This window comes from Emys orbicularis, chromosome 1 (assembly GCF_028017835.1).
Source record: "Emys orbicularis isolate rEmyOrb1 chromosome 1, rEmyOrb1.hap1, whole genome shotgun sequence".
Lineage (NCBI taxonomy): Eukaryota > Metazoa > Chordata > Testudines > Emydidae > Emys > Emys orbicularis.
The window spans coordinates 100,480,581-100,535,055 of record NC_088683.1 but is presented as its reverse complement, the minus strand read 5'-3'; the positions used below and the strand labels follow the sequence as shown (position 1 = coordinate 100,535,055).

The following is a 54,475-nucleotide window of genomic DNA, read 5'->3' as shown; positions in this document are numbered from 1 at the left end:
CAACACACCAGACAGATTTACCAGTTTGTGTATGAGGTTTTCAAACACAAACTGGTAAACTGGGGAGGGATAGCTCAGTGGTTTGAGCATTGGCCTGCTAAACCCAAGGTTGTGAGTTCAATCCTTGAGGGGGCCACTTAGGGATCTGGGGCAAAATCAGTACTTGGTCCTGCTAGTGAAGGCAGGGGGCTGGACTCAATGACCTTTCAAGGTCTGTTCTAGGAGATAGGATATATCTCCATTAATTTGGCCTCAGCTGGAGTATTGTGTCCAGTTTTGGGCACCGCATTTCAAGAAAGATGTGGAGAAATTGGAAAGGGTCCAGAGAAGAGCAACAAGAATGATTAAAGGTCTTGAGAACATGACCTATGAAGGAAGACTGAAAGAATTGGGTTTGTTTAGTTTGGAAAAGAGAAGACTGAGAGGGGACATGATAGCAGTTTTCAGGTATCTAAAAGGGTGTCATAAGGAGGAGGGAGAAAACTTGTTCACCTTGGCCTCTAAGGATAGAACAAGAAGCAATGGGCTTAAACTGCAGCAAGGGAGGTCTAGGTTGGATGGACATTAGGAAAAAGTTCCTAACTGTCAGGGTGGTTAAACACTGGAATAAATTGCCTAGGGAGGTTGTGGAATCTCCATCTCTGGAGATATTTAAGAGTAGGTTAGATAAATGTCTATCAGGGATGGTCTAGACAGTATTTGGTCCTGCCATGCGGGCAGGGGACTGGACTCGATGACCTCTCGAGGTCCCTTCCAGTCCTAGAATCTATGAAATGCTGCTGTTCGTGCTTAGGCCCCAGTCCTGCAAACACTTACGCACATCTTTCACTTTAGACGTGTGAGTAGCCTTGTTGATTCAAAGGGACAACACAGTTAAGTGCTAAGGGTTTGCGCTGTGGGATTGGGTCATTATCTTGGTTTTTTGTGGGTTGACTATGTGAGTTTCTGTTCTCTCTCTTCTGCTCCCTCCCCCGGTCCCCCCGGCCAGGTGTATTTGTGAAGGTATAGCGGACTGGAGGGCATGTACAGCCAAAAGCTACTAATGCACAACCCAGGTAATTGATCAGTGCAGTGAGCATGCTGCACAGTTTATCAGTAATGTGCACTCCCACTCCAGTATGCGCTCCAAAGAGCCTGTCAGTGCTGTACATGCCCTAAGGACTTTAACCATACTATGTGCTCCCATCAAACTCTCTCCAGAATCTGTTGATACTTTGTACTCCCATTGTGTGCTCTACCAATATCCTAGCGCTCATTGCTCTCTATTATAGGAGGCATAAGAGCATATGTCCTGGGGAGTTTTTCTGTTATCCACTCTCGTCACAACCCCTGGCCCATGTACATGTCACGTGTGTGCACAGCCCATCTGCCAGTACTCTGAGCTCTTGGAACATTAGGAACAATTAACTGTACTGTGCACTTCTGTCAGGCTTGGAGCATTAGTCCTGGGAATTCACCTAGACCTTGTTGTTCTGTCACCTTTGGAATGTTTGTTTTAGAAGTTCATCTGTGCTATGTTCTCCATAAGTCTTGAAGCAAGTTGTCCTAGGAATTCATCTATAGTATGTGCTGTCATCTTGTTTGGAGCAGTTGTCCATGGAGTTTATCTGTATTGTGTGAATCCATTACTCTTGAAGTATATAAACCAAGAATTCATCCATACTGTGTGCGCACCCATCACCCTAGAGGTATGTTTCTGTAGGAATTCAGCAGTATTGCGTGTGCACCCATCACCTTAGCAGTGTGCATCATAGGAATTCAGCCATACCATGTGCACATGCCCGTCACCGCACAGCCCTCATGCTAGGAGGGCGTGTCCCAGGAATTTTCAGTACTATGCACTCTGACTTCTGAACTGCGATTTCAGACTTTACATTTGATCTAGGCTTATCAGACTGTTAAATGACTGCCTACCCCTGTACCATACCTGTATTGACTGTAGGTTTGGCCATCCTGCCCCTGGTAAACATCAATGAATCCACAGTGAATAAAATATCTCACCCTGGTAATTGCCAGCTAAGGTGTGGGATTGCTGTAACCCTGGTCTCCAGATGAGTCACGTTTCTGGTTTGCTGGGGAAGCTTTTAGGCTCCATTAAGCTACTGTCCCCTCCATTAAATCTTTTTAACTGAATATTAACTGCTTCCTTTCTGTTACACTACAGGCTACCACCAGGTTGCATTCTGCTGTGTCACGGTCTGGCAAACACTAACTCCTTGTTTACATGTCAGCAGTAACTTTTCCTGGGGAATGTGTTCTCTTCCGAGCCCAGCCTCTGGCATTATTCACTGCTGCCGCAGCAGGGACAGCACATCTCACAGAGAAGTGAAACTTTTTTAGGATGTGTGATTTCACGTGCTGTAGCTGGCAATATAACTTGTACTTGCAGAATTTGCTGTCAATTCTATACAAGGCCAAATGCTCCTTAATTTGTCCTTCCCCATCCCATTTACTGGTCAGTAATTCTTTATCAACTGCTAAACCATCTGACTTCTTGGTGGAATTTGCTAATCCACTAGGATTCATAGATTGTTTTTGAGCTTATAAAAAAAAAAAAAAATCATTGTGAGCATCTAGTCTGACTTTCTACCCGGCCATAGAATTTTACCAACTGATCCCTGTATCAACCACAATAACTCGCAATTGAACAAAAGCATATCTCTTAGAAAGAGACTCCATCCTGATGTAAAGATTTCAAATGACGGAGAATCCACTACATCTCTTGCTACATAGCTCTGATGGATAATTAATCCTTAGTATTAAAAAAACATGTGCACCTGATTTCCTGTTTGTGTTTTTAAAGCTTCAGTGTCCGGGCATTGGAATTGCTTCCTCCTGTGCTTCTGCCCTTTTTGGATGTTTAACTCAGAATAGGAAGAGAGGAGCCATTCTCAAATCTGTGCCAACACACTGGCACACTCAACCCCCCCGTCCCTTCCACAACATGTCACCTTGGCAGCATGGCAGAAGTGACAGAATCTCTCTCTCAACAGCAGTGGAGGAGATCAGCGATGCCCAAGTCCGGCCACTGAAAAGACTGGGGCTACTTAATTTTCAGATTGTTCCATCCCTGTTGTACATCATCTCTTTAGATATCCACAGGCATGCAACAAGGCTGGGGGTGGGGTGCGTGTGGAAGGAAGGGGCTCTTTCATCACAAACAAACCTCCCCCTCCGCCAGAGTTAGAGGTCTGATTTCTTGCATCCTCCATCTCTTATCAGGTCTCTTTGAAGAGACCTGAAAGTTCCACTCATGTGGACAACTTGAGAGAGAAATGGTCATTTTAAGGACACCACCTTTCCACCCTCCATGAGGTGGATCTCTGAAGAAGGATCCCGTATGTGCTGACCCGCATATTAACGGTCACCCTTCAGGACCCCTATGTAACAAGCATATTTTAGGCCTCATGATGTCAAGTCATGACATGAGGATGCAACATGATTTCACAACTCAAATGTGAGACTGTTATTTTATCCTGCCGGATAAATGCAGAAGAATAGCAGTACCCCAAGTACAATGACACGTGACGTGTGGAGGAGGAAGGGAACTAGAGACGATGCAGAAATGTTCTCAAGTGTTCCCATTGCTTTAAGAGAAAAAGGGAAGGCAGGAACCCCAGTTGAGTCAGCTGCAGAAGTGCTGTGTAATCTTTCCTGAACGCTCAGCCTCCTAACTCCAAATGTCTGACTGAGGCGAAAACAACAAATCCTGCCAGCCAGCTTCTATATCACAGGACTGGCGCGGTCCCCAGTCAGTGTTATAAGGCCTGGCCAGAGGTCTAGGGTGAGCGGCTCACCCCACAGTGCCCTCACCAGGACCTTGGTCCCATTTTTAACTGTACCCTGCCCTGTTTTCTGGTTGAAGGAGAATGTTCTGTTTGCCAAAATTAAAGCCAATCAATGCATTTTCCACATCCAGCTCCACCCTAGCAGACTGAGCTTCTAACCCATCTAAAGCCTGAAGAGAACTCCATTTTGGCCCTGTGAGTTCCTAATTATTCACCAGTTACGACAGCAGAGGGGCAGGTGCCGGCCAACTACTGTCAGGAAACCAGTCTCTAGACAATCCAGTTGCTCTTTTGCCCCTAGACCCAGGTTAGATGAACTGTTTGCACTTCAAGGTCTCTGCAGACCTCCACCAGAGTTTCCCCTAGCCCAGGTATAGTTCACCATCCTTCAGGTCCAGGAATGTGCACAATAACTGGCGGGGCACAGAGCTCCTCCGGCCCCGGGGCCATGCTGGGGAGAGCAAGCGAGCTGCGCCGGCACTGGGGCCACATCACGGCAACAGAACATGCCCCTTCAAAAGCAGTCACATTTTTATTCCTGCGCATGCCTTTGTTTGGGTCCTTAGCATGTACCTTCTCTGTGCCATGTACCAAGCAGTTACTGTGTGGGAACATAGTACCCTTGAAGCTGCCAACCATCATTTCTATTCCCTTCTCCTTGAAGTCTGAGCTCCATGTTATCTGAAAGAGAGTACATGTACAGATAGACTCTGAGGGCTTGTCTACATGGGGAGTTATTCTGAATAGCTAGTCGTGATTTATTCCAGAATATGAACATCCACACAGGGAATTAGAGTGCCTTATTCTGAATTAGTTAATCCACTTCCAAAAATGGATTAAACTAATTTGGGAAAAGTCACCCTTATTCTGGAATCAGTCTCAACACAAGGAGTTAATCAGGACTAGACATTGCACTTTAAATTCACACCCTGCTTTAATCCGAATTAATTTCCCAGTGTAACCCCCTTAAGCATTAGTGAATCCTCCCAAGCGTCCACACTGGAGCGTCTTAGTTCTCAGTGCTACCAGCTGGGCAGAAAAAGGGTTAACGAGCCTGGGCAAGATGCCCAGCCTCCTCTAAGGAGAAATCTTTCAACATCCTGTTGTTGAGCTTCATTGTTAAGACTGGTCAGGAGACTCCTCCCTCCCAGGGGGGAGGGGAGGGAGGGCAGTGAGGAAAGTGTGTATGTTGCAACATTTACACCAGGGTCAGCTGTTTGGCTGCTCACGTGATCTGAGCCTAGTATAAAGCAGGATGCAGAAGAAGGGCTGCTTAACTCCGAAGCTTCCCAGAGCCCTGAGAGAAAAGAGGACAAAGCGGGGAAGGCGAGAGGAAGACCACAGAAAAGCAAAAAAGAGAAGGAAGGAAAGAAAAGAGAAATGGAAGGTTCCAAGACACACAGCTCTGAAAGGTGAGAGCGGGGCTACAATTCAAGGGAAATTACCATAGAAAGGCATGGCATTTCTTCCCCCCCCCCTCACTCTTTGGGTTGGGATTCGGGTTGCTGCTCTCCACCTCTACTTTACTGGGAATGGGAGGATCCTTTTCCCTTCCTCCTCCTTTCTATTGACAATCTCTTCCCCCTCTCCTGGCAGAATTTGGGATGCTGATGCTCCTTCTCTTTCCCACTCCCGCCCTCACCACCCTGGGATGCTTTTTCTCCCCACCCCACTCGTTGGGAAAGAGCTAGCTTTCATTTTGGAGGGGGTGGTGAGATGCTTCTGACACTGATGTTTTTTCCCTCTGCTTTCCCAGCATGCCTGGAGACCTATCAGAAGCCCTGAAGGAAGCCACCAAAGAGGTGCATGAGCAGGCAGAGAGCACAGAGTTTATGAAGAATTTCCAGAGGGGGCAGGTGTCACTCCAGGAGTTTAAGGTATCCCTGCAGTGCTGCTGGGGTGGAAGGGGAAAACTGGGCTCTAGGGAACATCTCGTGTCTAATTCAGAACAGCCAAGTCAGGGCTCCTGAATGGGAAAATCTTTGGGTCATGACAACATAGCATCATTGTGTCACCCATCATGCCAGCATCTAGCTCCAAGTAACTTCAGGGTTCTCTCAATGTCTTGCAAACTCCTGTTGCAGAATGTGGTGCAGAGCTGTGCATTTCTGGGTGGGGAGTGAAGCTACACTTAGCGGGGGTGTGCCTAGCTTTGCTGAGGCTGCATGAAAGGGCTGAAGAAATTGCTTTAATCTTTCCTCACAAATCAATTAAACGCCCATGTGTTTGCTTATAGTCAAATGATGATTGATGGAAATATACTGTGTACAAGCATATGAAGGGTTTAAAATCACCAAGGAGGGGGAAGAATTATTTAGAATGATCTAAGTGGGTATACATGGAAGTAACAGCGGGAAAGTGAGGTCTGACAGGCGGTGGAATAGTCTCTGGTCCTGAAGGTTCCTAGTTGTTTCCTCTGTAATATTAGAATTATAATTTGGTTTAGCACTGGACCAAGGAGGATACGACTATACAGTTCATGGATTTGAGCAAACAGTGTCTCTCACAAATATGCAGGAGCTAATCATTGTTCCAGTTGAATGAATGAATAAATGCTAATTACCTTGTGGAGCCCTTTTTGCTCAGCTCGAGCAGGACCAGTTACATGTAACTCTGGTTTCTAAATTAAAATAAATAAATGGAGATATCCTATCTCCTAGAACTGGAAGGGACCTTTTGAAAGGTCATTGAGTCCAGCCCCCTGCCTTCACTAGCAGGACCAAGTACTTATTTTGCCCCAGATCCCTAAGTGGCCCCCTCAAGGATTAAACTTATAACCCTGGGTTTAGCAGGCCAATGCTCAAACCACTGAGCTATCCCTCCCCCTAATGATCATACAATAATACAATATCTAGGTGTAACCCTGGAGAGATAATGGGGTTCCCGACAGCTGAATCACATAATAAACAAAGCCACAAGGAAAAACAGGAGAGCCAAGTGAGCTAGAAATTCCTGAGGGCCTTGAGGATGTGACACATGGATTGTCATGCCACAGCTGTTAATTTGATCTAGAATGAGTCAATCATCCACCAGTTTCTGAAACTAACTGCAGTGCGGAACTCCTGCAAATGAGGATGTGGCATTAGCTAGGCAATGAACTTCAAAGTGGGGTAGCAGTAACACCCCCCTTCCCCCACAAGTCATTTCTCTGAGACCAAGGGATTCAGGACAGTTTATGAGAGGATAGTGATCTGTTGTCAGGGAGAGTCAGAAGTGACTATGGGCTCCAAAAGGTAATGCCGACGGGCTGAGATTTTCAAAATCAACTGGAGGATTTAGCCACACAACTTCCACTAAAGCCTCTAGTTAGCTTTGAAAATATCAACTATTCTAGTTAAGTTTTCTTAACTTGTCGTGCAATTTTCCTCTATTTTGTAACCAAGCTTCCTTAGGCTGTTACCAGACCTTTCCAGGAATTTGGCTAATGGGGTCAATGTTTAAAATCCTTTTTATTTCTGTTGCTAACTTCCCCGTAATATACAGATGACTATGTAGAAATAGCTGCTGATTGTAGTGGCAAATGTAGGAATGATTACTATTTATTGCAGTCAGCCCTGTAGAAACAACACAGATCAGGGAGCGTGAATTGGTTTCTTTTTTGATTTTTGTATCTGCAGCAGAATTTTTAACCAAGCCTGAGCCATCTGTATCACATTGCCTTCAGATTCTGCCCGTAGTTACCCCTGAGCACCCTGATTGTAAAGACAATGGGATTGTACATGTGTTAGCGAAGGCAGCATTTGAGCAGCAGAATCTTCTGGTGATGATGCACAAGAAGGAAAGAGCCCAGTTTAACTGTCAAACCCCAGTTTGAAGGACTGGCAGTTAGAAAAAGCATCTTGTAAGAGGAGAAAATGTGATATGGCAATAGAGACACAACAAACACACAACCTCCCAATGATCTTTTCACGAAGTCCCTTTTCAGGGCTTGTCTACACTTACATTTTATAGCACTCTAATTTGCTGGCTATGGGGTGTGAAAAATCACCCCCCGAGCGTAGCAAGTTTGAGCGCTTTAAAGTGCTAGTGTGGCCAGGCTCCGAGCGCTCGGAGCTATTCCCCTCGTGGAGGTGGATTACCAGGAGCACTGGGAGAGCTCTCTCCCAGTGCTCACGCGTGACCACACTCACACTTCAAAATGCTGCCGCGGGAGCGCTCCTGCAGCAGCACTTTGAAGTTTCTAGTGTAGATGTAGCCTGACTGTATTTCCTGTCCTCTTTTATGCCAGCAGCGACCTTGGCTGCCACAGTGGGTGGGTGTTTTGTGAGGATTACTAGCTGAATGTCTCTGAAAAGATATTCCTATCTAGTCTCCTTGAGGCAGCCAAAGTGAAAGGAAAGTGGCCACCCTACTTACTGATCTTGAAGGGACAGGGGCTGCAGTTCCAACATCTGTGGTGTCTGAGCAGAGGTCTGCCCATTGGATGAACAGATCATAAAGTAAAAAGGTTCTGTCAAGGCCTAGGAAAGGGATAGGATCCCCAATCTCTTGAGACAGTCAGAACTGAACAGTGCACTTGAGAATGTACCTTTTGGGAATCATTCCTGTATGGGAGCGGTGTATGTGTGTGGAAATAGACTAGATGTGACCTAATAGGATTCTTCACACTCTAATTTCTATGATCCCAAGGTGAAGGACGCTGTCTTGGTGAAGGTGAAGTTGGGGATATGGTACAACACATACACAGTGTATATATGCAGATATGTTGTATTAACGTGAAGCTGGAAGGCGAGAGACCCTGTTGCTGACTTATTCCTTCCCTTTTACTGCAGATGGTTCTGACTTCTCTGTACTACATCTACTCTGCTCTGGAGGAGGAGATTGAGCGTAACAAGGATCACCCAGCCTATATCCCCGTTTACTTCCCAGCTGAACTGCACCGTAAGACTGCCCTGCAAGAAGACTTGGAGTATTTCTATGGCCCACTGTGGAGGGAAGAGATCTCATGTCCCGAGTCCACTCAGAAATATGTGAATAGGCTCCACTATGTGGGCCAGCATGAACCAGAGCTCCTGGTGGCCCATGCCTACACTCGGTACCTGGGAGACCTATCTGGTGGGCAGGTGTTAAAGAAGATTGCCCAGAAAGCTCTCCACCTACCCAGTACTGGAGAAGGACTGGAGTTCTTCACCTTTGAAGGGGTGTCCAATGCCACAAAGTTCAAGCAGCTGTACCGCTCCCGGATGAACTCCATCGAGATGGACCCAGCCACCAAGAAGAGAGTCTTGGAGGAAGCCAAGCGGGCATTCTTGCTGAATATACAGGTGAGTAACTAGCCTGCATTCCCCACTGCCTCTCCCACCTAAGGTACAGCTGCTATCTCAACATAGGCATGGTGGCGTTTGAACTGATGAGCTGAAGGAAAGCTGTGGGCTGTCAGGAGTAGTGACAGCTGTACTGAACTTTTCCTATGTGAAAGTTGCTTTTATGAGCCTCCCAAGAGACTGGATACTAGAAAACTTTTTTGGCCATTGGGCAATGGATCCTCTCCAGGATTTGAATGCAGGCTCTTCCTTTGCTGCTCTTGTTTGAACATGAGCGTTTATTTTGGGGGCAGGAATCAGAGTCCACATATCCCTTTATCCTAGTATTTCCACACATCCCCTCCCTCCCCTACAACTCTCTTCTATACACACACACACCCTGCTTTCTCTCTGATCTGGAGGATGAGCATTGGGGCACAGCTTACTATTGAATTGCCCCGGGAAAGCATTTCACACACTTCATACTATTAAACAAGCAAGGAGTATAGAGGAGTTCAAGAGAGACCCTTAGGTAGACTCCTTTCTGGAGAAGGAAAGACACACAGGATTAGTGGCTGAGCCAGATATCTTTCTCTAGTTCCCCAAATCTCTTATGGAGTAAGAAGGGGCTCAGGGAGGAGAGAAGACAGCATTCCAGGTAATGCGGTAATTGTGTGTGTGTGTTTCTTGTTCTCAAGGTGTTTGACGAACTACAGAAATTGGTGTCCCAGTGCCATGAGAACGGTCACCCTGCACAACAGAAGCCAGAGCTTCGCACAAGAGGCACCAGCGGAGCACATGAGCATGGTAAGAACCTTCCTAAAGCCAATTTTTAGAGTTTCCTTTTTTTTTTTAATTCCCTTTACCTTTCCTTGCTGAGTGGTGAGAAAGAGGAGTTGGCTCCAGCTGTCCTTGAGTGTCTCTATTTCCACTCCACTAGTGTTGGCTAGTGTAGCAGAAGTGTGTGTGAGAAACTCCTGCTGAGAGCTTCAAAGGAGACCGGAAACATGTGGGATCTTGTGAGCTCTGCAGAAATAAAAATACGCAGCTTTTATACGGTGCTTTTCACCAGTAGGTCTCAAAGTGCTATCATCATCCCCCTTTCACACATGGGGAAACTGACTGTTAGGAAGGTTTACAATTAATGGGCCTGATTCTCCTGTTCCTCTCACTGGTTTTACACCAGTATAACTCCATTGGCTTCACTGGAGATCTACTGGTGTAAGCAATGGGAGAATTAGGCCCAACTGAGACTACTTGCATGAGTAACGGCTGCAGGATTGGGCACAGTGTAGCACGGTAATGATTGATGCTACAGTCCTGACTGAGGAGGCACTTGCATTATAAGCCCCCTTGACATGAAGACCTACCCAAACTCCTGTCTTTTGGACTGAAACTTTTCGTGCTTGTTGTCAGTGAATATTTCTGGAAAGAAAGAGAAAATTCTTTTTCTCCTGAGTGTTGGGATAGTGCTGCTGTGTGGTCCCCGCTGCATTTCCTTACTATGAAATATAGCAAAGTCAGAACTACTTGTATCACCCCGGGCCCGGCTTGAGATCTTGCAGCTGCAGTATCCGAGGGCGGCTACTTTCCCAATCAGAATTCTAGTCTAACTTTAGAGCTGAAATGGCTCCATCTACTGACAGGATGCTGCCATTGCAGGAATGACATGGTGAGGTTCAAAGATCTCTCCAGCCATTGCAAACCATGCCCTTATTGCGGGGATAGAGTAACTATTCCGTAGCAAAGGTTGCTTCCAGACTTCTACTGGAGAAAGTGACTTATCTGAGAGTTCTCCTTGTAACCTAAGAATTTTGAAACTAGCAAGCAAGCAACGCTTTCATATGGTATTGAGTTGGGCCACCTTCATTTCAACATAAGGAACATTACTCTCAATTTCACCCTTGTATGTAGGTCTTGCTACACATTCAACCATGGGGTAATTTTCACAGAAATGGCATGAAACATTTTTAATGCATCTTTTGTCATTATGGAATTTTATGGCACTCTCAAAAGCACTCAGTGTTGACCTTTTGAAAATCCCACCCTAAGTGGTTTTTTTATGTTTTGAAGTGCTTACCTGCATTCTGCAACTGCCAGGAGTTGGAGGGCCCTATGTGGGAGTATTGAACCAGGGTGGGGGGGCAGCCATTACTCTCATGCAGGCTCTTTTGACAGCTGGCAGAGCTGCTAAGATCTGACAGAGAAGAGCCCTGCTTCAGCAAACCTTATATAGTCCTATGCATAGTCTGCCCTCATGCAGACCCCAGAGGGAAGAGAGTGGACTGGGGCAGGGTACGGAGGGAGCAAGGGCTGGTTTGTGAGTCAGAGCCAAGATTGGGCCATGAAGTAGGGCCAGGGAATGAAGACTGGCTGGGGAAAACAAGGCTGGAGACTGTCTGAAAGGTTCGGGCCCTGGGCTTTCCAGGAAGCAAGGCCAGGGAGGAGATGAAATAATCTTAGGTGCTCCAGGAAAGTCTTTTCACCAAGAAAGCTTTAACCAACACTCAGGCTTTCTCTACACAGCGCACTGAGCTGCTCCTAGGAAGCAGCAGGAGCCTGGCATTGTGGTAAACTTGAGATTTACAAAAAGCAAAAGGAACCAAAACACATTAAGTTACAGCAGTGGGAGGCCACCCTGCACATCTGGCCTGGAGGAAACAGATTGAGTGCACTTGCAGGGCAGTGAGGGTTATTAGACTGTACCACACACCTGGGAGGGATGTGAGGATTTACACCACAAACCCTACCCCTCTGAACTGGTTGAAGGCACTTGACTACTGACCTTGTGTCTCACTAGCCCACCCACTTGTGGTTACATCTGGTGTATCCCTCCACCATTATCCTGTGCCATTGCTCACTTTGGCCACAGTTTAGTGTGCCAGGGATAACATCAGTGCATCTTTGGAGATTGATATAAAACTAACATAGAAGCAAACCCTTCCTAGCCTGATTCCTGCTCTTACAAATTTGATTTCTGTTGATTTTAGGACCAGCTCCTGTGAAAGAAGGTGAAAAGACATTGATGAAGCACACAGGCATGCTGCCTAGCACTCCACTGGTACGGTGGATTCTTGTCGTCAGCTTCCTAGTGACAACGGTTGCTGTGGGCTTGTTTGCCATGTGAACAGAAGGGACTCTAGGCCTTGCCCTCCTGCCGCTCCCTCCTCAAACTAACACACCTAATGCCATCCATCCTGCCCTCTACCCGGACACTCTGATCTTGGCTGTGCCACTCACCCTTTTCCAATGGATTCAGATTCTGAAGGCTTCGTGTGAATTCTCTGATCTGTGTTGAGAGCATTTCTTAACCCACAGACTGAACTTGGCCAAAAAGCTGAGGCAGAATCAGAAAGGTCGTGAAAGGCATTGCTGGGACCTGGCACCGCTTCAGACAGTTCCTGCAAAGAGCCCCAGATGTAAAGCACAGGTCTGGTAGCTTCCCTGATGCCTGGGAAAAAAGCCTTACTGGTGCTTTGTTCACTCAGTGTTTCATACAGCTGGCTGATGCAGCAACGATTGCTTCTGTGGCATTATGAGGTTCCCCTCTGATTATAGACTGTTTTATATGACGCTATTAGCCCGTTATAGCATATTTTCCCAATCATGACTCAGATCAATTTTGTTTTGAGACAGCAGAATGCAGTTGTTGAAAATACAGTGTTGTCCTTGTGTCCTGTCTGTATAATTTATACATTAACAATAAAACTCAATATAAGATGACTCTGCTGTGTGTTTCCTGGGGTTAGTGCCTCCTCTGGTCTGGGGGAGAAAGGAGGTGCCTTTTGCTGGTTCTGCTAATGCTTTGGGAAGGGCTGGCTGCATGCTCAGAAAACTGACACGATGAGGCACAGAATTGGGAGTTAGCAGATCGGGGCTCTGTTCCCAACTCTGACACCAATTCATTGTGTGACCTTAGGAAAGTCTCTTAACCTGTCTATGCCATGGAGATAACTACACTTACCCATCTGCATAAAGCACTTTGAGATTGATGGATGAAAAGCTCTATGTAAGAGCGAGGTACTGTTAATTATAAAATGTCTCTGACATTAAAGGAAATAGTTGGTGACCCAAAGCCCCTCCACATTTCCTGGGCCTGAGACTCAGCTGGTGTCAATTGGTGCAGTTCAGTGGACCTGTGCTGACTTACACCATTCATGAGGACCTGGCCCATCATGAATCCATTCACAGTGCCTGGCTGAGAACTTCACCGTGGATTAGAAAAACAGGTATATTTTAAAACCAAGAAGTTTAAATTCCTGACAATAACACCAGACTGGCTTTTAATTATGCAGAGCAGAGCAAAAAGAGACAGCAAGCATATAACCGCACAACCTAGCATAGCTAACAACCAAGGCAAGACCAATTATTAGTCACCAGATCTGACCTATTCAGTGAGGTGATAAAGACAGCACCATAACCAGTATCGCTACAGCAACAATTATGCAAAGGATTCTCTTTCCCCTTCCACTGACTGAAATCTGGCTAGCAGCTATTATAGTTGCAGGCTATATCACTTCACATTGTGATCTTATTATAAACAAGCACTTGCAGAAGATGCTGTCTTTCAGATGTGACATAAAACAGAGGTGATGACAACCTTTGGTCATCCCTTTTCCACTGCAGGTCCCCTCCCTCTTCCTACCTGACAGTCCCTACTGTCCACCTGTTGCCCTGCTGCTGCCTGCTCTGGTTCCCTTTCTGATCACGTGGCAGTGTACTCCTAGGTGACCTGTCTGCTAATTCCCAGATCCTGGTCAAATAACAGCAGTTAGAAGGCAGGTCTTGTGGGGAATAAAAATTGGGGAGGGGCCTCCTGAGAAAGAGGGACCAGCTTCAAACTAAAGTTTCAATCTACAAAACCCTCCTAAATACATTTACCAAGCCTGGGAAAACACCAGTTATTTGAAATTGGCTACCTTTTTAAGGTTTGAAAAGTTGGAACATTACTCATCTGACCAAACTCCAATATTTATTCATTCACACTTGTTTCATGTTTCACTGATCAGGTTCCTGTAAGTATAAAATAATTGCACCATTCATTCAAAAACGTTAAACACAACATACACACAAACATGCACAAGCCTCAAACAACATATTCCACCCCAACATCTCTCCCATTTCCAACTCATCCCTCCATCCAAGGACAAGCCTGGGGAAACAGGTACGTCTTTGATTTTGCCCATAAAGTCACCAAATCTGAGTTCAGATAGACATGAAGAAAGCCATGCCATAAGCCCCTCCTATTAGGGTCAGGAGAAGGCTTGAGTCTCAAATGATCATAGTCACTGTGGTATTGCACCAAGAGAGGTAAAACTTCAGGTAGCTTGAACCCAAATAATTTAAGGTGTTGATTTTTGACCTTTTAGAGGCCTAAACTTTATCCATAAAGATCAGATGAGCAATTTACATTCTGCCCCCCCAAATCCCTCTGCAGTTCCATTGGCTATTCCACCCATTCTGTCCTGTGCTGTTTAAAAAATTGCCTCCTTCCACCCAAGCAACATCTCCACTTCAGTGATGGGCAAATTCATTTGGAAACCAGTTTGCAGTGAACGTCTAAAGAAAAATGTCTATCTCAATGTCAATCATAATTTAGTTGTGTATATTACTCATTGTCACTTACACAAGTGATGGGATAAAAGACTTTTAAAAGATTGTCCTAAGCCAGAGCTGAATGCAAAGTGTACAGTAGTCAAATAGTTTTAATTATGGAACTTAACACCTTACATTGAATAAGTGCTGTACAAACTGTAATTAATTAATGCTCACAATAGCCTTGCTAAGTAGGTCTGTATTATCCCCTTTTTATAGACATAAGGCAGCAGGGTTGCCAACCCTCCAGGGTTGCCCTGGAGTCTCCAGGCATTAAAGATTAATCTTTAATTAAAGATTATGTCATGTGATGAAACCTCCAGGAATATGCCCTGCCAACACTGGCAACCCTAATAAGGCCTGATCCAAAATCCAGTGAAGTAAATGGAAAGACTGCCACTGATTTAATGGGGTTTGGATTAGATCCATAGAGGGGATAAGTGACTTGATTAAGGTTCCACAATAAGTCAATATCAGAACCACTTTTAGGGTTCCCAACTTTCAAATCGCACAAAACCGAACACTCTTGCCCTGCTCCCTGCCCCAACCCCGCTCAATCCATTACCCCTCCCTCCATTGCTCGCTCTGCCCCATCCTCAGTCGCTAATTTTCACTGGACTGGAGCAGGAGGTTGGGGTGCGGTTTCCAGCTGGGGGTGCGGGCTCCGGGGTGGGGCCAGAAATGAGGAGTTCAGTGTGTGGGAGGGGGCTCTGGGCTGGGGCAGGGGTGAGGGAGGGGGTGAGGGCTCTGGCTGGGGGGGTGCGTACTCTAGAGTGGGGCCAGAGATGAGGGGCTTGGGGTGCAGAAGGGGGCTCAGGGCTGGGACCAAGGAGTTTGGAGTGCAGGAGGGGGCTCAGGGCTGGGGCAGGGGGTTGGGGTGCAGGAGAGGGTTCAGGGTGCACGCTACAGGCAGCGCTTACCACAGGCAGCTCCTGGGAAGCGGCTGGCATGTCCTTCCAGCTCCTAGTCAGAGGCACGGCCTGGTGGCTCTGAGTGCTGCCCCTGCCCACAGGCACCGCTCCCACAGCTTCCATTGGCTGCAGTTCCCAGCCAATGGGATCTGTGGAGCTGGTGCTCGGGGCAGGAGCAGCTTGTGGAGCGCACATGGCCGCTGCTAGGCCTAGGAGCCAGAGGGACATACCAGCCATTTCCCGGGAGCTGCATGGAGCCGGGTAGGGACCAGGAGACAGTTATCCTGGACAGTCTGTAAAAACAACAAGGAGTCTGGTGGCACCTTAAAGACTAACAGATTTATTTGGGCATAAGCTTTCGTGAGTAAAAACCTCACTTCTTCGGATGCATAGAGTGAAAGTTACAGATGCAGGCATTATATACTGACACATGGAGAGCAGGGAGTTACTTCGCAAGTGGAAAACCAGTGTTGACAGGGCCAATTCAATCAGGGTGGATGTAGTCCACTCCCAATAATAGATGAGGAGGTGTCAATTCCAGGAGAGGAAAAGCTGCTTCTGTAATGAGCCAGCCACTCCCAGTCCCTATTCAAACCCAGATTAATGGTGTTAAATTTGCAAATGAATTTTAGTTTTGCTGTTTCTCTTTGAAGTCTGTTTCTGAAGTTTTTTTGTTCAATGATAGTGACTTTTAAATCTGTAATAGAATGACCAGGGAGATTGAAGTGTTCACTTACTGGCTTATGTATGTTACCATTCCTGATGTCAGGACAGTCTGTGTTACTAAGGCCCTGGGGCCCAGCAGGACAGGCCATCTCGGCACAGTATGACCCAAGGGACTGTGATGGAGGGCCCAGGTTACTGCAGCTGTTTGCAGGCCTGATCCGCGCTGGCTGCGCCCTGCGGCTGCCCTTTGACTCCCTCGGGCCCAGGCCCCCCTGGAGCGATGGGCGGGTGCCCTGCGCCCCGATCCCAGAGGGCTGATCGCTCCGCCCCCCCACCACTGGTCGCAAAGACAGAGCCACGTGCAAGGATAGGAGCTCCCACCTCGCTCCCCCGCGCCCGACCCAGCCGCCATCTTACCCCCTCCCCTTCACTTGTCACTTCCCTCCAGTCGAGTTTTCGCGCCAAACTGCGCCTGACCACACGGGAGGGCGGGGAAGGGGCAGGGCTTCAGCACCTCCTCCAATCCTCTTCCGTCTCCATGGCGACTCCCCGCTCGCTTCCGGATCAGACTGGACGTCGCTGGGCCAATCACCGGCGTCAAGCTCCAGACTGGCCAATAGGGGCGCGCGTCTCCTACCTCGGTAGAACGTTTCTTAACCCCCCATCCCTAGTTTTGCCGCGAAAACCGGCTGGTTCGCGCGTGTCCGCTACTGGGGCGATACGAGGTGACTGAGCCAGGGGGCAGCGAGTTATCAGGAGATCTTGGCGGGGGGCAGAGGAGGTGGGGGCGAATGGGGGATGCCCTCGGGGGTTGGATGGGGAGTGGGGGGGTTGGATGGGGGATGTCCTCGGGGGTTGGATGGGGAGTGGGGGGGTTGGATGGGGGATCCCCGAGGGTCGGATGGGGAGTGGGGGGTAGATGGGGGTTATTGCAGGGGTGTGTCAGACGGGAGCGCTCTCTGCGGAGGGAGCCGGGCTAATCGTATCCCCTTCTCTGCGGCTTACCCAGGGCGGTGGAGCAATCTTCGCCATGTCCGGCTTTGACGATCCCGGCATTTACTACAGCGATAGCTTTGGGGGCGACCCGGTGTCAGATGAGGGTCAGGTCCGGAAATCCCAGCTGCAGAGGCGGTTCAAGGAGTTCCTGAGGCAGTACCGGGTGGGCACGGACCGGTCTGGCTTCACCTTCAAATACAGGTGCTGCTGAGACAGAGAAGGAATCCCTCCAGCCAACTCTGCCTGTAGCTATCTGCCTTCTCTTCTCCCTTTGAAGGGGCAGCTGTTAACTTTCCTTCTAGTGTGGGTCCAATCTAAATAATTGTTAGCGCTTACATAGTGCTTTCACTTGTAGCTCCCAAACAGCTTTTCACTGGATGGTCAGTGTCATCATCGCTGTTTGTGCAGGTGGGGAAACTGAGGCACTGAGCGGTGTAGTGATTTCCCTGGGATCACACAACATGCCAGTGACAGAGCAGGGAATGAAACCTGGTTCTCTAGACTCCCTGTCCAGTGCCCCATTCACTGGATTATGCTGCCCTCAATGGCCTGCACTGCAAAGTTTGGCTCTTGATCTGAATTTCAAGTCCCCAGTTTCATGTTTCAGGGTGTTTAAATCTGGGGTTTAGTTTGGGTTTCTCTTTAGTGTAAGTCAGTATTGGGTTTTCATCCCATGTGTTTTGAGGTCTGTGAGGATCCCTCTGTGGATTAAATGTATTTCTACTTCATGTATTTTTAAACTGCAAGGTCTGTGATTCCTTTGATTATAGACTAAGTGCTGAATTATTTGCAGGATGCAGGGAAATAAACAATGGGCACAGATCACCCAAGAGACTGAGAAATAACCAACCATCCATCTTTTATTTCCTTGCATCCTGATTTTTAAGGTGAACATCAACAATTCTTATTACATCATGCATTTTAAAATCCATAATTTGGGTGTGATGGACCTTATCATTTGTGCTTGAAGTATGTGAACAGTCTATGTAACTCCGATAGCACATTGGCACTAAACGTTACATGTACCATCGGGGCCAGAACTGAGCCAGGTCTAGTTCCATTTGAACACAATTTTAGAAAGTGGATTTGAATGCCCTCTGAAAAATCTGCCCAGTAGTCTCTGTCTCCATTTCCTCTGTATCCCTTATGGAGCTCTCGTCACTTTCCTAGATCACCTTCCTTGCCAAGGAACCTACAAAATCTGTCCATTCTGCTTCCCATTTAACCAGAAGGTCACTTTGAACAATTTATAGGGTGGTGACTGGGTCCCTTCTGTGGTGGTTCCTTGCTCCTAGGCTTGCTGACTATATGCATTTGCTAAGATTTGCATGATGCTTTCTGCCCTTCAAGTCGTACTCTTGTCACCTTGCAGGGATGAGCTCAAACGGCATTACAACCTGGGCCAGTACTGGATCGAGGTGGAGATGGAGGACCTGGCCAGCTTCGATGAGGACCTGGCAGATTACCTGTACAAGCAGCCTGCAGAGCACCTGCAACTGGTAAGGATGGGGGATACCATGGAAAGGAGGACATGGAGGACTACTGTAAGAGTAGTCTTAGAACTGGCATACTGACAGCTAATCATGGGCAGTCAGGTAACCACAATAGCCCCAAGGATTCTTCTTGGTGTGAATGGCAACTTGAGCTATGTTGTTTCCTCCCCAGCTGGAGGAAGCGGCAAAGGAAGTAGCAGATGAGGTCACCCGTCCTCGCCCAGCAGGGGAGGAGACACTTCAAGACATCCAGGTCATGCTGAGGTCGGATGCCAATGCAGCCAATATCCGCAGTCTGAAGGTGAGCTGAATCCACTCATGGTATGGAGCAGTGGGGACAGGAATTGTCCACTGGTGGATTTGACTGTGGCGAGAGCTGCTAGAACCTGATGACTTGCTCAAGGCTTAGTTGGGAGGAAGGGGGGTTGGGTTGGATAAATGGTTTGGGTTTTGACCCAGCTCTTCTCTGTTTATCAGGATAACACTGTACCAGACGACATGTATTGACTTACTACACTTGATGGGACTCGTTAGTCTTAGGGCTGCTTTACACACAGTTGTTGTAACACTTGAACATTGGTTTGAGCCAGTATAGTTAAAGCAGTACATTCCCAGAGGCCTGGTCTACACTAACCCCCAAATTCGAACTAAGGTACGCAACTTCAGCTACGTGAATAACGTAGCTGAAGTCGACATACCTTAGTTCGAACTTACCGCGGTTCAGACGCGGTCCACACGCGGCAGGCAGGCTCCCCGTCGACTCCGCGGTACTCCTCTCGCCGAGCTGGAGTACCGCAGTCGACGGCGAGCGCTTCCGGGATCGATTTATCGCGTCCAGACCAGACGCGATAAATCGAACCCGGAAGTTCGATTGCCAGCTGTCGAACTACCGCGGTAGTGTAGACCTGGCCTTAGTGTGGCTACATTAACGCCTGTATAAAGGTGCTTATGCTGCTAAAGCTTATTCCCATACATTTAGGAAAATAAGCTATACTGATACAAGGCACCTTTATGCAGGTATATCCATGTCCATGCTAGAGGGTGTAGCAGTGTAACTACTTAAGTAAAATATCCCCCTCCCCCCAATTGAAGTAGTTAAATTGATACCAAAACTGTGTGTATGCCAGGTCTTGTTACTGTTTTGGTGGCAAAGTGTCAGTGGATTGGTATTCTGATCTGTCTGTTCATTAGGTGGTGAGAATTATTTCTGCATCTCTGAGTCTTTCTGGGGAACACTGCTTTCTTCACCACAAACTTCTCTCTGATCAATTCACTGCAAAATGCAGCAGGAAGAGACACGGCTATCAAATAATGAAACTTCTTGTTAAAAAAGCACAGCCCCTTCCCTCTGGTCTGTGGCTGTGTAGTGCCACCTGCTTTGTCTGTGTGGGGGGGAATGGCTCCTTCCCTGAGATGCACACCACAGCTTTGAGCCCTAATGCGTTACAGGAGAAGGGCTTGGAAAGGGAGCAGGCCCTTGGCGGGGAGGGAGGAGGGGTTCAGCAGAGCACCGTTATTAAGATGATGCTCATAGCACATACTAAAGTCCAGCTATTTCATTTTTCATTTGCAAATGGAACCAAGGAGAATAACCGACCTGGTAGTCCATTATATGGATCCAAACTACTGACCTAAAATATTCTGTGGGGAGGTGTGTGTTTGGGCGGGGGATGGCCGTGTTAATTCCAAACACTCCTCCTTGATTCCCTGTATGAGCTGCTTTCCCCATGTTTCCCACAAAGCATCATACTCCTGATCCTGGCTGCTTTGTGTGTGAAGGCTGCTGTGTTTCCCCGCCCCCCGTCAGGCTCTCTGACATGTTGGGGTTTCCCTTCTCCCTGTGTGAGATGTTTTCTTACCACCCCCACCTCTCCTTCCTCAGTCTGACCAGATGTCCCATCTGGTGAAGATCCCTGGGATCATAATTGCTGCAACTGCTGTGAGAGCCAAAGCCACCAAGATCGCCATCCAGTGCCGCAGCTGCCGTAACACCATCAGCAACATCACCGTGCGCCCCGGTCTGGAGGGTTATCCCCTGCCCAGGAAGTGTAATACGTAAGCAACGGGAGTCCTTTCAGGAATCCTGGGTAGGGTGGGGAGACCAAATTCCTACTCAGTCTTCCTGGGAGTCCCCCTGGCAGTGGATGCTGCATGAGTAGGTCTCACCTGGTGCTGGGATCTAGGGGACTGTCATCCAGCCCTTTCCTGGATGGAGAGTCCTCTCTACTCATCAATAAGTTGGTGGTGACTAAGTTAGTTGAGCTGTGAGTTGAAGGCCTTGCCAGGTCTGCATGTGTTGGGGGTTAGGGTGGTTAAGGCCAAATGTTAGCTACCAGAGTAGCGCAACCATACTGAAGTGTGGTCTCTGCCCCCCTCCCGAGCTTAAAGGGGGCAGTCACACACACGCTTCCCTCCTTCAGCACCTCACCTTCCCCAAAAGTCCTCTCACTGCCTTCACAGAATCACACAAAAGTCCTTAAGTACCTGCTGAGTACCAATGGGCTGCTCACCTGGCCTGAGCTTTAAAAATAGATGGTCCTTGTCTCCCAAAGCTTCCAGTGAGTGCATTGTTCTTTACAATGAGCCAGATTGTGAGACACTTTCTCACACTGAGGCTATGGCTACATTACAGTTTATGTCGGCAGAACGTATGTCGCTCGGGGTGTGACTAAATCACCCCCTGAGCGACGTAAGTTACACCGACATAAGCGCCAGTGTGGACAGCACTATATTGGCAGGAGAGCTGCTCCCGCTGACAGCTTCTGCCGCTAGCTAAGGTGGTTTTATTATGCCGACGGGAGAGCTCTCTCCTGTTGGCATAGAGCGCCTTCACCAGATACACTGCAGTGCTGTACGTGTAGACATGCCCTGAGTAATACCTTACTCCACAGTATCCCCATTGAATTCAGTAGGGCTATTTATGGTGTAATGTAGCATTCAGCATGAATAAGGATATCATGAAATGGCTGTGTGCACTTAGGACGGGCTTCCCAAAGCTGCTCTTCCAAGGGATTTGGATGCCCAATTTCCATTAGAAATGAACAGGAGCCGTGTGTGCCAATCTCTAGGTAGACATGCCAAACCCGCGAAAAAAACGCAGAAATTGGGCTTGTTTTTGGCTTAATTGGCTTGTGAGTTGCTTGTGGGTTAGTTTTTGGCTTGTAGCTTGTTTGGCTTGTAGCTTGTTGGATTTTTTTTTTTATTGGCTCCCGGCAAGTGGGGGCAAGGGAGGGAGAGAGTCAGGGGTGCACAGCGGGCCCACCACAGTCCCAGACTGCACGCCGGGGGGATCTAGTCACATAGAGTGTTGGGGTTCTTCGGGATTGGCTTGTTTTGAAATGGGCTGAGTTTGATTTCTGGTTTATTGTGAAAGTCGGGGTGCTTATTTACTGCGTGAAAATTGGCAACTGTGTCTCTAGGTGCCTTTGGAAATCTCAGCTTTTGTTGAAAATGACTTCCACGTCCCTTGGGGAACCATAGACCTCGCCAATAAATCTCAGTGTCAGGATGTTTCCCTGCTATTCAGCCTACACTTTCCCTTTTATCGTTTATCCCACTAACCCTAACTAAACCTCCTGGTACAACTGTAAATAGCTCTTCTCTTCCTTTGTGTTATAGCCTAGTAGGCTTTTGTCCCCACTTACTGAGCGTTCCATTTTGCCTCCCTTTGTCTGTCTAGCTCTCTGGGGCAGGGGCTGGCTCTTACTGTGTCTCTAAATAGCACCTAGCCCAGTGGAGCCCTGATCTCAGTTGGGGCCTGTAGCGTTTCTCTTGTGCAAATAGCCTCCTCCAGTTTGTCACTGTCTTGTCAGAATTCAGCATCACTGTCTAAGATGAGGTGGCTTTTCACTTACCAAATCTGCCCACTTTGGGAGCTTCCATGGGGAGACTCTTCTAGGCTTAAAGGCAGGGGATCCCTGCATGCCTTGCTGCCTGCTTCACTTATGGATCGCTAGGCAATGCTAAAACTCAGCCGGTGTGTTTACAGGGCACTATTCTCCATCGCATCACTGGATGCAAATAGAGCTTCCTGATGGTCTCTCCTGAGTCCTAATGCCACTGACTAGCTTTGTAATGATCTGTTTCTTTAACATTCCCCCTTTGCTCAGGGAACAGGCCGGCCGCCCAAAGTGCCCCCTGGATCCATACTTCATCATGCCGGACAAGTGCAAGTGCGTGGACTTCCAGACCCTGAAGCTCCAGGAGTCTCCAGATGCTGTGCCACATGGGGAGATGCCCCGGCACATGCAGCTGTACTGCGACAGGTAATGCCGGTTTCCCTTGCTGCCTGTCCTGAGGGTTGTTTCAAGGAGAGTCAATGACAGATCCAGCCATTTGCTGGATGAGGTGATTATCTGGGTTTGGATGTATGTTGGGGGCGCTCTCATCTCCCCAGCTTTTTGCTGGGGGGAAGGATTGGTAGGGAATGGATATAATCTTAGTTGATCCATATTTACATACCTACCTCGCAACAATTCCATGAGGCTTAATGGTTTGCAAAGTGCTTTGAGACCCTTGGATTGTGTGTGCAAAGTTGCTCAGTTACCATCATGAAAGGAGAGGCAAACTGGAGCAGAAGAGGTTTTTCTTTTTTTGTTCGGCTTGAGGTGAAGATGGTGACTTTTAGTGTGAGGTTCCTTTGTCTTGAGCAGCAGCTTCCCTGGTTCTCCAGTGCCAGGAATCTAAACACCTTGTCTAAGTTCGGATGGGAAGGAGAGGAAGAGATGAAGGGGTTTTTCCCATCTTCAGTAGCCTCCCATCCCATCCCTTTCTTATACAGAACTAACACTCCTCTCCCCTTCCTCCTCTCAGGTATCTGTGTGACAAAGTCGTCCCTGGAAACAGAGTTACTATCATGGGTATCTATTCCATCAAGAAATCTGGCCAGACCAAGAGCAAAGGCCGGGATAACGTGGGAGTGGGAATCCGAAGCTCTTATATCCGTGTGGTGGGCATCCAGGTGGACACTGATGGCTCAGGTAAGACCTTACTTTGGTTTCCTCTCTGGCTCAGGATATAACATGGAGTTAGACAATCCTCCATTCTGAACAGCCTTTACCTGTGACCTCCCGCTAGTGATGCCACGGACGAGAACTGCTTTTCCATACAAAACTGCAGCACACGTCCGTCAATTCCACTCATGTAGCAAAGGTCACAAACTGGTCCAGATGGGATGTAGCATTAGTCCCAGGTTCCCTGTGTATATGCACTTCTGCTTTCTTACACAGCTCTGTGCTGCTTGTGCTTGGTAAAATTAAACAGGAAACCTCATCAGCTTTAAAAATCCAGCTCGTATTTCAAAAGCACGCTCAGTTTTTGTTCTGCTCCCGATTCTCCACCCACCCCCAAAGCATCAGGCATAGCTTCCTCCTCCAGATCCTCATTTTCCTCCCCCTAGCATCAATCAGGCCTCTTGAGCCTGCTCCCCACATCAGGCAGTGATCCATGTCACTCTCCTCTTTGTCGGTTGCATCTTTCCAAGGTTGGTTGCCATCAGCTGAACCAACTTTAAGTCTTGCCTCTTTATTGCAGAACAAAACTAATGCTTTAAGGTCCTCTACTCAGGGCTGCACTCTCAGGTTTCAATAGCAAACTCCAGTCCCTGCTGTGTATAGTGAACTCAGCCATACTTTCCTGGTGTTACTAAAGTAGTGCCCAGACCCGCAGCTGTGCCAGGCAGGTGGATTCTGGAGAAAACTCTGGTGGCCAGCCAGGCTTGATCTAGGTTCATCTCTGCTGATGACAGGTTCATTCACAGTTTACTTCCCTCCACCCTTTCTAGGCCGCAGCTTTGCTGGCTCTGTGACTCCACAGGAAGAGGAGGAATTTCGCCGTCTCACTTCCATGCCCAACGTCTACGAGACTATCGCCAAGAGCATCGCGCCCTCTATCTACGGCAGCACTGACATCAAGAAAGCCATCGCCTGCTTGCTCTTCGGAGGCTCCCGCAAGAGGTCAGGGAAATGAATCCGACTGGGCACAGTGGGATGGGAGGAGGGGCAGAGATGTAACACAAGGCATAAAACCCTTCTGGGATCCTTTTCTGTTTCCTAGAAGCGGAAAGTTTCATGTCAGTGATGTTTTTGCTTGTGCATTGTCGAACCAGAACACCCCTCACCTCCCCCTCCTGCCTTTCTCTGCAGACTTCCGGATGGGTTAACCCGCAGAGGGGACATTAACCTGCTGATGCTGGGAGACCCTGGCACAGCCAAGTCGCAGCTCCTGAAGTTTGTAGAGAAGTGTTCACCCATTGGAGTAAGTGTCCTACGTAACCCAGGTTACTTCTTTACCATAAGGCGGAGACTTTGTATCCAAGCGAGTCAGTTTCTTTTTGCTTCACGCGTCATTGAGAATCGGAGCCAGTAGATGATTCTATTGATGGTTCGTGAGGCAGAACAGAAGCCAGAGTGTGTTCTGCAGGGCTTGTGAGCTCGTGGGCCTGTTGATCACAGTAACCAGCAGAGAAATGGGCATAAGGAGTGAGCAAATATGGGTCGGAACCAGAGAGCACTTCTCACAGGGTCACTTTCTGAACGCAGCCATGGTTTATTGGAATATTGAACTAGGCATATTTTCCCCAGCCTGTTGTCCAAGCTGGCTGAGCTGCATATAACAAACTGAACTAACGGGGGTTGGAAGATCAGGTGAAATAATTTTGATTGACTGCATCTGTCAGACACCGAGGTCCAAACTGAGACTGAGTGTGGAATTTTATTTCCATCCATGTTTTTCTGCTGTCTTCATCGACACTTGTATCCGGGCCCCTTTCTTCCTCTTCAGTGGGCTGCAGAGTTATGTTTGTTTCACTCAAGTGACCAAATAAGCTACTTTCTGTATTTAATAGCTGCATCATCTGCCTAGGAGCCCTCTAATTCTTTGTAACTATTAGCCCAAACCCTGGCTAAATAAAGGCCCCTTACTCTGTACCTTGAAGGCTGCCAAGGCTGAATCTCAGCGTGTGCGTGCTGAGGAGGTACTCTCCAGGGCTCGAAATCTCATCTTGCAGCTTCTGTGCCGGCCTGTAGCTATTATGAGGCTGAGGTCACAACCCTGCTCTGGGTTTATTTCATTCTCTGGCCGAGTGAGGCAGATTCGGGGTTGCCATGGTGCCTGATCTATTGTCCTCTTCCTGGCCTTCCCTCAGGTGTACACCTCGGGGAAAGGCAGCAGTGCAGCTGGCTTGACAGCCTCGGTGATCCGAGACCCCTCTACGCGGAGCTTCTTCATGGAGGGAGGAGCCATGGTCCTGGCGGATGGGGGAGTGGTCTGCATTGATGAATTTGACAAGGTACAAACATAGCACGTAGAGGGAAAGGCTGTGCCGTGTTTTCTGAGGGTGGTGTGAAGGGAGGGGCCTTGGAGGGAACTGCCATCTTCCCTCGGCTGGAGAGAAATAAACATTCTGCTACAGGAAGGGAAGGGAGTTCCCCTGGAGGGCGATGTTTTGTGCTGTAGTGTGGAAGGGCGGGGGTTGTTTACGGTGGATGGAGACCTGTGCCCTATGGGGAAGGGCAGGAAAAGGAGCTGTCATCAGGAGGCAATTGCAAGAGAAGTCTCAATTTGTGTGCATTAAAAATACGTGAAACTTGAGTGTGCTGGAGGAGGAAACAGTGCTGGCTGCATGAGGCTGTCCTGTGAGCCCAGGCCTCAAAGGGATATTCAGCTGAAATCAAACGGGTATGACCTATTTTATTTTTCCCTCTCCACCCATTAACAAGATGCGGGAGGACGACCGAGTGGCCATCCACGAGGCTATGGAACAGCAGACCATCTCCATCGCCAAGGTGAGCTGCCAGCAAACAGCACTGGCCTCCAACCTGCGTCTAGCCCTCTGTGAAACTGCAGAGCTGCTGCTGAGACTGGGGGAATGTGGGGAGAGAAGGGAGGGTGGGGATGGGAGCTGTAGGAATAGGCCCCTGAATCCAGCTCAGGGCTTCTTGCAGAGCAGAGTGACCAGCTCTCATGGACCCAGGGGCCTTTGCCAGAAGGTGGCTGAGCCTCAAGCGTTGCCCTGGGTTTCCTGCTAATCACTGGTTTGACTGGTTCTTTAGGGTTTGGAGCTACCGCCTGCTCTGGTCTGGGAGCAGCAGGCCCTGCTCTGGGGCGATGTCTCTGTCCGAGAGAGCCTAAAGGAAATCCTTCTCCAGTTCAGCATGAGTGGAACCAAACTCCCTGTCTTCCCTCCCAGCCACCCTTCCTACTGGCAACTCTGCCATGCCCCTTGCCACTCAGGCTCATGCCTCAGTGTAACTTTTGATTCCTCTCTTTCTTCTGCTGCCCTAAACTTGTGGATTCTGCTATCACCAAATCAAACTACTTCCCAGTATTGCATCTCCACGAGGCACCTGTTCCTCCCCATTTCCATCATTAAACTTGTGATGGGAGGACTCCCTCGAGCACATCCGGGGTGCACCCCACGGCCTCTTCACCTGTCTGTAGAGCACCTCTCATGCTGTTGGCGTTATGTATTAAACGTGGCTTCCACCGATGGGTGACTTTAGTTTAGGGAGGTCTTCCTCAAATGAGATTCACGTGGCTGTGCAGTCCCAACCCCCTGTGCTTATCCTGCCAGCCTCCACCAGTAGGGACCTTTCCTTGGCCAACTGGATGCCACTTATGGAGCCTTATTTAAATGCTGGTATGTGTGAGGTTTCCTCAGGGCTCTGAGAACCAGAGGTAGAGGAAATAGTTAAATAGATTTCCCCACCCCCACCCCCTGCCATCCCGGGATGCTTCTGTGTGATCCTGACATTGTACGCTGCATTAGGAGCTGTATTAAGAGCCAACAACATGGTTATTGTGTTGCTGTGGGGCTTGACCTCCACTCCCCCTTCTATTTCCCGTGCAGGCTGGTATCACAACCACTCTGAACTCCCGCTGCTCAGTCCTGGCTGCTGCCAACTCTGTCTTCGGGCGCTGGGATGAAACCAAAGGCGAGGAGAACATAGACTTCATGCCCACAATCCTGTCCCGATTTGACATGATCTTCATTGTCAAGGATGAGCACAATGAGGAGCGAGATGTGGTGAGGGCAGGCGGCGGGCTGGGTGTTGCGACTTGCCTGGGTGGGTAGGACACATGCAGGAGGATTAGCTGGGAGCAATGTTGGGGCAGAGGATTTGTGGAAGGGGGCAGTGGAGGAAAGTGTCTGCCCAGCTCACCTCCCAAGTGTGTCCGGTGCCAAGTGGGTTATTTGTTTTGAAGTACCTTGCAATGGACCTGCTACCTGTTGCCCTTCTTTAGCAGGGCTGAATACAGCACAGCCACTTTGGGTCTAGGGAAGGGAACAGAAATTTGGCAGGGACTGGAAGACTGAATTAAAGGTGTCTCCTGTGGTCACAAACTCTGTGCACTTAGGTGCTGTCAGGTCAGAGCTTTAGAACAAAGTGCAAGGCCCGTCTGTTCTCCTGGCTTGCCCCAGATGAGAAGGGTGGAGTTGGCTTGTTCTCTTTTGCCCTGGCACCTTCTGTCTGTAGCATTTGAAGGGCGGAAGGAATTCTGTTATCCACCTCTTCTCTGCACTGTTTCTAGACGCTGGCCAAACACGTGATGTCGTTGCACGTGAGCGCCCTGACGCAGACCCAGGCAGTGGAGGGCGAGATTGAGCTGAACAAGCTGAAGAAGCTGATCTCCTACTGTCGAACGTACGTCTGCAGCGACTCTCGGGTGATGTGACAACTGGGCCAGGCAGCAGAACCATGTGCAGGCTGCAAAGCTTGCTGGGAACGTGCTGCATGGTGCCATGCTGATGTGTTCTCTGCCGCTCTCAAACTCCTGCTGGGACTTATGGTTACGCTCAGCAATTCTGGACCTGCTGCTGGGCCGGTCACCTCCTTGAAGTGACTTCACTTAGGCGGGCCCAGTGTCAGACCTGTAATTCCTTAGTGGGGGCCGTCAGCACTCCTCCTCTACAGTCAGCCCCCAGCGTCTTGGGTTATTTCCACACCTAGTTCTAAGGAGGGCAGGGTCACCTCTGTTTGAGATACTAGCTGGGCAAATTCTCACCAGGGCCTGGATTTTCACAAAATCTGGCCTGGATTGCGGTGGCAGGGGAAGAGGCTTCACCATTGCACTGCCTAGGTAGGGGGTGGCACTGTCTTTTCCCCAAGTACTGTCTGGTTCATGGCGCTTCCCGTTCCCTTCTGACAGGAAGTGCGGCCCGCGCCTTTCGGCAGAGGCTGCAGAGAAGCTGAAGAACCGCTATGTCCTGATGCGCAGCGGGGCCCGCCAGCATGAGCGGGAGAGTGACCGCCGGTCCAGTATCCCCATCACCGTCCGGTGAGAGCACGCGTCTGCCCAGGTGCAGGGAGGGACACAACAGGGATGGGAACCCTAGATGCTTGGGGTAATACTACAAAGGGAATATGGCCAGTGCTGCCCAAGTCCCCTGAGAATGGAATAGGCTCTGGGTGACCCCAGGCCTGCATTGAGTTGGACCCTGTTAAAGCCACCAAAGCTAAGTACATGCTCTAAGGCTCTTCTGTAAGTGCTTCACTCCTAAAGATGGCTGCTCCTCTCTTCTCCTTCTCCCCCTCTGCCCACCCAGCTGTCCTTACCGTTACTGCCTTCTGCTGGCGTAGGGATCATGAGGCTCCAGTGCAGGCTCTCACATAGACCTGTGACTTCCATTGTTGAGAGCTTCACTGGAGGTAGAACCACCTAAGGGAAGGTGGCTAGGGCAGAGTAATAACCTACAGATACCAGTGGGTGTCTCCAGGCTGCACGTGGGTCTCGCTTATGGTGGGAGTGGAAAAGGAGAAGACTGCTCCTTCTGGCCAGAGTTTTCCCCCCCATTTTCCTTCTCCCCCATTTTTAATGGACAACAGTGGCCTGAGCTAGCAGAGTGTCTGCTTAGTGGTAACTGTGCACAGCTATCCAGTGCTTGGGGAGGGCCCTGCCTTGGGTTAGGTGTTTCCCTTGGGTGGGAATGGGAGTCATTGGGGAAAGACGTGGGACTCATAGACAAGGCCAGAAGGGACCATTGTGATGATCTAGTCTCCCCTCCTGTATAACACAGGCCAGAGAACTTCCCCCAAAATAATTCCTAGCGCAGAGCTTTTAGACAAACAGCCAGTCTTGATTTTAAAATTGCCAGTATGGAGAATCCACCACAGTCCCTTGGTAAATTGTCCCATGGGCCAATTGCTCTCACTTAAAAATATACGCCCTATTTCCAGTCTGTGTCCAAGCGCCCCACTCCCATTAGATAGGATGGGAGTGTTCTGCTTTGCACAGCTGGGAGTGTCTGGGATGTGATGACCCTTCCCCAGCTGGTAAAGGACTGTTTTACTCAGTGCTTCGGGATGTATGCAGCAGGCGGTTTGTGGAATGGAGGAATTTCCTGACCGAAGCGGGGAAGGGTTCTGGGGGAGTAGAGGCCCATGGTGACGTTGTTAGAAAGAGCTTCCCTGTGGTTCCCAGGCAGCTGGAGGCCATTGTGCGGATTGCAGAGTCCCTCAGCAAGATGAAGCTTCAGCCTTTTGCCACCGAGGGAGATGTGGAGGAGGCCTTGCGGCTTTTCCAGGTGTCCACACTCGACGCAGCCATGTCAGGCAGCTTGTCAGGTGAGGCCCCGAGCGATGTGTGTTACCCCCTCCCCCCGGAAACCTCTTGCAGTGTAAATCATCTCCTTTGAGCCCACTCCCCTCTGATCCGAGTGTTCAGAATAAACCCCATCCCTCTAGGGGGGGTGCCACACGGCAACCTAACCTGGTGCTGCTGGGTGGCTGTGGTGGTGACTCCCCCGGGCAGGGCAATGCGCAGGGCTGGAGGTGCCCCTCATTCATTCTGTGGCAGGTGTTGTCATGTCACTGTAGTCCAGGCAGAGGGTTAGTGTAGTGCCTAATGCTCCAGTCTGAAGTCGGGGGGGGGGGGGGGGGAGCATGGACTCTCCCAAACCCCAGAGGAGGTGCTGAGTCTGGGTGTTTCCTGGTTCAGAACAGCAAGCCCAGGAACTGCAGGGGTGTGAGGGTTGGATCTCCAGCTATGCCATATTTCCATGGGGAGCAATGGGAAGTAGCCCCTTGACTCTACTGTTCCTTTCGGAGGCAGAGGCTTACCCAGGGGATTTGCAGAGCGGTGTGTTTTTCAGAAGTTGAGATGAGGATTCAGCCTGGATGTTTGCTATTCGGTCACCTTTTGGCTTGCCAAGGGTTGTCCACAGTCTCTTGATTTTGTGGGGAGGGGACAGACTGGAGCTCGTGCGGTATGAGCGAGGTCTTTGGAGGAGCAGGGATCTCTAATCCAGTGCCTCCTCTCTAGGAGTGGAGGGCTTCACGACACAGGAGGACCAGGAGATGCTGTCTCGCATTGAAAAACAGCTCAAGCGCCGCTTTGCCATTGGTTCCCAAGTGTCAGAGCACAGCATCATCCAGGACTTCACGAAACAGGTGAGCCTAGTGGGTGTAGATCTGCCCCCACCAGGGAAGTCTGAAGAGCTGGGAAACCAAGAACCTACAAGATAGCTATGGCTGTGAGGACTCTTTCCTGAAATGTGGCTGGGCTCCTGCTGCTGCTTGTGTACCTTCCCAGTCAGCTGGGTGCCAGGGAGTGGTGTGAAACCAGGGAGGTGGGTGACTGTCTAGGGAATGCTGTAGGGGTTCTCCATTCTGTGCAGCTGTGTTGGCCTTGGGACCCCACAATGCCTGCAGTTCCAGCTCCTTCCACTATTTCCACTGATATTGGAACAGTCAGAATTCCAATTGACGACGCAGAGAAGAGTTCATCCTGTATTACAAGGCCCTTCCCTATGTAAACGTCTGTTAGTCTGGAATGACTTCAGTGTTGTTTCTCACTGGGCCACGGTGAACTTTCCTGGGTGGGCTGCAGCACCCACAGCTCATGTTTGTACTGTGAAAGGCTCATAAGGGATTGTCATTCTCCTGCACCTCTTTTTTCCAGAAATATCCCGAGCACGCCATCTACAAGGTGCTGCAGCTCATGATGCGGCGCGGCGAGATCCAACACCGCATGCAGCGGAAAGTCCTCTACCGCATCAAGTAATCTCACTTCCTCACCCTCTTGCCGGTGGCCAAAACCATCCCAGGGGACCAGGGGCCAGCTGCTGCGGATGAGGATGCTCCTGAGTTCCAGCAAGGTCTTAATGAAGAGGGAGAAGGCCCTGTAGTGCCGGCCTCTCCTGGTCATGGAAGACGCCTCCATCTAGACAGCTAAATGGGAGGGCACCTCAGGTTTTAACCAGATTGATGGCAGGAAGGGCTGCTTGTCTTGTATCGCAGCTGCTCCGGGGAACATCATGATATTTTAATAAAACATTATAAAGCTTTTAGTTGCATTAAAACTTCAAATAAAAGATAGCGTTGGTACCAGTGGCTCTTGTGATGTTCTGAAGAGAGCAGAGGGCCCAGTTTTGTGATTATGCAGGATTCTCCATTGCCTTGTGATCTGTTCTGCTTTGCTTGTGGCTATGCTGGGACTTTCATTTGCATCCCCTGGTAGCTGAGCCATTGGACACATTTCCTCCATCAAAATGGGCCTTCAGCCCTGTTGATTGAGGTCACACATACACATGTAAGTGCAAGGAGTTGCTTTCCACAAGAGTTGATCTTTCCCATGAAACATAAACCTCATTAGTGCAAAGACACATTATGCAACCTGCAACGTTGGGCCGAGTCGTGCTGGCAGCACATGAGTAACGGACTGGCCCTAGGATGCTTTTGTTTCTTTGTACGAAGCAAAGAAGGAAATCTTTTGCTTCATACAAAGAGCAAGAGGTTGCTTGCTAAGCCTTTCTTTCAATGTCTAAATGTATGTAGCTGTCCTGTGAGGATTAGCTCAGGTATAGAGGCAACTGGCTTGGATTTCTGCTGCAGCCCCTGCCTACATATCGAGGATCGCCTCCTATCATTACACATGTTGGGCAGTCCTGATTCCATACACACATCACAATGGGTTTATCCTGCAGATAGGATCTTTCAGGATAGTTCTGTCCCAAGGCAGTGTGGTGATACTGCCTCCAACACAAATGGAGTGATAGGTCTCCTAGCACTCACTGGCTCCTAGGGGCAGCATAAATACGGGTGAGAATCTTGAGTGCAGGACTTAAAGTCCTTGAGGAAGAGTTATACTCCTAGCATTTTCAGAATAGAGACACCTTAGTAGGTGCAAGCAAGAAGGTTGTGCCACATCCTAGAAAGCAACTTTCAGACATACACACACGAAATCCCAAGGGGTGGGATATGGAAGGATTTCCATGGTAATACATACCCATGGCCAGTAGAGGCCACTAAAGACCCAAGAACACCATACTGTAATGCTATAACCCTACGACAGCTCTGGGCCATAACTGAAACAGAGGTGGGGCACTGTGTTTATGAAAAGAAGTAAATCCTCTTCAGTTGGAGGGTTGCTAGTCCTAAACTCTTGGCATGTGATTGGTCACATGGCACCTTTTGGCTAGGGAAAGGTTCCCTAGTTATTCCTTTTTTTGGTAGTGAAATTCCAGCATAGTTGTATTTATTACACTTCCTGGGATGCAGCGAAGGTACAGAAAGGCCTGAGCTATCGTGTTTGGATCTGGATTCTACCCCTAGTGGGGAGAGTTTGGATCCAGGAGTTTGGTTCAACTAGGAGCTAATGTTAATCTGATCCAGCTCCAAACTTCCCTAGCATGCAGGGCTGTTCTGGGTGTGGCTCTAGCTCAGTTTCCTCCCCCCGGTCTCCCTTTATAGGCCATGTCGGCGGGACCATCCCATCCAGGCAGTCTCATCTCCTTCCTACCACAATCACCGTGTGCTAGCTCCACAGCACTCCCCATCCCACCAATGAGGTGAGACTGGAAACAAGCACTGGGAATGGAGCCTATCTCTCCCTTACGGTTACATAAATCACTGCCTATTGTCCAAGAGTGTCGGGCGCTTTATGTTGCCATAAGGGAGAGAAACTTTAAAAGCTCCCAAACTTTTCCCACAGATACCATATTAACAGGTTGTCACCACATGGCCCATTTCCCTTCCCCTATGCAGTCACCCAGCCTACCTCCTCTCCTGTGTGAAATCATAATATCTCTGTGGCCATGACAGCCATTCTCCCACATAGAAAAAGATTTTTAACTGCCTTAGGTGGTGGTCCGGTTTGAAACGTACATCTCCCAGTCTACTGTGGTCTTTGTTTCATCTCCCCCTCACATCTGTTCTGCGCCTCTCAGCGGCAAACCGGGAGGAAAGCTGGCCACAGGTGAACATCAAGTGCGCCACTGACCATGGTTTTAATAATAGTCACTGCCCCGAGCTATCACTCAGGTATTTCTTTGGTTAACCTGGAAAGCAGTTTCCCTGCTTTGCCAGCCAAAGGCCTATGAAGCCCTGAGACCGGCCGAGAGGGATTTGAGTCTGATGGGGTTCAAGCTGTGGCCTCTGATCTGGTGTAGTTGCCAACTGGGTAAGAATCATCCAAAGGCAAAGCATAATTACAGGAGAGTTCTTGTATATTTTGTGGCATGAACAAGTCTAGTTGCAGGGTGTGGCGGAACCTGCCTCGCCACCTGGCCAGCTCTGCTGTCATGTTTGTCCCGGAGAGGGATGATAACTAACAGCTGGTGATGAAGGTGTGAGGCATGGCTCCTGGGTGCAGCTCCTGAAACACAGACTTCCACCTGTGCCTGATTTTGCCAGAGGGGGTTGGAGAATGGGCCCCATTCACTCAGCTAGTGGAACTGCTACCTTTGTGCCTCACCAAGCTCCCTGGTAGGGAGGGTCTGGGGCCACAAAGGGCAAGCACGTGTCTGGCTACATCACAGGGTCACCCTAGTGTCTAGCCACCAGCTGACTGGCACAGCTGTTCCCTTGCGGTGAAGCAAGGAAGGTCAAAAGGCAGAGCGGCGCCTGCACCAGTGCGGCTGCTGGAGGCTGAGGAGTAGCACCCAGGCACCCAAGCGTTGGAACAAAGGAAAGGGTGGAGGAGAGGGGGCTGAGAAAGCAGCCCAAATAGGGGCTGATTCCATACCGGGCATGGCATTCTCTGCTCTCCCGCAGGAAGGCTGTAGGGCTCAGCTTGAGTGGAGACGCAGTGTCCAATTACACATGTGGTGCCACACTGACATTTCCCAAATGGCAGCCTCCTACCCCGGTGCTCTGGAGGGGAAAGAGGTGTGGTTAATTGGCTTGACATTTACAAAGGAGGGGTGTAATTGATACAATTAAGAGCCTATCGGCCTCCCTGTCTGAGTCTACAAGAGGTCAAAGGCAGGCTCAGATTGACCAAACCCTTCTTGAGAGCCAGCAACAGCAGATGTGGTCACATCCTAGTTAATGGGAGTGAACTAACTGCAAAGCTATTGTTGCAGCTAAGACCAAGCGCTGTGAATCTTCCGAGTGGGCTGTGGCAGTGGTAAGGGCGTATCTGCACCACAGTGGGCTCCATTAGCTTGCAGGCTAAAGTGCTCCCAGTCTCTGCCAGTCAGGGTTGAGATGTTGAAACTGGAGCTCCCAGATAGCACTTCAGCATGCCCTCAGCCTAGAAGTAAGGGGCGGAGAAGTGCACCTGGGTTTCCCATAGGGCAGTGCTATATGCTAACCACATCCATTTAACCCACTGGAGGCTAACAAGTAACACTTAAAGTCAGCAAGAGGTGCACCCTGGAGTCCAATAGTGTTGTAAGCAGCCCATTCCGCTCGCAGGGAGCGACAGGCCCCAGGTGTTCAGGGGCACAGTAGGACTCCTCTGGCCGATTGTGCCGTTGCCATGATGACCGGCAGCAGCTTTTGCAGCTGTGTTGGCTCTTTTTGCCTTGCTTATTGATTCCCTTTGCTTTCCAAGGGGCTCAGCTTGGATTTGACAGCTGGATCCAACAGGGATATGACTGGATGTGAGGGTAGGAAGAGCAATACAGGAAGGAGACCGGTTAGGGACCTCTGGTGTAGAGTGGACATGGGGCAGTGCAGCTGGGGAAAAGGCTCTGCTAGGTTTAGCTGGCCAGCACAGCAATGCTATCCATGCCTAACGAATCCCTGAGGGAGGCAGCCAGGCACATGCTGACTGTGACACCACAGGCCACGTGCTCCTCAGGGGGCTGTCCGGGGAGGCAGTCTGCTGGCCACAGAAGCACACGCAGGCCTCATGCTGAGTCATGCATGCTCCTTGCCCTACTCCCATTTCCCAAGGGTGCCCTGCCATGGAGTCAAGACCAGCTTGAGTTTTCTTATTTGTTTTTGTTTAAGGGCTCTGACAGCCGAGTGCTGGTGGTGACATCTTCCCAAAAGGGAAAGTAAGAGAGGATGCAGGGGTGCTCATTGCAAGCCATTTGACCCCTGACACGGAGCTGACAGCATGTAGAAACCACAGCGCTCTTCTCAAGGGCTCCCCTAGTTCTAGGGGCTGCTTGGAGCAAGCAGGGGTTAAAGCCAGGGACAGTACAGAGCCCCTTCCCTAGAAGCATGAGACCTCCTACAATGGCATGTAGCCGATCTGCAACTGCTAGCAGAAAATATCTTCAACAGCTAGTGATGGGACACTAGATGGGGGGTGGCTCTGAGTTACTACAGAGAATTCTCTCCCAGGTGTCTGGCTGTTGGGTCTTGCCCACATGCTCAGGGTCTAACTGATTGCCATATTTGGGGTCAGGAAGGAATTTTCCCCTGGGTCAGATTGGCAGAGACCCTGGGGTTTTTCACCTTCCTCTGCAGCCTGTGGCACGGGTCACTTGCAGGTTTAAACTAGCATAAATGGTGGTTTCTTTTTAACTTGAAGTCTTTAAAGCATGATTTGAGGACTCCAGTAACTCAGCCAGAGGTTAGGGGTCCATTACAGGAGTGGGTGGGGGAGGTTCTGTGGCCTGCAATGTGCAGGAGGTCAGACTAGACAATCATGATGGTCCCTTCTGGCCTATGAGTCTATAAGCAGAGCTATATCTTCCCTCCCTTTCCACGGTTTGGGGGAGCGCTGTTCCCCCTGGGACCCCACTCCTCTCTGGTTGATAAAGCGAGTGCTCCCCAGGCTGGGGAACTGGAAGTGGGAGCAAGAGGAAATGGTGCCTGGCTGGGAGGTTCCTGGGACTCCTCGCTTCCTTCCAGGGTGAGCACTGAATAGCACCTGAAGGAGAAAGGGAGGTGTCCCAGCCAGGAGTCCACCTATCTGCCTCATCCAAAGTCAGTGGCTTCAGTGGGCTTTGGTTCAAGCCCAAGGAAGAGCTGTCCCCGTGCTCACTGAAGGGAGAGGGAAAGGAAACCTACTGATACCAGCTCCTTTCCCATCTACAGCGGGGTGGTGGTGGGGAGAGAAACATATTTCCCCCAAAAAACAACATTGTTAAGGAGTTCTGGGTGAAAGAGGATGTTGGTGGAGTCCAGCTCCCACCTGCTGCACTTTCGTGACAAAAACTCTACTTTAATAACACCTTAAGCCTTAGAATGTCTGGAAATGAATGGATCCCACCAGCTCCTCACTGTGATATAATCCTCACTCACACCCTCCCTTCCCACCTGACTCACCCTGCCCACACACCCTTCCTTTGCCACTTGGTTTGTGCTGTAATCGCAAAGTGCCACTGGATTTCTCCTGTTGAGTTTATATATTGTTTACTGAATGTGCAGTTCAGATTGCGAAAGGGACACAGTCCCAGGGTACAGCAAGCTAGGGCAGCCTGTGATGGGCGCTCTCATTGCGTGATACATTGGAGGAGCAGAAGAGTATTCCTGTGACAGGGGTGGAATGATTGATGTCTTTGGGGGTTATGAAATGTGTTGATTACAGGGTGCTGGGTTATGTAAGTGTGACTAGTATTCTGTAGCTCCTATTGGATGGAGTTTTGTTGTAATCAGGAGTGCTGGGGTGTACATTACTGTTATTCTGTCTTGCAAATGAAATTCTATAGTTAGTCATTTGTTTTTTTGAACATTGCACTTTTTTGGTAACACTGTTATAGGGCCATATTGCTGCACACCTAGATGAAAATGCTTGGTTCCTTTAGGATAATTCCGCTAGAGGAGTAGGACTTCCAAAGCCGGAGAGCGCAGGCAGCCACTTGAGAACTATTGTGCGGCCTCGGATTGCCCCCTTTACAAGTTTGTGCTCAGACAGGAGCACCAAATTTTGTCATAGTGAGGGCCATGGTGCCAACTTGCTGAGGATTGACTTGATTTGTTTAAAACGAAGCAGGTGCCCATATATATAGGTTGGACTTTAGGAAAAATTTCCTAACTGTCAGGGTGGTTAAGCACTGTAATAAATTGCCCAGGGAGGTTGTGGAGATTTTTAATAAAGGTTAGACAAACACCTGTCAGGGATGGTCTAGATAATACTTAGTCCTGCCATGAGTGCAGGGGACTGGACTAGATGACCTCTCGAGGTCTCTTCCAGTTCTATGATTCTATATTTCATACAGAGGAGTGCTCCCCATATATCACAGGTGCCAGCATGCAGAGTTGTACCAGACGGTTTGGATCACCATGGGGCACTGAATGCAAAGACCGGTCATCTCTATGAGCCACACTGGGTGGCAGTAGCCAGGAGCCTCATTTCAGGCTGTTGTGGCTAGGGGAAACTCGCTGGCCTGGACTCTCCTTATGCATGCCCTTCAATCAGGAGTCTCTCCACTGAAACACGCCAGTGGAGCTACATTGCTGTAAAATCAGCATAGCTGAGAAGAGACTCAGAGTGGCTGAGTCATGTCTGCATCACTCAGCTGTGTCCCATCACCAAGCCCTGCACGAGATGTGGCAATGTGGTGATGTGACCACTGCAGGCGACTTATGTGTCATTTAATTAAAACAAATAAATAAATTGTGGAGTCCTGAGAGCTGTCGCTACAGGGGGTGAGACAAACAATGGAAATGAGGAAATGCTGATTCTGATGCTTCCAGAAGCAGCGTGATCCAGTGGGTCAGTCATTGGACAAGGACTTGGGAGAGATGGGTTCTGTTCCCAGCTCTGCTGCTTGGTGACCTGGAGCTAGTTACTTCACATTGATCTGCCTCTGTTTCCCCTCCTGCTGTTTGTCTCTGTCTTCTTCACAGCAGGGACTTGCTCACTGTGTGTCTGGCACAGGGAGGCTCTGATCTAAGTGGGGGGTCTAGGTGCTCTGGTAATATAAACAATAAAGAACAGCAGCACATGTAGGGGCCCGCTCCTGTTCTCAGTGTAACTAGCCGTGGGAGATCCCACGATCTCATCACAGTGGGACTCCGGGAAGCCAAGAAACTTTCATTCATTCCTCTGTGAAGTGCCAGCAAGGAGAAATTAGAAGAAAGAGATCTGTGGGGACTGCAAACCATGGGGATTTAAGAGTAAAAAGTCATTCTGGTGTGTGGCCAAAAATACAGCCTGGCCCTCAGTGGCATTATGCTGTGGCTCTAATAGAAGGAGCTGTTCATATTAGCCCTTTGGTTAAACATGGGGCTGTTGTAGAATTGCAGATATATCCTTGGTGCCAGGGCTGACTAACAGAAAGCCAAGAACAGAAACCTGCTCTGGTGTTGAAAACAAAGTGGGTAACTAACTCCCACAATTGCCTCCCTGTGATCCCCTAATTCCGGGTCTATTTCCCTCACAATTCCAGATCTTGTTCAACTCCACAAACACACACACACTCTCCCTCCCTTCTTGTCCAGGTCTCTTCCTCCCCACAGTGCTCCTATCAGTTCTCATTGTGTTCCCATCCTTTGTGATCTTGTTCCAGATCTCTCCCAACAAACTCCATTATTCCCTCTTTACCTGCCCCCCCCCCTCCTCCACCCCCGTGCTCGCCTTGTGCCAGGTTCCTATTAATTTGCCTTGTGTCAGGTCCCATCCCACACACCTTTCTAAGTTGGGCTGTCAGCCTCTGGCTGCCTTGCAGAGTTCCCAGCACAGCCCATAGCTTCTATGTTCAGACCTGCTGGGTCCCCAAATCATGATTTGGGGACTTCAACAGCTGAGTCAAGGGAGAGAATTATTCCAGGAGTGGGTGGGTCAGATTTTGTGGCCTGCATCATGCGGGAGGTCAGACTAGATGATCATAATGGTCCCTTCTGACCTTAAAGTCTATGAGTTTGCTCAGGGGCAGGGCAATGAAATGGAATGCTCTGTATCGATTTTCACAGCTGGTTATTAGGAAGTCCTTCATGGGCCAAGGGACACATGTCCCAAACTGCCCCGTCCAGCCTTGTGCTCCCCCTTGGCCCACTCCCGCTCCAGCTCAGCATGGCCACTCCTCGCCGCTCCCTACTCCCGACTTTCGTCTCTGCTTCTTCATTTTTAACACATTCTGCTTTCTCTTTCCCCTCATTCTTTCCCTTTGCCTGGCCTGTGTTCTTTCCTTCATTACCTGCCCCAGTGGTAGAAATGCAGAACCTCCCCCACCACCCCATTCTATGTAGGCCTCCCATCTATTATATCGTGGAAACTCCATCCACCTACACAAATCCACCCTGTTTTCCTGACCAGGACTGTGGAACTACCAAAGCAGGAACTGTCACAACCTCACCCAGTCCCCCTCGGGACAGACAGAGCCTGTTGTGAGTGGACCCTATCACTGGGTCCCACATGCTTCCAAGCCAACTGGGCCTGGGCAACATCCGGTCATGGTTTCTAGCTCTGGGACTGTAGGACACACTCCCAGGCTCAGACCTTGTCTGATATCCTTCCTTAGGATATGGTGCACCACTGTCCATCTGCCCTAACCCTGAAACTGGTGTCTGAGACCTCTTAAGCCCCCCAGTCACATGTATGTAATTTCTAGGGTGACCAGATGTCCCGATTTTATAGGGACAGTCCCGATTTTGGGGTCTTTCTCTTATATAGGCTCCTATTTACCCCCCACCCCCATCCCGATTTTTCACATTTGCTATCTGGTCACCCTAATAATCTCCCAGAGCTCCACCAAGGCTGTGGTCACTCTGGGCTTCTAGTTTAACCCCTTCAGGGAAAAAGTGGCAGGAAAGCGAGGAACACAGGCTTAGCAAAGGAATTTCTTAACCACGGAGACTTTACTCTTAAAGCACTTGAGAGTTACAGATCTTTGAAAATGGCATAAGTCCTGGGATGCCCCCTCCGCCATAGGCGCTGACTCCGTGGGTGCTCTGGGGCTGGAGCACCCCCAGGGAAAAATTGGTGGGTGCTCTGCACCCCCCGGCAGTTCCCTGCCTCAGCTCACCTCCACCTCCTCCCCTGAGTGCGCCGCGTCGCACTTCTCCCCTCTCCCTCCCAGTGCTTCCTGCTGCAAAACAGCTGTTTCGTGCAGCAAGTGCTGCGAGGGAGGGGGAGGAGCAGGAACGCTGCTGTGCTTCCTGAATGTGCTCAGGGGAGGAGGTGGGGAAGAGGCGGGGCTGGGGCGGTGATTTGGGGAAGGGGGTCCAATAGGGGCAAGGAGGGGGTGGAGTTGGGGCGAGGACTTTGGGGAAGGGGTTGGAATGGGGGCGGGGCAGGGGTGGAGTTGGGGGTGGGGGCTCGAGCACCCACCGGTGCTGGGAAAAGTTGACGCCTATGCCCTCCGCTGGTCTGAGCTGACCCCTTCCATGAATCCAAGGTCTGTTAGTGTTTCAGGCTGGCAAGAGGCCCTCCTGCCCTCTTGTTCCTGCAAGCCCTTCTATTCTGTCTTCATGGTCAGTCTCCCTTGCTCAGAGCAGCACCCCACTCATAAAATGAGTCTCTGTCTCATTGCCATGTGCTCAGATGGAAAACTCCAGCTGCTTTCCTCCCTTGTGGGTCCTCTGTGTAGAAAGCCCATTGTTCCATGGGCCAGCAGCTGAGAGACAAGCAAATCCAAGAGCTCCAGATTTCTATCTTGATGGCTTCTCTATGAGAGTCCTTTAACAAGGGGTCAAGCACTGTTCCTGGGCAGGTCTGATGCCTGGGATGCAATTCAATAGGCTTCCCTTGGGCAAATTCAGATGCGTTCAACACGTAATACAAAATGGAGCTCATCATCTGATATGGACATATCCTACCCTATCACAGGGACCAGAAGCCACCCTTTCACACAAGATTCAGGGCATGCTAGCATATAGCTGTGAGAGTTTTAACTGGTTATTTGTGGATGTCTCACTATAGGGAACATGCTCAATAAACCTGATGGTTATTTACTTTGATACCAGTTCATCCTATGGTAATCCTAAGCTCTCAAAATTCAAGGAGGCACATTAGCTCTACTCTGTTTCTTGAGGCTCTTCTAATACCTGTGAATCACATTTGCTCTGTGAAAAAATGGGGCTATCCAGAGCTCGTGAGGTATGTTAGTTCATGCGTGCCCAGCACCAGTGGGCTGACAGATCTTGTATTTATCAGCTCCCTGTATTGTGAGTGTGCCCCCCAGCCTCTGCTGGATGGAATCTATCAGCTTTGACAATGTGCCCGGAAAGCACTTAGCACTGTGCTGTCCTTACCATAAACGAAGGATCATAATAATGATGTTCAGCATATCATTAAGGCTGAAAAGTTAAACACCACAAGTCAGGATATTAAACATTTACGCTTCTTAGATCAACCAGGGCTGGTTCAGCTTGTGGACTTGCAATACCTACCTGTATAAGCTGTTACATTTGTGCCTGACGCACCATAGATGCAATTATTTTGATTATTAATAATAATTTATTTGTATTACAGTAGCACCTCAAAGCCCTGACTGAATTTGGGGCCCATTGGGGTAGGCATTGGACATAGCAAGGGACAGTGCCAGTCCTGGAGAGCTCACAATCCAAATAGACAAGACAGAAAAAGGGTGAGTGGGGAAACTGAGGCACAAAGAGAGGACACAAATTGCCTAAGGTTACCCAGCAGGCAGAGCTGGAATCAGCTATTACTAGGTCCTAGGTATGATGAGCGGGGATTGGGGGCGGGAGGTGATCAGGCCACATTTGAGTGCGTGGCATTGCAACCTGGCACACAGGGTCGCAATACCACTTAGGTTTGGCCCAGCCAACCCTCCGTCGTGACGGAGGGGCAGCCAAGCCAAATATCCGTGAGTAGCATTGTGACCTGGTGCATAGGATCACAGCACTGCTTCGGTTGGCCAATCCTCAAATTTGGGGCCTAGACACATGCCTAATTTGTGTCTGCATTCATTTGGCCCTGCCAACAGATCAGTGGCACAGCTGGGAATAGAGCTCAGGTCTCTTGATTCCCAGGCCAGTGCCCTGTGTGGCAGCATTAATGTTGCTATGGGAACAATAATGTTGGATTTTCCTCACTTCTGTGCATTTTATTTCTAGAGTCAGGCAATTAAAACATGGTTCCACAGCAACGCTACCGCAGCCACACTGCCCCTGCGGCAACATACTGTACTGTATTCGGGTACAAAAACAAGAGCATACACCACAACATAAATGTTACATGCATGCAGAGTGCCGCTGCCCCAAGCTGGGGTTGCACTGCAGCTTCTCCACAGATTCCATGGCCATCGAGTCTCATTGAGTGATTCTTGCCTCTAGCCCAACAATCTGAATGCTTCTGACGTGTGTGTGCATGTGTAAATTCATCATCATAATAATACAATTTATTTATATTGCAATCCCACCCTCGCCAAAGTGCCCAGGGTGCGGAACAACACTCATAAAAACAATTTCTCCTTCATTAATAAAATAACACCCCCAACAAAATTACAGACGAGGCGGGTAAACAAAACCAGTCAGAACAAAACAATTAAACAACAGCAACCGTGGCAGTCATTTAACAGCACCTCTGGGAAAAAAATGTCAGGCCAGTCCCATACAGAGCTTTATAGAGCAATAAGGCTCATTTATACCGAGTCCACCATTGAACAGGCAGCCAATATAAAGAAAGCACCTTGGGCTGAATATGATCATGATAGCTGCAACACATTAGCAACCAAGCTGCTGCATTCTGAAGGAGCTGCAAGCAGCAGATCAGCACACAGGGAATTCCAATAATCGAGCCTGTAGGTCACAAGGGGAGGCATTGCCCTCACCATGTGTTCACAAGGTAAATAAGGGTGCAACCTGTGCAAATTCTCAACCTTCATGCTGCACTAGTTTTTCTTTTTCATTTAATTGCCCAGTTTTGGTTTTCAAAGGGGTGGAGGGAAAAACAAAACAAAAAAAATTGATCGAGGTTTTTTTCCCCTCTCAGGACAAAAAAAGAAAAGAAAAAGTTATCTTTGGGCTGAGAATGAACATGAGAAATTGCACCCAAGGGGGTAAATTTTTCCTGACAAGCACCATAAAATTGGGGGGTTGGATGAAAGTACATCCTTAGCCAGGACTCTTATCCAGCACCACTAGCATGAAATTAACATGCATGGTACCCAGAATCAGACAGGACAGACACGTCCCAGGCTTCCATGTGAGCTGGGTGTATTTGAACCATAAGCCCATTGGAAAGGCAATTGCAGGGCAACAGCTCTTCCTCTTGCCATGTTACTTGGCTTTTTTCCTGCAGTGACTTCAAGGGTGCTGGAACAATTTGTATCAGTGGTGGGCAGCCGGTGGGCTGCACGCGGTCCGTCAGGGTAATCCGCTGGTGGGCCATGAGACCGTGTTTACATTGACCGTTGGCAGGTACGGCCGCCCACCGCTCCCAGTGGCCGCGGTTCACCGTTCCCGGCCAATGGGAGCTGCAGGAAGCGGTGGCCCGCACGTCCCTGTGGCCTGCGCCGCTTCCCGCAGCTCCCATTGGCCGGGAATGGCAAACCGTGGCCACTGGGAGCTGCGGGTGGCTGTGCCTGCGGACGGTCAATGTAAACACTGTCTCGTGGCCCGCTAGAGGATTACCCTGATGGTCTGCATGCGGCCTGCGGCCCACAGGTTGCCCACCACTGATTTGCATAGTGGGGGTGCTGAGAGCCATTGAACCAAACTGTAAACCCTGGATATGATGGAAACCACTTCAAGCCAGGGGGATCCCCTAGTTCCAGCACCTATGTGACTTCACCTCGGTTTTGAAGCCTTGCTGGCAAAACCAGGCCTTCTGTTCTCTGGGCTCTGGATATTTGTCACCCTGCACTGGAGAAAGGGTGATTTCAAGCCAAGAAACAGTCCCACAGACAGGAACTTGGCCACTGGGTCCCTCATCTATGAGAAAAAGGGAAAATCTATTTGTCTGGGACTTGTGCTGCTTGCCTAAATCCTGGACACACAACTTAAAGAATTGACCCTTTCACCTCCTTGCTCCTCAGAGGATAAAACTGTTTCCTGTTTATTCTGGGGACAGCTGTGCATTCAGAGGGGAGAGCTGGTGTACTGTGACTTCCTGGGCTGCTGTTTGGAGTTTTTTTTTCAGGGATTATTTGTCTGTTCGCTTGGGTTTTCAGCAGCTATTGAAATTTATCCCTTTAGGAACCTGGAACTCCCAGCCAGCTCTTGGACGCCTGGGCCCAGGGAACACTCACTATCTCCTCAGCCTGATCTCCTGTTAGATAAGGGACCTCTTCAGAGGAGAGGCAGACTCTTTGGGCCAGATGGAGCTAGACCCTTGGGCAGGAATGCAGCCACATCTAAGGAGCCTCCCTACCCTTGTGTACCCTGTGCAAGGGCCTTTCACAGTGGCATTCCCTGTGCTCCAGGAGGCTCCTTGGGGCGGTGGGCATGCACTGCACCAAGGTGGGCCAGTGCCTAACAGGCATGATAAAGGCCTTTTGCGGTAATGCTGGTGCATTGCGTGAAGGAGAGGGAAAGCCTGGAGCACTGAAGGAAGCTCCCTGCAGTGAGTCCCTGGGGAAAAGTGAGCCAAGGAATGGGAGGGGAGGAAATCATCAGAGAAGTAGCATCGAGTCAGGGGCCCAGTTCATTACTGCACCACATCCCTTTTATGGTGTCTCTACTGGAGTCAAGGGGTCAGAAATAGAGTGGAGCCAGCCCTTGGATAATTCCTGATATAGGGGGCTAGTGTACAACCACCGTAGCTGGCCCTATGCCACCCCCACATGGGATGTTTTAGCATGTTGGGTAGGAGAGGATGGGGCTGAGAGCAAGTGCTGCTTCACTCCAGGTATTCCCCATGGCCGCAGTCACCCCTTGGTCCTGTGGCAGCAGAGTGCAATTGGAGGCAGCCTTCAGATTGCTGTATCCTGCACCAGAGGCCAAAATGGCTCTCAGCTGGTTCAGGTTAGGGGAGGTGCAAAGGTGACAAAACCATCTTTGCCCCCGCCACCCACCTGCAGGCTCACCTCTCAGCCTTTACATAAGAACATAGGAACGGCCATACTGGGTCAGACCAAAAGTCCATCTAGCCCAGTATCCTGTCTTCCGACAGTGGCCAATGCCAGGTGCCCCAGAGGGAATGAACAGAACAGGCAATCATCAAGTGATCCATCCCCTGTCACGCATTCCCAGCTTCTAGTAAACAGAGGCTAGGGACACGATCCCTGCCCATCCTGGCTAATAGCCATTGATAGACCTATCCTCCATGAATTTATCTAGTTCTTTTTTGAACCCTGTTATAGTCTTGGCCTTCACAACATCTTCTGGCAAGGAGTTCCACAGGTTGACCGAGCGTTGTGTGTGGAGGAAAAAACCCCCTCCTTTTCTTTGTTTTAAACTTGCTGCCTATTAATTTCATTTGGTGACCCCTAGTTCTTGTGTTATGAGAAGGCATAAATAACACTTCCTTATTTACTTTCTCCACATCAGCCATGATTTTATAGACCTCTATCATATTCCCCCCCCCCTTAGTCGTCTCTTTTACAAGCTGAAAAGTCCCAGTCTTTTTAATCTCTCCTCTTATGGAAGCTGTTCCATGCCCCTAATAATTTTTGTTGCTCTTTTCTGAACCTTTTCCAATTCCAATATATCAGGGGTCGGCAACCTACGGCACGCGTGCCAAACACGGCACGCAAGACGATTTTGAGTGGCACACTGCAGAGGTCCCGGCCCCCAGCCCCACTCAGCTCCCCCCCCCCCGCTTTCCCCTGCGGGGGAAGGAGGCAGAAGCTTGGTCCTGCGGCAGCCAAGCTTCCCTCCTCCCCCGCTTCTTCCCCCAGCGTGGTGCTTTCCTGCCCCTCCTCCTCCCCCTCCCTTCGCCGATCAGCTGATCGCCCTTGCGAGGGTGAGGGGGACGAGTGGCAGCGTGCTCCCTGCTCTGTAGAGGAGGCAGAGAAGTGGTAGGGATGGGACCTTGGGGAAGGGGGTGGAACAGGGCATATCCCTTCCAGCCCTCCCCCTGCCATGAGCCGCTCAGGGCAGGGGGCTGGGAGCACCCCCATGAGCCGAGCACCCCAGCCCTCTGCCCTGACCCCCCCACACACACCCAGCCTTCTGCCCTGCACCTCCACACCCCTGAACTCCCCCACCCCCAGCCTTTTGCCCTGTACCCCCACACACCCCCAGCCCTCTGCCCTGAACCCCCCACACACCCAGCCTTCTGCCCTGCACCTCCACACACACCCAGCCCTCTGCCCTGACCCCTGAACTCCCCCCCACAGACCCAGCCTTCTGCCCTGCACCCCCCACACACCCAGCCCTCTGCCCTGACCCCTGAACCCCACACACATGCAGCCCTCTGCCCTGCACCCCCACACCCCCCAGCCCTCTGCCCTGACCCCTGAACACCTCCCCAGGTCTGGGGTCCCGGCTGCCAGCCCCGCTCAGCCCGCTGCCAGCCTAGGTGAACAGAACCCCAGGCTGGCAGCAGGCTGAGCAGGCTGGCGGCGTAAGATCAGCATTTTAATTTATTTTTAAATGAAGCTTCTTAAACATTTTGAAAACCTTGTTTACTTTACATACAACAATAGTTTAGTTATATAATATAGACTTAGAGAGAGAGACTTTCTAAAAAACGTTAAAATGTATTACCAGCACACGAAACCTTAAATTAAAGTGAATAAATGAAGACTCGGCACACCACTTCTGAAAGGTTGCCTACCCCTGCAATATATCTTTTTTGAGATGGGGCCAGGGCAACCACATTTGCACACAATATTCAAGATGTGGGCGTACCATGGATTTATATAGAGGCAATATGATATTTTCTGTCTTATTATCTATCCCTTTCCTAATGATTTCCAACAGTCTGTTAGCTTTTTTGACTGCCACTACACATTGAGTGGATGTTTTCAGAGAACTATCTACAATGACTCCAAGATCTTTCTTGAGTAGTAACAGCTAATTTAGACCCCATCATTTTACATGTATAGTTGGGATTATGTTTTCCAATGTGCATTACTTTGCATTTATCAACACTGAATTTCATCTGCCATTTTGATGCCCAGTCACCCAGTTTTGTGAGATCCCTTTGTAACTCTTTGCAGTCTGCTTTGGACTTAACTATCTTGAATAGTTTTGTATCATCTGCAAATTTTGCCAGCTCACTGTTTACCCCCTTTTCCAGATCATTTATGAATATGTTGACTAGGACTGGTCCCAGTACAGACCGCTGGAGGACATCACTATTTACCTCTCTCCATTCTGAAAACTCACCATTTATTCTACCCTTTGTTTCCTATCTTTTAACCAGTTACTGATCCATGAGAAGACCTTCCCTCTTATCCCATGACAGTTCACTTTGCTTAAGAGCTTTTGGTGAGGGACCTTGTCAAAGGCTTTCTGAAAATGTAAGTACACTATAGCCACTGGATCCCCCTTGTCCATATGCTTGTTGACCTCCTCAAAGAATTCTAGTAGATTGGTGAGGCATGATTTCCCTTTACAAAAACCATGTTAACTCTTCCCCAACAAATCGTGTTCATCTGTATGGCTGATAATCCTGTTCTTTACTATTGTTTCAGCCAGTTTGCCTGGTATTGAAGTTAGGTTTACTGGCCTGTAATTGCCGGGATCTCCTCTGGAGCCTTTTTTGAAAATTGGCGTCACATTGGCTATCCTCCAGTCATCTGGTATAGAAGCTGATTTAAATGATAGGTTACATACCACAGTTAGTAGTTCTGCAATTTCACATTTAAGTTCCTTCAGAAATCTCGTGTGAATACCATTTGGTCCTGGTGACTTATTACTGTTTAGTTTATCAATTTGTTCCCAAACATCCTCTAATGACACCTCAATCTGGGACAGTTCCTCAGCTTTGTCTCCTAAAAAGAATGGCTCAGGTTTGGGAATCTCCCTCACATCCTCGGCTATGAAGACCGATGCAAAGAATTAATTTAGTTTCTCCGCAATGGCCTTATCATCCTTGAATGCTCCTTTAGCATCTCGATCATCCAGTGGCCCTACTGGTTGTTTAGCAGGCTTCCTGCTTCTGATGTACTTAAAAACATTTTTACTGTTACTTTTTGAGTCTTTGGCTAGCTGTTCTTCAAATTCTTTTTTTGGCCTTTGTAATTATATTTTTACACTTCACTTGCCAGAGTTTATGCTCCTTTCTATTTTCCTCACTAGGATTTAACTTCCACTTTTTAAAGGATGCCTTTTTGCCTCTCACTGCTTCTTTTACAAAGAGTCCAACTCTGGTGTGGGAATCAATTGGGCTTCAGGGATGTATTTATCCCTCCTCAGCTCTTTCTGATCACCCCATTTCCCAGGAATAAACAAGAGAGGTGGGTTTGAAAGACACTATTGTTTGGCTGCAAAGAATCAAAGGTAATTTCACGCAGGAGGGAGACAGCTCTGCCACCTCTGATGTCACTGTGCCTCACTTCTCACATCAAGATACCTCTCACAAATACTTCCTCTCTCTGGTTTTGCCTAAAAAGACTGTTCTTCAGGTTTGTTGTTGTTTCTAGCCAAATGCCACACTGACCCAGATTCAGAAGCAGTGGTGGCCAATGACCCAGGAGGTGGACTTGTACACGACACTGCTTGTGCAGTTGACTATGAATTGCTGTGATGGAATAAAAATCAAAGCCTGACCCCCTTAGTGACCCACACTTGGCCACTAGAGTCATTAGCAGCCTGGAATTGGGGCACCAAGATGTACCGTGTAAAAAGGAAATGTGTCTGGCTATCCAAATGAATCAATTGCAACATGCAAACAAGCAGGAGCCAGCCCTGGTTTGCAATCTATTAATCAACCTTATTTTCCAATAGCTTCTGCTATGCTCAGCATCCCCCCAGCTGTGTGAGATTAGGACTCACAGGGATATCTTACTGCACACAGGATGCAGTGGTTTGGAGTGTCTGGAATGTCCCTGCCAAGCATCAGCTGCTCATGCCTGGTTTTGGAAGAGGGTGGTTGATGCATTAGCTGAAAGAATGATTTTCTGTACTCAGTCATGTCTCATGTATGCCAGATCCTACTGTACTTCATGTTATCCCACCGTGAGCTTCATCAGCACCTCCTTATCTATCAGCCCTTTCTGTCCCTGTATCAGGACAGATACAGATAGCAGGTTTTGTGGGCTTCATTATCTGAAGATGAAAGTTTGGGTGGGTGGATTCTGGTGCTCAGAATTAAAACAGCCAAGGGGCGCTGCACGGCAAAACGGAGGTGCACTGACACCCATAGAGATAGGGAGGTAGGCTAAGACTGACATAGCGGGGGATGCTGCAGATCAAGGCTGAGGTTTATTAGTAGAGACTGAGAGGCATGGACAAGGCTGGAATAGCAGCAGGGCAACAGTGAAGAGCTTTTGCAGAGCTGGGTGGGGAAAGCTTGTGAAGGGTCTGTCTATACTATTTATGGGTCTTAGCAGAGCGAGGCAACACTTTTCATGCAAAACTTTGAAAAATGCAGATTCAGATTGATTGTCACAATTCATGAATTCAGGTCAATTTGGATGAATTTTCATTGGAAAGAAAAGAAAAAAATGTGGTAATGTTGCATCTGTGTATTAGGATCCTTGCAGGAAAGGGTTGCTAGAAGGATAAAGTATTATTTTTCTATTATTATATTTATTATTCTTTATGATATAATATGTTAGATTTTTCTCATGTTCTAACCTTGGTGCCACCCATTGGGATCCTGCTGTGTCCTCTGTCACATTGTACCACCTGCCACTGCAGCACTGTTTCTTCTTATAGTTCCTTCATCCCACCTTTCCTTTATTTTATATATTGTGACAAAGTTCCTCCTCTATCTTGGTGGGTCCTGCGCTTATTGGCAGATTTTCTTGCCTCAGAGATTCACCATGTGGGTTGGGAAACAGCCCAGAGACCTTCCCCTCTGGAAGAACCCCCAGTCCAGGTCAATTGGGAGGTTTGGGGGGAACCCAGGCCCGCCCTCTACTCCGGGTTCCAGCCCAGGGCCCTGTGGACTGCAGCTGTCTATAGTGCCTCCTGTAACAGCTGTATGACAGCTACAACTCCCTGGGCTACTTCCCCATGGCCTCCTCCAAACACCTTCCTTAGTCTCACCACAGGACCTTCCTCCTGGTGTCTGATAACGCTTGTGCTCCTCAGTCCTCCATCAGCACACCCTCTCACTCTCAGCTCCTTACGCCTCTTGCTCCCAGCTCCTCACACTCGCACCACAAACTGAAGTGAGTTCCTTTTTAAAGCCCAGGTGCCCTGATTAGCCTGCCTTAATTGATTCTAGCAGCTTCTTCTTAACTGGCTCCATGTGTCCTAATTAGCCTGCCTGCCTTAACTGGTTCTAGCCGGTTCCTGATTACTCTAGTGGAGCCCCTGCTCTGGTCACTCAGGGAACAGAAAACTACTCATCCAGTGACCAGTATATTTGCCCTCTACCAGACTCCTGTACCCCACTGGTCTGGGTCTGTCACTATATATATATATATATATATATTAGCATTCCTGGTGCTTCATCCCATTGTATTATGAGCTCCTGCAGAGAACAGACATATACACACAGCCAAGCACTTCCATGTGAAATGAAATGTTGTTACCTCGGCAACAAAAGTTTTGAAGTCAGGGAAGAGTTCCGAACAAACCGATTGTGATGGAAAATGATACCCGGAATGAATGTGCCATGTTGCTATGGCAGCCAGAATACTTAAGTGGAACTTGGTGTGTTGAAAATATAAAAAGATTATGTTTAAGCAAGTCCAACAAACTTTATAGATTTGCCAGGTAGCTGCATAATGCCAACCACATGATATTTATCTGTCACACATGGCTTGTGACTGAGCATAACACTTCCTAAACGTTGCAGGCCTTTCTTATTAATCTGGCATATGGCTAAATGAGATTGCAGTTTTTGTTAGACGCTCTCCGGTAGTATTGCTCTGGGTTTTGGCTGTTCCACATCTGCCCCCTGTCTTTGAGGTTCTTTGAGTTCCTTACTTGTCTTGGGTTTTATTGATGGTTTTTCTTTCTGTTACCCACTGTGCTTTCCTCCCAGAGGATCAGGGGTTTTTAAAACACCTGGCAATTTGTTCAAAAGACCTGGATTTTTCACCTGCTGACTAGTAATTTATACTTTAATTTTTGAACGTTGGGTGTGTGAGTGATTTTAAGAACGTGGCCCTGCTTCACTCAGCTCATCGTCCTGATCCAGAGAGGCTTTTTCCCCACTACCTATAAACGTACTCTTAAATCATCTGGAAGGAGGCTGTGGCATAATCAGCCTGTACCGGAATCCTCTGTCCCCTGGAATGGACTGTGGGTGCAGCCCCTGGGAAGGAGGGGAGAAACCTGAATTGGATTCCTGTGACCAGCTGGAACGGATTCTGGAAGAAGATTCTGAACTGGAGCTGTGTGCCCTGGAATGAACTCTGAATGCCAACTCTGGGAAAACCTGGCTCTAAACTGGCTTTCTGCATCCACCTGAAGATGCTTCCTTTTGCAACCAATGGGGAGGAGAGACCTGTCACTGGATTACTGTGCCCTATTGTTACTCTTTATATGAATGATCAATATTTATTTACTTTGTGCTTCTGATAATGCCCACAACATGGTAGGAACTTTCAAACACAAAAGGAGACATCCCTGCCTCAGAGAGTTCACACTCTAAAAATGCAAAGCCAATTTTAAAAAAGGGCTGCAACATACAAAAAAAGTGGCCAGGAGATGATTAGCCATATCATGATAAGATGAAGTTTTAATGGAACAATGTGTGTGGGGGGGTGTTGGTATTTAATGTTATACGATCTTAGTGTTATATTCATGGCATGCAGACAGAGAAGTTAGATAAAAAGCATAAAAACTACTCTTTCAGGAAGGTTGCAAAGTAACACTACTTTATTTCTTAAAACCCAGAACTTTTATCACTGAAGAACCAAAACCAGAGAGAGACAAAGCAGGCTGTTCCCTAAGGCACCGAGGCACAACTAGCCCCATGTTGCTCAAGGTTGGCTCTTAGCACCGTGGCTCTGCTAGATCCAGATTGCTCACTTCCCTACAGAGACCCCCTAGCCTGCAAGGACGAGGGCAAAACGCATTGCATTTAAAGAGATAGATTATGATTTTAATACAGCTTTCCATGCACCACACTTAGGCCCAGATCCTGCAACTAATTCCATAGGGGTGGACCCTCACAGACTGCAGGGCACAGGATCTGCTCACACAGTTCTCTTTGCAGGGTAAATGTATTAGATTATCCTACAGCCATTCCATTGTAGTCGCTATAGAGGTACGTCTGCAGAAGGGATTCGAAATAGGAGAGACCTTGTGGAATGAACTCTGGGGGGAACCCCCAGAGGGAAGAGGGATGTGGATTTCTGTGGCTTCTCGGCATGGGTTGAGACCAGTAGCTAGGATCAGGTCCATACACACTGCAATGACTACTGGCTCCCAAATCTTCCGGCCCAGCTTTAAAATTCACAGGAGTAGCTTTTTCTCTGATCAAAGGTTTCCTAGCTGCTCCCATTCTGTCTCGGTCGAGCTAAGTGCACACCTCTCCCTGAAACGTTCCTCTTTAATTAGAGAATTAAGGAGACCATTTATGTCGAGCGGTTTGGAGTGGACGTCACCATTTAAATTCTTAATTTAATTACTTTCCTTTGCAATGATTTCTAGTCTATTTTTTTCCCCCTTGACAGTTTTATTATGGAAATATTTCTTTTCCTCTGGGCTCTCTTTTCTGCCTCCGTGCGGCATTTACAATAGGACTTCTTGAGGTTTTATCTCAAGTAGGTCAACAGAGGGATTGGCTTATACAAAACATCTGAGGAGACAGATGGGGTAAAAGAAAATGTTAAATATTTCATAAAGATACATTGTGTTCTGCTCCAGTCGCCTCAGCTCTCCCCTCCCCCCCACCAGCCTTCTCTTTTGTTTTTACTGCCTTTGATTCTGTGACAGAGCAATGAGAGGGTACAGATTCTTCTGTCTCATACACTGGCACTGCAAGCTTCGTCATAGCAGAGATCTATCAGCACCAGCCTTGGATTCTCCAGTCAGCTGAGCTTCCTCATGGTGGTGTCCTGCCAGTCCCTGCTCCAGACTCTGGTGCTGCGAGCTTCCGAAGCAGCAGTGCCCTGGACTCAAGAATGTGAGCTTCTTCAACAGTAGTGTTGTGTCACTGGCTGTTGGGCCTCTTGTAATCTGAGCTTCCTTTCTACTCTGCTTATTATTTATGGCTTACAGAGCACCATGGCTATGTACGGTGCTTACAACACAGATAAAGATGGCTTCCCTTACCCAAAAAGCTTCTGTTCTGATTGGGGCCTCTAGGTGCTACCCCTATACTAACAATAAACAATCCTAAATAAAGGTGAGACCAAAAGTAGGAGATAGTAGTCCAGAGATAGGCAGGAAAAGAGAGAGGACAATGGGATAATGTGGTCACAACCATCAGGGCTAGGTACATATGTAAACCCCAGAAGTTCAGGGAACTAGAACTCCCTCTATAGGGAAAAAGAGGAAAATCCTGTTCTGGCCAATGTCATTTCCATAAAATATAATGTTACTTACCCATAATTCCACATACTGTGTTTTGCTGATTTAGCTGGAATGCCCCTGTTCTGCCTCCATATAAATTGATTGTTATGGTAATTGTACAGGAAATGTGCAGTGGGCCCTTGTTTGGGAACAGGATTCAATTCACCCGGAGATGGCAGAAGGTTTTGCTATAGAAATCAGAGGCTCTACTGCAGGTCCTCAGTCCCA

General features: G+C 48.9%; 2 protein-coding genes across 2 annotated transcripts; both read left to right on the top strand.

The window, feature by feature from the left end:
* Positions 1 to 5,134: 5,134 nt before the first annotated feature.
* On the top strand, positions 5,135 to 12,158 carry HMOX1 (heme oxygenase 1). The gene is made up of 5 exons (XM_065422194.1): positions 5,135 to 5,200; positions 5,545 to 5,665; positions 8,561 to 9,052; positions 9,730 to 9,838; positions 12,022 to 12,158. Exons 1-5 carry the CDS (start codon positions 5,169 to 5,171, stop codon positions 12,156 to 12,158), a joined length of 891 nt encoding a protein of 296 aa, XP_065278266.1. The 5' UTR covers positions 5,135 to 5,168.
* A 5,075-nt stretch (positions 12,159 to 17,233) lies between these two features.
* On the top strand, positions 17,234 to 31,694 carry MCM5 (minichromosome maintenance complex component 5). The gene is made up of 16 exons (XM_065414070.1): positions 17,234 to 17,400; positions 18,572 to 18,698; positions 18,865 to 18,993; positions 20,575 to 20,747; positions 22,802 to 22,957; positions 23,505 to 23,671; positions 24,475 to 24,646; positions 24,836 to 24,947; positions 25,837 to 25,980; positions 26,411 to 26,476; positions 27,541 to 27,717; positions 28,224 to 28,336; positions 28,842 to 28,970; positions 30,114 to 30,256; positions 30,954 to 31,081; positions 31,593 to 31,694. The coding sequence occupies exons 1-16, from the start codon at positions 17,234 to 17,236 to the stop codon at positions 31,692 to 31,694; spliced, it is 2,205 nt and encodes a 734-aa protein (XP_065270142.1).
* Positions 31,695 to 54,475: the final 22,781 nt, after the last annotated feature.

Bases quoted from the DNA above. Each gene is read 5' to 3' on its own strand.
- MCM5 (XM_065414070.1), top strand. From the start codon at position 17,234: ATGTCCGGCTTTGACGATCCCGGCATTTACTACAGCGATAGCTTTGGG. The intron at 20,748-22,801 runs GTAAGCAACGGG...CCCTTTGCTCAG, and splicing joins CTGCCCAGGAAGTGTAATAC to GGAACAGGCCGGCCGCCCAA. The intron at 27,718-28,223 runs GTGAGGGCAGGC...CACTGTTTCTAG, and splicing joins ACAATGAGGAGCGAGATGTG to ACGCTGGCCAAACACGTGAT.
- HMOX1 (XM_065422194.1), top strand. From the start codon at position 5,169: ATGGAAGGTTCCAAGACACACAGCTCTGAAAG. The intron at 5,201-5,544 runs GTGAGAGCGGGG...CTGCTTTCCCAG, and splicing joins AAGACACACAGCTCTGAAAG to CATGCCTGGAGACCTATCAG. The intron at 5,666-8,560 runs GTATCCCTGCAG...CTTTTACTGCAG, and splicing joins TGTCACTCCAGGAGTTTAAG to ATGGTTCTGACTTCTCTGTA.